This window comes from Adiantum capillus-veneris, chromosome 8 (assembly GCF_014529385.1).
Source record: "Adiantum capillus-veneris isolate H3 chromosome 8, ASM1452938v2, whole genome shotgun sequence".
Taxonomy (NCBI): Eukaryota; Viridiplantae; Streptophyta; class Polypodiopsida; order Polypodiales; family Pteridaceae; genus Adiantum; species Adiantum capillus-veneris.
The window spans coordinates 161,046,138-161,118,226 of NC_140938.1; the positions used below are offsets into that span (position 1 = coordinate 161,046,138).

At 44.3% G+C, this 72,089-nt stretch overlaps 1 protein-coding gene across 1 annotated transcript; it reads left to right on the forward strand.

Moving 5' to 3' along the window:
- The first annotated feature begins 26,457 nt into the window (after positions 1-26,457).
- On the forward strand, positions 26,458-57,848 carry LOC147453263 (uncharacterized). Its single transcript, XM_086518696.1, has 4 exons — positions 26,458-26,647; positions 26,760-26,811; positions 56,297-56,680; positions 57,082-57,848. Exons 1-4 carry the CDS (start codon positions 26,580-26,582, stop codon positions 57,595-57,597), a joined length of 1,020 nt encoding a protein of 339 aa, XP_086374822.1. The 5' UTR covers positions 26,458-26,579; the 3' UTR covers positions 57,598-57,848.
- The last annotated feature ends 14,241 nt before the right edge of the window (positions 57,849-72,089 follow it).

A 72,089-nucleotide genomic window follows, 5' to 3' on the forward strand; every position in this document is an offset into this window, starting at 1 on the left:
TAACACCTGAGGGGGATGAAATACCACCACTTGTACCCTTAAACATGCTAGAAGCAATGCATATAGCTTCTGATGATCTACAAGATGAAAGTTTGGCTGGCATTGAAACCAGTAGCGCCTCACAAGACTATAGCCCACACGATTTGGGGTCAGAATCATCAATTGACTTTGACTCTAAGGATGAAGAATCTGAGTTAAATCTTAGTGCAAATGTGGGGACAAACCATTCAAGGCCCAGTGGTAACCTAGATGATAATCTATCCAAGGGAGCAGAAGACACAAGTAGTGATTCATCTAGTGAGTCTTCACTAGAAATCGACCGTAATCGAGGATTAAACAAGAAGAGTAAGAGATATAAGAGGCGACGATATCGAGCAATTGTGCGTGCTAGAATAAATGAAAAGAAATCTACCGCAGAATGGCTTAATTATATAGGGGCATGTGATGCTCATCGAAAGTTGGTAGATAACTGGGGTGAATACCTTCAAAGCGTTATGTGGTGTAGTCCACAACCCATTGACATCGCACAACTAGAGGCTACAGATAATCCAAAGTTGAGTCGTACCGTAAGGAGACGACAAAATCAGCTCAACAACAAAAGGAATCAGAAGTTAATTCACAGTCCACCGAACAACAAGACTCCACAGACTTACACCTTGCACCTGAACATTTCAAATCCTATACCACAGAGGAACGTAAGGTTGTGTATACAAAGGCTCAAAGAAAACCTATCGATGGGAGCAATGGAGTCTATGATGGTCCAACGATAGTTAAGGAAATAGAGTTAGCAGACCGAGGAGAAGAGTCTAAACCTGTTTTCATTGCCCAAGATCTGACCGAGACTGAGGAGTGTGTACTTAAAGAACTTCTCAAGGAATTCAAGGATATATTTGCTTGGACATATCATGATATGAAAGGTGTTCCACCTTCCGTGGTGCAACACACAATCCCTATGAATAGCATGGCTAAACCAGTTCAGCAACGACCCTACCCAATGAATCCTAAATATGCAAAAATCGTTCAAGAAGATATTGAAAAGCTTGTGGAATGCGGATTCATATACCCTATTGAGCACTCAGAATGGGTGTCACCAATATTGATTGTGCCAAAAAAGAATGGGAAACTCAGAGTGTGCGTGGATCTCAAGAAGGTCAATGCCGCCACTAGGAGGGACCATTACCCCTTGCCATATTCAGAACATGTGCTTGAAAGAGTTGCAGGGAAGGAAGCTTATAGCTTTTTAGATGGGTACTCTGGCTACAATCAAATCAAAATTGCGCTAGAGGACCAAGCTAAAACAGCCTTTATAACCGAATTTGGAGTGTTCGCATTTCGTGTTATGGCTTTTGGCTTAACCAATGCCCTGGCTACCTTTCAAAGATTAATAAACACTGCTTTTAGAGAATATTTGAGGGAGTTTTGTGAAGCTTTCTTAGATGACCTTTGTGTTTATTCCTCTTGGAAAGAACATCTATCATGCTTATGAAAAGTGTTTGAGAAGTGTAGATTGTATCGCATCTCCTTAAACCCTTTCAAATGCCAATTTTGGGTTAAACATGGAGTCATTTTATGGCATATAGTGTCCAAAAATGGGATTTCCACAGATGAGAGCAAAATTAAAGCCATTGCAGAATTGCCACCACCTACAAACTATAAAGGAGTTCAAAGGTTCATGGGCCATGTTGGTTATTACCAACGATTTATTTTAAATTTGCCGAGATAGCTCGTCCTTTGTACAAGCTTCTTATTGAGTTCCAATGGACTACGGAGTGTGACCATGCTTATGAGTCATTGAAAAAGACATTGACTAGCGCTCCTATTCTACGAGTGCCCGATTGGAATGTAATTTTCATGTGTATATTGATGCATCAAACTTTGCTATTGGGTGTGTTCTAGCTCAACCAGGAGAACATAAACTGGACTACCCCATTAGCTTTGCAAGTCGTCAGTTGAATGATGCCGAAAGAAACTACACCACTACAGAGCGAGAAGGTTTAGGTATGATTTATGCAGTGAAGAAATTTCGCTACTACCTTCTGGCCAACAAGTTTGTGTTCTATGTTGATCATCAAGCCTTGTTATATCTAGTAAATAAACCTTGTTCCACGGGAAGAATTGCACGATGGTTGTTAATTCTCCTTGAGTTTAATTTTACCATTGTGGTGAGACCTGGTAAATCATTTGTCTCGCATACCCAATGGTGAAGCCCCTACTGGAGTCGATGATGAATTGCCTGATAATTCTCTATTCCTCGTCGAAACCATACCTGAATGGAGTGAGAAGATTGTGAACTTTCTAGTTAATGGTTTTCCACCCAAAGAGCTTCTTAAAGACATAGCTCGAAAACTGTTAAAAGAATGTGAACCTTACTCTCTCATTGCGGGAACTCTCTACAGGCTAGGGAAGGATGATATTCTTAGACGTTGTGTCCGTGAGGATGAGTATTTATACATACTGCAAGAAGCCCACATGGGTATAGCTGGAGGACATATCTCAGGGGAACTAACAGCTAGAAAGGTGTTGCAATCAGGCTATTGGTGGCCAACCTTATTTAAGGATGCATCACTTTTTGCATGTGATGAATGACAACGTTACAAGATCACACAACAAAAGGATAGGATGCCCTTACATCCTGTTAAAGTGACTCAACCATTTGAAAAATGGGTTTTAGACTTTGTAGACCCAATTAGTCCGGCAGCTCGTAGCACTCAATCTCGATATATTATCGTTGCCACTGACTATGTGACAAAGTGGGCGGAAGCCAGGGCGACATGTAAGGCCGATGCAAGGTCAACTGTCAAGTTTCTCTTTGAGAACATTGTTACAAGATTTGGTTGTCCCTTTGAGATTGTGAGTGACAATGGTACTCATTTTATAAATGGAGTAATAAAAGAACTCACTACCAACTTTATGATAGCTCACCATAAATCCACACCTTATTATCCACAAGCAAATGGCCAAGCTGAGAGCACCAATAAGATCTTAATCTCTATCTTAACCAAAACGGTGGAAGCTCATCGCACAAATTGGGATTTAAAGCTTACATCAGCTCTATGGGCTTATTGTACTGCGTATAAAGTTGCCATTAATTGCACACCATTCAAGATGATGTATGGCCAAGAACCGGTTATGCCATGGGAGTTTGTCGTTCCTAGTCTTCGAGTAGCTTCTCAAGAAGGTTGGGGTGGTAACCCCTTAGTTGAGCGATTATATATCCTTGAGAGGCTAGATGAAGAGAGGCAATTAGCTGTGCAAAATGCACTTGTGGAGAAAGATAGGAGGAAGAAATGGTTTGACCATCATCTAAAGAACAAAGATATCAATGTTGTTGATAAATTCCTTATGTATGGAGTGCGTAACGAAAAGAAAAAGTTGAAATATGCGGGAAAATGACCATATAGAGTTTGTGAGATCACCCACAAGGAACCATTCATGTGGAGACTCTTGATGGAGTTGAAACCATTGGATTCCTCAATGGGAGCAAATTTAAAAGATACTATGATCCTTTAAGCCAAGAGGAGTTGCATGCCATCCATACAAAAAAGGCAGTCAAGACACAAATAGAATTGAAGAAGATACAAGCTCAAGCTCAGGCTAAGGAGCGACAACAACGTATAAGACAAAAACGAGAGGCTAACCTTGGAGTCAAACATGCATTCCACGTTGAAATCGACGAGGATTGGTTGGACTCTGACACACCTCTACGATACCCTATTGAGCTAAATAGCACCTATGGAAAAGTGCTATATAACGCCTTATTGGACACGGGTGCTAAATATAATCTGCTATCATATGGGGTGTGGTGTCAGTTAGGGAAGCCACCTCTATCTGAGAGTATTATCCAAGTCAAGGGTGTCAACAAGAAAAAAACTGCAGTTTTTGGAATCTGGCACACTTCTGTCAGTTATGACAATGGGGTTGTAGCTGAAGACTTTTTGGTCATGCCTGTTGGAACTATGGAGGGTAATATAAACCTAGGACGCACGTGGATGATAGCCACCAAATGCACTATTGATTGGGGGACAGGGGGTGTCACAACACAGAAACCAACTCTTAGCCCTGCCATGCAAGCCATAGTCCCTGAGATATTGCCTCTCAAGGAAATAAAACCCAAAACATTGCATGTCCAAGAGGTTGAACCATATGTTCCCATAGCCCAAGTCTCTAGAGCTTTAACTGATGTAGCTGAAATAAAGCTTGAGACACACAAGACCCATCCCAATATAACAAAGAAAACATACAAGTGGGTCCCTAAAGCTTCTTTAGCAACCATAGCCAATGCTAAAAGATAGCAGCCTGGTAAGAGACGTCCCATTCGCCCCAAGAAATGTAAAGAAATGTTGCGTTGGATTCCTAAAAAACTATTGGAAGCCCAAAGCTACTATGAAGGAAATGATCAAATCTGGGTTCCAAAACGTAAATTGTGCTCTTACTTGTCACTGGGCCCATGTGAGCTCAATCCTGTGGCTCCAAAACAAATAGAAAATCGTGGAAAGGAAAAAATCACGGAATGCGACATACCGGCTCCAGAGCTAGTTTGGGTACCAAAGAAAGAACGATTTGTTCCACCTAGCTCAGGAACAAGGAAAGCAAATGAAGCTTCTTGCTCTTCATGTAGTTCCTATACGAAAATAGAAGCTTCGACACAACCTCCACCTACCATTGTACATATCCATACAAGCAAGAAAGAATTTGCACCTCCCGTTGTAGGTTCACCACCTACAACAATGTTGCAAATAAAATCATGGGAGAGTACCTTACTACCCTTGCAACTAGATGAAACACATAGGGCGATCGAAAACTATTGGTTAAAGCCTTCACCCATAACAACTTGGAAAAATTGGTTTCAAAAGGTGACACATCATTCCAAAAGGTATGATCTACCCAAGGAAGGGGGGAGTGTTTGCTGACATCCATCATTCACTTGCTTCCCTCGCAACCTTCCTCCCTGACCTCTCAATCTCCAATCCTAGGGAATGTATATATAAAGCCTTATACTAGTTCTAGCAAACAAACAAAAAAAGAATTTATTTTTTTTAAAGAAAAAAAAGTAAAAGAGCAAGAGCGACTAGCAATGAGAGAGCACCCTATCAGATCCTACACATAAGTCTAAATTCACCATGTCATATCAAGCAACACACAAAAACAACTCATGTTTTAAAGACCTAACCAAATCTATCTGTCTTCTTAGAGATGGCTAGTTCACCAGAGGCATGCGCTTCTATTTTTTATGAAAGGTACCCTTTTCCCTTTTCTCAAGTGTTTCACATCTGCTACCCTGTACTTTCTTGCAAATGGGATTTGGTAGAGAGACTTGCGCCTGAGCGAAATTTTGAGGAGTTAGAATGGTTGATACGTCTATGGATAACTAGTGATCCCTACCCAATAGCGAATGTTTCTCCGGTGGCACATGCTTATTCTTTTGCACAGGATGAGTATCCACGCATCGTGAGGTTCTTGATTAACACGCTTGCCCAAGAGGATGATGAAGAAGAAATAATAGAGACCGAGGACGACTATGGCCTCACGGAAAATGATTTCGTTTATCTAGATGATGAGGATAGAGGCCTAGCCTTAGGGTGGCCACCCGGTTTATATAATATCCTCTTTCCTTGATTCTAAAAGGGATGACAGATAGGTAGGTTAGGGGTCTGGATTGTGTTTTGAGTTTGTTTTCTAGGAGTTTTAATTTTTTCACACTGACATGCCTCCTAGAGGTATAGTGCTTGTTTTTTGGATGTGTTAGGTAGGAATTATATGGATCTCCATCCACATGGCTGAGGACATCTGCTTCGACGAAATGAGCAACTCCATACCTCCAGGTGTACTACTTTCCATGATTCATGTTGGTGGATATGTATAATTGCTAATAATGATTTTTCATGGTTTCTTTGAGTGCAATAGTTATGTTTGTTATCTGCCATTATAGATGTATAAAATTTTCTTTGCTTAAGTTGATGGAACTAGAGTTTAATGTTATGGATGAGCCTTGAGATTAGGAGACCGTGACTTTAGGTTAACTCATTTACTTGAGCACTAGGCCTAGCTGATAAAATTATCTGAATATTTGAGACCTTAGGAACGTTTAAGGCATAGAGAAGCTTGCTCGCTTAAACAACAAAAACACTAGTGAGAATACAAAGGAAATGGAAGCAAAAAACATAAGTGCCACAAATGAAAAATCTAATGCTGGAAGAGAAATCCTGGCTTGATTTGGTACTTCACTCACATGTATTGTCTATGGTACTAGAGCCCTAGAGGTTCCCAGTGTGGGCGCTTTTCTTTAAGAAGCAAAAAGCCCCGGACATACAAAATAAGCACACACGTCAAATGATTGTGAACCAAAGTAAAAAAGAGAAAAAGAAAAAAATGAATGACATTTAAAAGACTTCCATCGAGCTTACAGTTAACATTTCAAGCTTTTGTTTGTAGTTGTGAGAGCTAGTTGGCTAATCAAAGCTGAAAAGCACAATTAGGGAATCTTGCATTTAGATAATCTTCTTAGCTTAGCTAGTACTAGAGTAGTTGTTTTAACCTTAGTCATGGCTAACTAATTGATAGACTCACCCATAAGCCCAAAACTCTTGATTAATTAATTTACTCAAAGTGCGATTTATTTGTCCTTAATGGCAGTCTAACATTTCATAAATCTTGCATTTACTCATTTCCACATGTACTTTACATTCCCCTCATGATTTATGGCCATATAATTTCGCTTGCTGAAACAGTGACTTTGCCTTGCAATTCAAATCTAGATGCTCTACAACATGGACATAACAAGCTTCAACTCAATAGCTTCCGAGGACGGAATCTACATGAGGAAGGGGGGCATGTTAACCCTCACGGCTCACGGACACCCTATTACCTACGACGGATGTTGTAACCTACGTCGGACATTGTATTATTTATTTGGTAGAGTCGGGTACCGAGCTTGTCGGTCCAATAGGAAAAGGGTAAGAGTGATCGCCGATGAGAGGCGCACTCTAACTGGAACATTCAAGGGATTAGTTGGCTAAGCATGGGCGCCCAAGTGTGAATGGGGCGAGCTCATATAAAAGTCAACTAAACCTAAAATTCACGGATTCTCTCATTTGTGCAATAGAAGAGTGCTCTTGCTCCATCTCCATCTCCATCTTCTTCTTCTTCACCTCCTTGTGTGTGTGTGTATGTGAGAGAGAGAGAGAGAGAGAGAGAGAGAGAGAGAGAGAGTGTGTGTGTGTGTGGGCGATCGAGCATTACGAAGGCACGACGGCGGTGAAGCGGTTGAGCGTGACGTAGCGACGTCTCCTTTTTCTTCGCGGCGAGGAATCCTCCATGAAGCAAGCGTAGAGCGGTGAGTGACACAACATCGCCTTCTTTGAGCTTACTAGTTTAGGCTTGTTGTGTGCTTAGAGCCATTTGTGGCTCGCACACGGTGTATCGGCAAGTTCCTTGCATTGACACGTGCGACATACGCGCACACAAGGCCATGGTTATCATCCTTGTCCCAAGATAATTTCCCACAATGAGACTCCTAGAGCCTCTATGTTTGAAGCTCCAAAAGAGGATGCTCATTGCCAAGGATTTCTCCTTTGCTATGCTTGGGGAAAGATGGAAAAGCATGATGATTTTATTTTGTTTGACCCTGGTTCAACTCACAACTTCAAATTGTTAGGAAATAAGACGTAGCTAAATAGATAATTGAGTAGATTACTTAATGGAGAGAGACAAATTTATATACATGAGATTATAGAGTAGAGAGAGAGAGAGAGAGAGTACACACTATATACGTGGTTCACCCAATGTGGGCTACGTCCACGGGAAAGCAGCCACTCAATGGCTTTAGTACTTCAAAACAAGAGGTAGTTTACAAAGGGATTATACCCTTAATGGAGCTCCCGCCTTGCTTCACTCTCACCACCTCACACTCACCTTGTTGCATCAACTTCACACTATATGAAATGTGTGTAGACATGGCCTCCTTTTATAGGCCAAAAGGGCTACCCTCTCTCATGAGAGGCAGCCACGTGTAGCCGCCCTTGTGTAGATAAGTCCAAATCGGACCCTTCAATCGGCCCATGTGTGGCCGCCCTTGAGAAGACAAGTCCGCTTTTGAATTCGGCCACCGTCCACCGGACATTGACTTCCGACCACCGGCCACCGGCCATTGACTACTGGCTACCGGCCAATCGACGGTTGTTTTCCGACCACTTTTTGGCCGTCGTCCGGCCATAATATTCCGGCGAAAAGGAATATTCCGGCGAGGGGGGAAAAAGGTCTCAGGGGCTTCCGCCCCCGAGGCCCCTAAAGTTGCCCCTGATTTTTTAATGTGAAAATTTTGGTTTCCGGCGAGTGATTTTCCTTCACGCACGATGGCTTCTCCTCATAATGGGAGCCTTACAAATGTGCGCTTTTACCACAGAAAATTACAAGGGTAAATCAAGCTCCATACTTAACAATCTCCCACTTGGAGACTGATCTCCAAACCAAACCTGTGATGACTGCTTTCCATTCTGGCTTCTTATCCTTGAATGCCGATTGAAGATGAGCAAAAGCTCAACTTGTCCTTGTTGACCACCTTTGTAAACATGTCTGCAGGATTTTCACTTGTATGCACCTTTCCTAGCTTTAGCTGTCCCTCTTCCAAAAGAGTGCGTATGAAGTGATATCTCACCTCAATGTGCTTTGTTCTTGAATGAAAGGCTGAGTTCTTTGCAAGATGGATAGCGCTTTGGCTATCACTGTACAAGACACAATTGTCTTGTTTGAATCCAAGCTCTTCTAAGAATCTGTGAAGCCACAAAATTTCTTTGCTTGCCTCCATCATTGCTACATACTCTGCTTCCGTGGTAGAAAGTGAAACCACTTTCTGCAGCTTTGAAGCCCAGCTTACTGCTGTGCCTCCAACCGTGAACACATAGCCAGTAGTGCTCCTTCGAGTATCTTTGTCACCTGCCATATCTGCATCAGCATACCCTTCTAGAAAAATATCAGTTCCTCCAAAATACAAAGCATTTGTTGTTGTCCCTTTTAGATACCTAAGTATCCACTTCACAGCTTGCCAATGCTCTTTACCTAGGTTGTCCATGAACCTACTCACAACTCCCACTGCATGTGCAATGTCTGGCCTTGTCCAGACCATAGCATACATTAGAGAACCTACCGCTGCAGCATATGGAACTTTAGACATATAGGCTATCTCCTCTTGTGTCTTTGGACACATATCCTTCGTTAGTTTAAAATGACCAGCCAAAGGTGTAGAAACTGGTTTTGCATTTTTCATTGCAAATCTTTCTAGTACCTTCTTGATGTAATCTTCTTGAGATAGCTTTATTGTCTTCTTCGTCCTGTCCCTTGATATTTTCATACCAAGTATCCTCTTTGCAGCACCTAAATCTTTCATTGAAAAAGATTTAGACAGCTCCTCTTTTAGGTCTTTGATGTCCTGCATGTTAGCACTTGGAATCAACATGTCATCAACATACAACATTAGAATGATGAATTTCCCATCTCCCAAATTCTTCGTGTAGACGCAGTGATCCAAGTTGCATCTTGTGAATCCATGATCCAACATCCATCGATCAAACTTCAAGTACCATTGTCTTGATGCTTGCTTTAAACCATACAAGCTCTTCTTTAATCTGCAAACCATTTTCTCCTTACCTTTTACTTCATACCCCTTTGGTTGAAGCATGTAGATTTCCTCCTCTAAGTCACTGTGAGGGAACGCAGTATTTACATCCATTTGCTCGAGATTTAGATCATGAGCAGCCACAAGGCTTAAGACAAGCCTAATTGAGTTCATTTTTACAACAGGAGAAAATATTTCATTGAAGTCAATACCTTTCTTTTGAGAAAAACCTTTTACCACGATCCTAGACTTGTACCTTTTCTTCCCACCTTCTTCTTCCTTCAGCTTGTACACCCATTTGTTTTGAAGTGCCCGCTTATCTTTAGGCAACTCAACCAACTCCCATGTTTGGTTGCGATGTAGTGAGTCCATCTCCACTTGCATGCTCTTCATCCATTCTTCTTTGGATTCATGTTGCATAGCTTCTTCATATGATTATGGCTCTCCAGAATCTGAGATCAAGAGATGGTTGAAGGAAGGAACAAACCTTTCTGGAGGTCTACTTGCTCTTGTAGATCTTCGGGGAATAGGTTGAGGCTCCTCATTTGGTTGACGTTGTTGCACATTGTCACCGTTTGCAGTCCTTGAGTCTTCACCGTCCTCAAGCTCCATGTACTCATCACCTGTTTCTTTTGTTTGTTTTCTTTCCAAGTAATCTTTGTACATATTTTGTTCGTTAAAAATTACATCCCTACTCCTTAAGATTTTACCATCTTCAGGATTCCATAGGCGATACCCAAAGTCACCTTCTCCATAGCCAATGAAGAAACACTTTTTGGACTTTGCATCTAGCTTTGATCTTAGGCTTCTATCTATGTGCATGAAAGCCTCACACCCAAACACTTTGAGAAATGCATAATTCACAGGTTTACCTGTCCATGCCTCTTCTGGAACTCCCCCATCCAATGCCGTTGAGGGTGACCGATTGATTAAGTACACAGACGTACTTATAGCTTCCGCCTAAAGCTCAAGCGGTAGGCCAACATGTAGCCGCATGCTTCGTGCTCGCTCCATGATTTTCCTGTTCATCCTTTCCGATATCCCATTTTGTTGAGGTGTCCTTGGGGTTGTCCTTTGCCTCCGAATGCCATTGCTCGCACAAAAGCTTTCAAAAGCTTGGCTGCAATATTCGCCTCCATTGTCGGATCTGAGGCATTTAACCTTGGTACATGTTTCATTCTCCACAAAGGCTTTCCACCTTTGAAATATGGAAAATACATCAGATTTATTCTTCATGACATAAACCCATGTTTTTCTAGTCGCATCGTCTATGAATGTTACATAGTACAATGAGCCACCAAGTGATGGTGTACTTGCAGGACCCCAAACATCAGAATGAACCAACTCAAGTTTTTTATTTTTTCTTTCATTTCCTTATTTTTGAAATTTTACCCTCTTTTGTTTACCATAAACACAATCTTCACAGAACTCTAAGTCCACTTCTTTCAAACATGGTAGAAGCTTCTTTGTTTGAAGGATTTGCATTCCTTTGGCACTCATATGCCCAAGTCGGTGGTGCCACACTGCACTGTCAACTTCTGTAGTTGTTGCACAAGTTGAAGGTTGCGTGCTAACAGTACACAAGTAAAGTGTACCGACCTTTTCTCCCTTGGCAACCACCAAAGATCCCTTTGAGATCTTCCACCGTTTGTTTCCGAATGCAATGTTGTGACCTTCATCATCCAATTGTCTTGTAGAGATCAAATTTTTGCGAAGAGAAGGAACATGCCTAACATCTTTAAGCTTCCATTCATTTCCGTTAGCAGTTTTGACAGAAACTGTACCCTTGCCGACAATCTCACAAGCTTCATCATCTCCCAAGTATACATACCCAAAATTACCTTTGGTGTAATCTTGGAAATGTTGCTTGTGTGGTGTCGCATGGAATGAAGCCTCGGAATCTACTATCCAGGAATTAGACAGATTGTCTAATGAGAGAATTAGAGCATCTTGCTCTACTTTACCTGCCACATTGGCCTCCGATGTTGTCTTGTTGTCTTTAGACTTTGTCTCCTTCTTCTTCTTGGACCAGCAATCCTTCTTGACGTGGCCCTTCTTGCCGCAGTTCCAACATTCAAGAACTGACTTTGTGCGTGACTTGCTTCGTCTTGAGCGATCACGACCCTTTTGGTTTTTGAACCTCTCCTTAGGCCTTCCTCTTGTTTCCACCGACAATGCAGCACTTGATGATTCTCCTGTGCTTCTCCTTCGTATTTCCTCGCTTAGGAGAACACCCACAACATCATCAAACTTAAGAGTATTTGTACCAGAGATAGAATTACTTACAGCCATCACAAGGCTGTCCCAGCTATCCGGTAGAGATGATAGTATAAGGAGAGCTCGCACTTCGTCATCGAAATTGATTTTCACCGATCGAAGTTGACTTATGTTTGTGTTAAATTCATCTAGGTGTTCTGCAACTGAACCATTCTCTCTCATCTTTAGATTGAACAAGCGCTTCATAAGAAATACCTTATTGGATGCCGATGGTTTCTCGTAGAAGTCGTCAAGTGACTTCATCAAGTCCTTCGTGGTCTTCATCTCCGAAACATTGAAGGCCACCGTTGACGCCAACTTTAACCGGATTGTTCCCAGGGCCTTTCGATCAAGGACAATCCATGCTTCATCTGCCATCGTTGCGGGCTTCTTTGCAAGACCGCCTAGTGGCAAATAGAGGTCCTTCTAGTAGAGATAGTCTTCAATCTGCATCTTCCAATGTTGGTAGTTTTTACCGTTGAACTTCTCAATCTTGAGCTTCCCTTCCTCCGCCATAACTCCCACTCAATTCAAGGAATCCTTTCCTTGAGATAATTTAGCTACGAGCAAACCTTGCTCTGATACCAGTTGTTAGGAAATAAGACGTAGCTAAATAGATAATTGAGTAGATTACTTAATGGAGAGAGACAAATTTACATACATGAGATTATAGAGTAGAGAGAGAGAGAGAGGGAGAGAAAGAGAGAGTACACACGATATATGTGGTTCACCCAATGTGGGCTACGTCCGCGGGAAAGCAGCCACTCAATGGCTTTAGTACTTCAAAACAAGAAGTAGTTTACAAAGGGATTATACCCTTAATGGAGCTCCCGCCTTGCTTCACTCTCACCACCTGACACTCACCTTGTTGCATCAACTTCACACTATATGAAATGTGTGTAGACATGGCCTCCTTTTATAGGCCAAAAGGGCTGCTCTCTCTCATGAGAGGCAGCCAAGTGTAGCCGCCCTTGTGTAGATAAGTCCAAATCGGACCCTTCAATCCGCCCATGTGTGGCCGCCCTTGAGAAGACAAGTCCGCTTTTGAATTCGGCCACCGGCCACCGGCCATTGACTTCCGACCACCGGCACTGGCCATTGACTACCGGCCACCGGCCATTGACTACTGGCTACCGGCCAAAAGGGTTGTCCTCTCTCATGAGAGGCAACCACGTGTAGCCGCCCTTGTGCAGATAAGTCCAAATCGGACCCTTCAATCCGCCCATGTGTGGCCGCCCTTGAGAAGACAAGTCCGCTTTTGAATTCGGCCACCGGCCACCAGCCATTGACTTCCGACCACCGGCCACTGGCTACCGACCAATCGACGGTTGTTTTCCGACCACTTTCCGGCCGTCGTCTGGCCATAATATTCCGACGAAAAGGAATATTCTGGCAAGGGGGGAAAAAGGTCTCGGGGGCTTCTGCCCCCGAGGCCCCTAAAGTTGCCCCTGATTTTTTACTGTGAAAATTTTGGTTTCCGGCGAGTGATTTTCCTTCACGCACGATAGCTTCTCCTCATAATGGGGGCCTTACAAATGTGCGCTTTTACCACAGAAAATTACAAGGGTAAATCAGGCTCCATACTTAACACAAAACCACGGAGTTTACCACTAAGCTAGGCATACAAGCCCACAAGATGGGAGATGCATTGAAAGCCAATGGAGCTATCAAGGGACAAGACGTCTCTGTTACTTCCTTAATTGGAAAATTAAGGCTTCATGTCCAAAGCTATTTACTCATCTCCCCTCTCAAACATGAGAATGTTATCGTTGGGGCAGCATGGTTTAACGGCATGGCTTCCAACATGAAGCTTCCTAAAAGGAGAATCTACTTCACCTATAGGGAAGAGAGCATGTATATAGATGCTAATGAGTTGGGGAACACCATATTCCTGCAATAAAGAGAATCAACAGGATTTAGAGTTGTCTAATTTCCGAAATGAATTCCAAGATGTTTTCATTGATGACATCCCTAGTGAGATACCTCTAAAATGAGGGATGATGACCATGCAATTGAGCTCCTACCAAGAAGCTCACCGCCTAACAAGCCTCCTTATCAAGTTTCAGAAGCTCAACAAGAGGAGATCATGAGGCAAGTGCGTGAATTGGTGGAAAAGGAAATGGTGAGGTCTAGCTCCTCTCCATTTTGTTCACCATTACTTTTAGTGAAAAAGAAAGACGACACATCTCACATGTGTGTCGACTATAAGATCACTAAATAAGATCACTATCAAAAATAGATTCCCATGCCGCGGGTAGAAGATCTATTTGATAATTTACAAGTTTTGGCCTGACAAATGCTCCAAATGCATTCAAACTCATAATTGACAAAAATCTTCAAGCCATTCAAATTCTCTTGAAGAGTACAAGCGACACCTCCAAGTAATCTTTCAAGTTGTGAGAGAGAATAAACTTTTCATTAATTAAAAAAAGTGAATTTTTCCTACAAGAGATTCAATATTTAGGTCACATTATCTCTAAAGATGGCACCCGTATGGACCCAACAAAGTTAGAGATAATAAAAGGATGGCTTAATCCAAGGAATCTAGAAGAGGTACGAAGCTTCATAAGTATGTGTGCATACTATAGATGCTTCATTAAAAAAATTCTTGCTCAAGCCCATTACATGACTTAACAAAAAAAGAATGTTAAGTATTCATGGACTGCAAAAGTGCAAGTAGCTTTTGAAGAAGCTTATCTATTTGATAATTTACAAGTTTTGGCTTGACAAATGCTCCAAATGCATTCAAACTCATGATGGACAAAAATCTTCAGGCCATTCAAATTCTCTTGAAGAGTACAAGCGACACCTCCAAGTAATCTTTCAAGTTGTGAGAGAGAATAAACTTTTCATTAATAAAAAAAAGTGAATTTTTCCTACAAGAGATTCAATATTTAGGTCACATAATCTCTAAAGATGGCACCCGTATGGACCCAACAAAGTTAGAGATAATAAAAGGATGGCCTAATCCAAGGAATCTAGAAGAGGTACGAAGCTTCATAAGTATGTGTGCATACTATAGATGCTTCATTAAAAAAATTCTCGCTCAAGCCCATTACATGACTTAACAAAAAAAGAATGTTAAGTATTCATGGACTGCAAAAGTGCAAGAAGCTTTTGAAGAAGCTTAAGGAGAATCTTATCTCTCAACATGTGCTCACACTACTAGATCTCTCAAAGCCATTTGAGGTCCAATGTGATGCTTGTGGTGATTACCTTGGAGCTATTTTGCTCCAAGAAGGCCTTGCCATAGCATATGAGAGTCAAAGACTCAACTTTGATAAGTGATTATTGGGCAGATACAAAAAAGAGCTACTAGCTATTCTATATGCCCTAAACACATGGAAACACTATCTCTTGGGGACTCTATTCATCCTACAAATGGATCACAAAGCCTCAAGAACTTCATGACGCAAACCAAGCTCTCTGACAAACAAATGAGGTGGGCAAATTTTTTTTTTTAATTGAACTTTCATATTGCTCACATGGCTAACAAGCACAATCAAGTGGTCGATGCACTTTCATAACGACCAAGGGCCAATGTGGGGTCTATAGCAACTCACAATGATCTATCTTTTATGATAGATGAGTATGCTCTGACTGAAACTTTAAGTACGTAATTACAGCCTTTGCAATAGGGAAGAAAAAAGAACCATTTAGCTTGAAGGATGGTTATCTTCCAAACGTCAATAGGCTATGTGTTACTCACCCATACAATAAGAAGGTCATGTATGAATCCCATACTTCTCCTTATATGGGGCAAAGAGGGAATCCATAATCTACTCTTCAAGGAGTAGAAATGTATTTATGTTGGTCTACCATGAAAATTAAACATACAAGAGTATGTTTCAAAATGTGTGGTATACCAAAAGTTGAAATTTGATCGAGGAAAGAAACTTGGATTGTTTCAGTCAACAGACTTAACAAGAAAACACACTCTATGCATGTCAAAAAGACGATTAAGGCACATCAAATGGCAACCCTCTTCAAAAGATCCTAGAATGACCAGTAAGTTCTAGAAGGGTCTCTTTGAGGATCTAGGAACTAGATTAAATTTCTCTTTCGGCCTATCATCCACAAACGGATCATCCCTTTTTTCACCAATTCATGCAATTGCCTCATGATCTCCTCTTGTTGAGCTTGTGAAACTCGATAAGGAAGCTTATTAGGCAGTGAGCTTCCTGTTAGGAGCTCAATTGCATGGTCATCATCCCTCGTTTTAGAGATAGCTCACTAGGCATTTCATCAATGAAAACATCTTGGGATCCATTTAGGAAATTAGGCAACTCTAATTCCTCTTGATTCCCTTTATTGCAAGGATATGGTGTTCCCCGACTCATTAGCATCTATGTACATACTCTTTTCCCTGTAGGTGAAGTAGATTCTCCTTTCAGGGAACTTCGTGTTGGAAGCCATGCGGTTAAACCATGGTGCCCCAACGATAAAATTCTCATGTTTGAGAGGGGAGATGAAGAAATCCTTTTTGTCCACATAACTTTGGACATGAAGCCTTAAGTTTCCAATTAAGGAAGTAACTGAGACGTCTTGTCCCTTGATAGCTCCATTGGCTTTCAATGCATCTCCCATCTCGTGGGCTTGTATGCCTAACTTAGTGGTCAACTCCGTGGATATGAAGTTGTGAGTTGAACCAGGGTCAAACAAAATAAAGGCATCATGCTCTTCCATCTTTCCCCAAGTATAGGAAAGGAGAAATCCTTGGCAATGAGCATCCTCTTTTGGAGCTTCAAACATAGAGGCTCTAGGAGTCTCATTGCGTGCAATTCTCTTGGGGCAAGACAATAACCATGGCCTTGCCCCCCCACACTTAAAACATTTGTGGTCCTTACAAAAAGCTTCTAGCTCTTTAGGAAAGTTTATATTTACCTTTGTAAACTCCTCTTTCTTGGACCGATTGTTGTTGTTGTTGTTGGAATAGCCTTGGTAAGAATTTTGGGCATTGGTTTTTCTCTTGGCATCACTTTTGTCTTTATTTTCCATGGGCTTGACATTCCATCTAGCCCCTTGTTGGAAATTGATGCGCGAAGCAACCATGGTGTGGTGGATTACCTTGGTGATAGAACCAGGTCGTTGAGAGTTGACATACTCGGCCATCTCTTTGGGTAATCCGGCACAAAATTGTTTCTTTTGCACGGCAAAGTCTATCTTTTGAAAGATAGTAGTCTTGAGACGTAAATCCCAAAACTTGTCCACATATTTGTGGATAGACGCATGAGAGAGAGAAGCTTTAAACTTCACCATTTGGTAAGCACTTTGTCCTTTGCATCACATGCAAGGAATTGCTTCATGATGGAAACTCGTAGAGTTTTCCATGTCTTTGGGGCTTTGCCGTTGCCACGAAGGCTAGCCCACCATTGATGAGCCGATTTTTGTAAGTGCATAGCTACATGGTCTAGCTTGGAGGACTCCGTGAAGCTCTCATCTCCAAAGGCCGGATCAAATTGTTGGATGAAGGCCAATACTTTGTCGATAGCACCAAAGGTGTCATCATAGGTGAGAAAAGAGATACTCTTTCCTCCCTCTTTGAACTTCTTTAGCTTTTGTGACCTTCGCCATGCAGGGTAAGATTTGCAATGTCCTCCCCTCTTGTATTCTCTAGGAGAATAGCCATAGCTTTCATCGGAAGGTGAAGAAGAAGGAGAAGAGGGTGACCTCTTTCTTGCCTTTTTCTTCCTTTGTTTCCTATCTTCCCTTTTGGAGTGACGAGGAGAAGGACTATGGGTTAATTCCCTTTTGGAGTGACGAGGAGAAGGACTATGGGTTAACCATTTCCTCTTGGGAGGAGTTGGCGATCGTCTAGACCGCCATCTTCATGGAGACACATCTTTTGAGGAACTTAGGGAGTCATTAATTTCTCGTTCTTTGGATTCCTCCTCTTGTATGGGGGAGAGTCTTCTTTTGGGGGTCTCACCAAGAGGCCTCCTAAGCTCTCTCTCCTCTTTGAGAGGAAAGAAAATCCCATAAGCCCGAAGTTGTTGAGTAACTTTGGCTTGCAAAGAGGGGTTGCCCATAGATTGTTGCAACCTAGTAATAAGATAATCAACAAACATGGGGGCATCATCATAAACACCTTCATGTGCAAAATCAAAGTTATCAATGTTCATTATACTCTCTTGGTTAAGTATTCATGGACTACAAAAGTGCAAGAAGCTTTTGAAGAAGCTTAAGGAGAATCTTATCTCTCAACATGTGCTCACACTACTAGATCTCTCAAAGCCATTTGAGGTCCAATGTGATGCTTGTGATGATTGCCTTGGAGCTATTTTGCCTCAAGAAGGGCTTGCCATAGCATAGAGTCAAAGACTCAACTTCGATAAGTGATTATTGGGCAAATACAAAAAAGAGCTACTAGCTATTCTATATGCCCTAAACACGTGGAAACACTATCTCTTGCGAACTCCATTCATCCTACAAATGGATCACAAAGCCTCAAGAATTTCATGACATAAACCAAGCTCTCCGACAAACAAATGAGCTGGCCAAATTTTCTTTTTTAATTTAACTTTCATATTGCTCACATGGCTAACAAGCACAATCAAGTGGTCGATGCACTTTCACAACGACCAAGGGTCAATGTGGTGTCTATAGCAACTCACAATGATATATCTTTTATGATAGATGATTATGCTACTGACTGAAACTTTAAGTACGTAATTACAGCCTTTGCAACAGGGAAGAAAAAAGAACCATTTAGCTTGAAGGATGGTTATCTTCCAAACGTCAATAGGCTATGTGTTACTCACCCATACAATAAGAAAGTAATGTATAAATCCCATACTTCTCCTTATGTGGGGCAAAGAGGGAATTCATAATCTACTTTTCAAGGAGTAGAAATGTATTTATGTTGGTCTACCATGAAAAGTAAACATACAAGAGTATGTTTCAAAATGCGTGGTATACTAAAAGTTGAAATTTGATCGAGGAAAGCAACTTGGATTGTTTCAGTTGACAGGCTTAACAGGAAAACACACTCTATGCTTGTCAAAAAGACTATTAAGGCACATCAAATGGCAACCCTCTTCAGATCTCAAATTTTCAAGCATCATGGCTTTCCAACACCCTTAGTGTCGGACAAAGATCCTAGATTGACCAATACGTTCTAGAAGGGTATCTTTGAGAATCTAGGAACTAGATTAAATTTCTCTTTCGGCCTATTATCCACAAACGGATGACCAAAGTGAAATAACTAAATCTAACGGTTCTTGATATACTAAAAGCCTATGTCATGGAAGTGGATCAATGTTCTCAATGATAGAAGTATGTATCTCTTATAGAGTATGCGTACAATGACATTGTACATACTTCTATGAGGAAAGTACCTTTTGAGGTTAAAGAAGGAAGATTCAAAAGTCCCTTACTACTTAAAGTACATGGGAAGATCTTCACTGCTGATGAATATAGCCGAGACCTACAAGAATCTTTTCCAAAGATTCAAGGGGTTATATCCATCCCACAAGAAAGGCAAAAAAGGCTGCTGCTAATAAAAGCACAGAAGAGCCTTAGCCTTTAAGGAAAATGATTGGGTCTTGCTAAAGTTTCTCAGGGCTCATCTGAGGCATATTACGGGCAAGAGTCCTACGGACCACCAAGAGTATGATGCTAAACTAGCAAAAAGATACTATGGTCCTTAAAATTCTTAAGCTAGTCAAGGAGATGGCTTATCAATTAAAGTTGCCCAACCATTGGCTCATGCACAATGTTTTCCATGAGAACCTACATAAGTCTTACAAACGAGTGCCATCAAAAGAAGCAATAGTTGCAGACCCTCCAAAAAACTAAGATCAAGAAGAAGTACTTCAATCTAAGTCCATCCTATGACATGAAGACAAGGTATTAAGAAACGGTAAGATTATCTGGCGATATCTTATTAAGTTAAAATTGTCCTTTTACAGATGCTAAATGGATGCAAGGAACCTAACTTAAGGATAATATGAACCTTGTCAATGCTTACAATGATGCACAAGAGTAAGCATATGAAAGTGCATTTTAATGAAAAATGTTTTTGTCTTATAAGACTAGTTCTCTGTTTATTGTGCACAAATTTAAATAGTATGCATTCGTAGAATCATGTTTGTGGTGACGACGTCTCCCAAACACCAAGTAGAACTTGTCACTCTACTTTGGAAGTATGATATGGACTAAAGAGCAGACATGCTTGCGGCAGCTACGTCTCCCAAGCACCATATGGATTAGTCATCCATCTTAGAATGATGTCATAGGGTAAAAAGGGATCCTCTACCCACTAAAACAAATTGACTAATCACTATGACTTTATCTCTTTTACCTAATAGTCGAGGACGACTATGATTTCAAGAGAGAGGTAATGTCATTAAATATCTAATATCTAACCAACCCAAATGATTTTCTCTTATTAAATTGATCATTTAATATGGAATAATAAACGAAAACAAGGGTTAGAATCTAGACATGTTCTTAACGGATCTATCTCAACATGGGGCCAATGGTAAAGGGACCCAAATGAGAGATGGTCTATCAAAGAGCAAGGTTAACTAATGGAGCTTAAAAGACCTTAGGGTTAGCTTCATTAAAGACCTCCAATGGTTAGTGTTAAAAGTCCTTTGACCTTTAGCGAGCTTCAGGTGGGAACCCGACCTAAACTTGTCTTTGACCTTAAGCAAGCTAGGGATGTGCTTGAGGTGGGAATTCGACCTAAATTTGCCTTTGACCTTAGGCAAGCTAGGAGCTTGAGGTGGGAACTCCACCTAAGGTGCTTGTCATGCTTGACGACTAAGGTCCTTGAGGTACTTGTCACACTTAATAAGGAAGTTGCTTGAGAAGCTTCCTATGCATGGGGGGTAAGATGCTTGAGTCAAAAAGAGACCTTACACACTTAATGAGGAAGTTGCTTGAGAAGCTTCCTATGCATGGGGGGTAAGATGCTCGAGTCAAAAAGAGACCTTACACACTTAATGAGGAAGTTGCTTGAGAAGCTTCCTATGCATGGGGGGTAAGATGCTTGAGTCAAAAAGAGACCCTACACACTTAATGAGGAAGTTGTTTGAGAAGCTTCCTATGCATGGGAGGTAAGATGCTTGAGTCAAAAAGAGACCGTACACACCTAATGAGGACGTTGCTTGAGAAGCTTCCTATGCATGGGAGGTAAGATGCTTGAGTCAAAAAGAGATCGTACACACCTAATGAGGACGTTGCTTGAGAAGCTTCCTATAATAAAAGTCCCAAAGTTAGGGGAATCTTTGACCTAACCTTCCACTCACCCAAGGGGCACCCCCTTTTCTAAAAGGGCACATGGGACACATGTCAGACTCTCACTAAGCTTAACCACATGGTGTGCTTGAATGCGATTGGTTGGGTTAAAGAGGGGTCCAATGAGCTTCTAGTTCCATCCAACAAATATCTAGATATTTTCAAGCTCTCTCTCTCTCTCTCTCTCTAAGGGGTAAGGAGGACACTTGTCAAAAGACTACCCATGTACTTGATTGCATGCTACATGTGATTGGCTAGGGGGAGAAGGGTCCAATGAGCTTGTAGCATGTGGAAAGGTTGCAACTCGCCCCAAGCAAGCAAGGGGGGTGCTAAGCCCGGGGCAGTCACTTATCAAAAGACCCCTATATCACGTGCGTTCAAGAGGTAATTAATAATACCCCAATATACATACTATACTTACACCGTGAGCCTATTTAAAAAAACCCCACCCCCCTCTGTATGTATACATTTTTATACATTTGGTCTTTTAATAATCCTCTCCGGTTAACTCACGTGATATCATACACATTCTAAAAAGTGACCGCCCCGGGGTCCTAAGGGGATATACTCCACACACACACTCATTTGGAGGGGCATTCTCACTTGGAAAAAGTTGAGGAACACCACCTCCTTCTCCAAACTTGTGAGAAGTGAGAGCCTACATTAACACTCTTGGCTATGGAATGCAAATCCAACCAAGAGCCATGCTTCAATGCTTAAGCTTGCCATCTTCTCCATCTCCATTACTATGCTATTATGTATGCTAGCAAGAAGAGTAATGATAACTGAGGAACTCTTTTTTTCTCCTATGGAATGTTTCTTCTTCCTCTTCCCTATCCTCGTTCCCCGCTAGCTCTCTCTACCTTTGAAGGTGTTTGAGGCCTTGGGACTGAGGCTTGGGATAGTTAATGCTTTCTACAAGCTTATGTTATGCTTGTGATGCATGAAGCTTTCCATCTTCATTGCATTACGCATGTCACAAAGAACACAAAGATTGTATTGTACCAAGTCTTTCCTAATGGAAAAAACTATAATACAAATGCCTATTGGAGGAGGGACCGGCTCCATATGAATCCGGTCCTCAACTATTGTCATGTTCTCTATACTCTCTCTCTTGCAAAAGTATTGTTCATGCCACGTTAACTAGGTACCATGTTTATGTTGCTACCATCAATTAAGTTCACCCGCTATGCTGACAAAGTAATCTCTCAAAAGTGCTTCACCTAATTTCCTAATTCCGCTACTCTCAAAGTTCATAGGCCATTTCCATTACAGGAACTATTTCTTTCTCCTATGAATGTTTCTTCTTCCTCTTCCCTATCCTCATTCCCCGCTAGCTTTCTTCACCTTTGAAGGTGTTTGAGGCCTTGGGACTGAGGCCTGGGATGGTTAATGCTTTTTACAAGTCTATGTTATTCTCGTGATGCATGACGCTTTCCATCTTCATTGCATTACCTAGGTCACAAGGAACACAAAGATTGTATTGTATCAAGTCTCTCTTGATGGGAGAATCTATAATACAAAAGCCTATTGGAGTGGGGACTGTCTCCACATAAATCCGATCCTCAAGTTCTCTAACTCTCTCTCTTGCAAAAGTATTCTTCATGCCAAGTTAATCAAGTACAATGGTTATATTGATTCCGCTAATTAAGTTCACCCTCTATGTTCTCAAAGGAGTCTCACAAACATGCTCTCTTTAATTCTCTTAATTCCGTTATTCTCAAAGTTCATATGACATTTCCATATCACAGAAGCTTGTCTATATGAAGCTGTTGGGGCAAACATGCCAATGGCCATGCTTTAGATTGTTAAGTACAATGCCTATCTTAAAGGTGCAAATAAGAGCAATGGCCTCAGTGAACCAAGACCTAAGATTACATGTTTTGGGATTCTACAAAATCAAACAAATGTGGACGATTAATTAATGATGGCTCACATGATATTAAGCATGGGATTGCCACACCATGTTTTTGGGATCGTAGAAAATACTCCGCAACCGAGTCAAGCCATGGGGGGGGGGGGGGTTGTGGAGGGTTATATTTGATTTTGCAATACAAGCAACATGCACATGTGGAAGATTCATGACATGGTGGTGGGACCACCTGGACGTGCACATGTTTAATACTATTTGAGATGCAACATGTTTACATTACTATATTATCCTCTATTGAGTAGCTGTTGAGGTCTTGATTTGGTCTTTTTCATTGAATGTGCTCGCTCGGTTTCTTGCCCACTCGGAAGTCCTCGCTCGAGGATTGGGATTCCTCAATGGCTTAACATAAGGCTTTGGAGGATGGGGCTTTAGCTCAACAATGGTGTTAAGGTTAGGATTAGAGAGATGGAGATTAAGGTTAGGATTATGCCAAGGGCAAAAGCATAGAGACAGAGTATAGACACAATGACGATAGCTCAAAGTGCAAACGATTAATTAGATGATAGCCTCTTAAATAGGCTTGGTACCTTACACCCATTGGTTAGAGAGGTTGCATCTTTTTCCTATTGGACCATGTCATCTTCTCATCCATCCTAGTAGACTAGGGATCTTTCCCATGCGGTCCGGGGCGGGCAACAAGAAGAGCGGCCTCTAAACACCCTTCGAGGCTCTCGTGCTGCTCAAATGGGGCTGGGGCAAGCACAATCAGAGACAACAACAACCCACAGCCAGAAACCAAACCAAAAAAGGGGCACCACGTAGTTGTAGATGCGAACTAGGATGCAGGTGATATCTCCTTGTACTCAAACGCACAAAGAGAGGGGAATGCAAGATAGCCACACACACCAAACACAAACATTCACCATGCCAGAGAGAGGTAAAGAGCACAAATCAACTTGATCAACTCAATCTTAGCCTTAAAGACTAGATGCACACAAAGCTTGATGAGAAATAGAGAGACAACACAAAACTTGACCTTGTTGCCAATACACAAATTGTCTTAGGGTCATGGGAGTCCTCTCACCGAGCACCCTCTTACAATTGACTTTTTAGGCAAACAATTCAACAAGCCCTCAAACCATCAAGCATGAAATAGCACAACAGACTTCAAGGAAAATATACCTTTAACCACCTGATGAGTCAACTTATCAAGTCAATTTGGAGAGAAGAGTCGTAGTTGCAGCATACAATTGCACCCAAAACTATGAATCTTATTTATGGACAAGAGTAGGCTACAAGTGTGATGCAGAGTATGGTATCACTCCACTCCTCTAGATGGCATAACTAACTTCAAGCTTCTCCATGCACCTATGTGTAGTGATGGAATAGAGCACTCACAATGCACACACTCTACACAACTAGGCTTGAAGAGTGGTGTGTTATGTTGAGAATGGTGTGGTGTAGTGTGATCATGTGATGATTTACAAGGGAGCGAAGGGCTCTATTTATAGGTTTTAGAAGCCCCGATTAGGATTAGGCCTAATCAAGTTTATTTGAAGGAATGCATATTTTTATTTTTTTTAAATGAGGGTGGGTCTCTCTTGTCCTTTGAGTCACATGGATGTGGGCTCAAGGGAAGAGAATTATTGAGGATGAAAGGAGAGAGGGATTGAGTGAATAATTTGGGAGTGCCTACTCTAGTAGAAGGTGCATTTTACAATAAAGTTAGTGGTTAGTAGTTAGTAATTATCACTACAAAATATTTACAAAATCATTCACCAAATGGTGAGATGTATGATGAGAAAAGTTAGAGAAGGGATGAGCTTGTAAAAAGAGGTTGAAGCTTTGGAGAAGTTGACATTCACCTCTTTACAACAACGGTAGAAGAAGCAGTCAGCATGGCGAAGTAGCGCGTGTCGATGAAGCTATGTTATCTTCAAACCTTGGAAAATTCATGATAAAAGCCTTCATTTGCAAAGGTTATCCTTGGATTTTTGCTGATTTTTTGAAGTTCTTTACAAAGCTGAAGAGAGTATGGTAATATGGACATGTATGTAGAGAGAAAGGGGGACACATAGGGTGTAGAAATGGAGGATGAAGCTATGGAGGTGTGAGAGAAGTGGCAATGGTGAAGAGGGTGAATTAGGACATGGGAGTTGCAGGTTTGGGAGTGGGAAGGAGAGGGAGGAGTGTGTAAGAGTGAGTAGGTGTGTGAAAGGGTGAGAGAAATAGGAAGATTTTTTGGGTGTATGAGGTGACAGTTTTGAAGTCGGCCATAAATTTCATGTAAAATCGTCCTTGACTTTAAAATTTCTGAAAAAATTATGGAAAATACTTCAGCTCACGAGCTACGTTTTGTCTTTTGGAAGTATCCTCAAATTCGGATCATAAGAAGGTGCCAAAATTCGAGCAAAAAGCTATGTATTGTGGGACTGCAAAGGTGCTTATGTGGGACCCTTTTTGGTTGAATTCTCCTTATACATCCAAAGGTGAGCCCCCCATGAGCCATGCCATGACCTAAGGAATCCAAGTGGCCCTTGCCACATGCATGGATGATGAATTTTGATGAATAAAAAACAATTGCACATGATAGACCTAGTGCTTGGATTTTTCCTAGCCCTTGTCTTTATGAGCACATGGTGTATGGAAAAAATATGTGCAGGACCCATGAAGAAAAATCATGATAGGAGTATTTTATTTTGTTTTTGGGTGAAAGAGTAAAATATGCAAGTGAGAAAATATATAGTGAAAGTGAGTGACAGTGTAGAAACAAATTTCGACTTCCACGAGGGTGCGGAATGAAATATATGGGTTTATTTTGTAAAAATAAATATGATGGGGTATGTACACACTAACATAGAAATATTTCATGCCATGAAAGGATGCAAAGAGATTTATAAAAATGCATACTTAGGTCTGATGACGCACACCTAGGAATATATATTTATATAAATACAAAAAAATTGAGAAAAAAAACCCTTTATACTTAGGTCTTTTATTTGATAAAAAATATTTACATATAAAAAGGACCGTAATATTATAAATTATTTTTTTGTCTCCTAGCCCAATGACTTGCTCAATGATTTGATATAAAAAAATATGATAAAAAACTAAACGCACGCACACTATTTATAATGAAAAAGCGAACTTAATCATTGTGCTAAGGTGTTTTTGTGGGGTGAAGTGGCTTCTTAAAATTATTTTATGAGAGCCGAAAAACGGCTATCAACGCTTACCCTAACACTTTAAAGTAGGAAAACCTGATAATTTGCATGCAAGTCAAGAGCACTTGGATTTCCATCCTTGACCCTCCAAGGAACACGTCATTCTTGAAAAGACTAGTGAGAGATGGAGATCATGCTGATTCTTCCCACTCTAGTACATCCACAACTCTATTGCACTTCCGTACTAGCTCCCCCTTTATTCCTCCCATATTAAGGCAGGACTGATTTCATAAGAACATAGGGGGACTCCGCTCTTATACTCCACTGGCGGAGCCTTATGAAATTTTCACTCGTTTGAAAGTGGAAAGGGTGCGAACTGTTATTCCCGCGCGTGCGGGATGTGGGAGGTGCCGACGCGGACACCCACTACCTCATGATGGACGTTGTAGACACCCGAGCCAGAATCGAAGATCTCATCCAATCGTTTGTCCGTCTTACAGAGTAAGTAGCTCTCTCTCTCTCTCTCTCTCTCTCTCTCTCTCTCTCTCTCTCACACACACACACACACACACACACACACACACCCCTTGTTCTGAATGTAGTCGTGTTCCAGGGATGCTGAAGCGCATAGGCTTGAGGAACGAAAGGCAACCATAATAATTCAGGTTTATTTCTTTTTAGTGGGCGGGTCATATTGGTTGTCCTCTTTTTAAATCACTAAAACCGCTTCAGGAAACTACATTGCACATTATCTGCTTTTGAAGGGCTTGTGTGTGGTGTGCGTGTGTGGGACATGCAGATTGGCATTGTGTTTTCAATTTGGACCACTACCCACTACCTACACCCCTGCCATCGTCAAAATACTTTTTTCACACCATTGCATTTGAATCTCATTTGTGTTTGTACACATGCAGTGGAAATCAGCTGATTTGAGACCCTTATTGTCAAATGTGAGGAACTTTATGTTTAGACACCCCTGCAATCGTCAAAATGCTTTTTTCACAGCATTGCACATTCTCGTTTGTGCTTGAACACATGTAGTGGAAATCAGCTGATTTAAGACCCTTATTGTCAAATGCGAGGAATTTTTTTGTTCGAGATGTATTGACCCTACTTGGCGTAAACTTGCTAACAAGAAATTGGAGAGCCATATCGAGTTGCTTTCAATTGGGCTTTTGACCAGTGTGACGAGCCCCATCGAGAGAGAGAGAGAGAGAGAGAGAGAGAGAGAGAGAGAGAGAGAGAGAGAGAGAGAGAGAGAGAGAGAGAGAGAGAGAGAGAGAGAGAGAGAGAGAGAGAGAGAGAGAGAGAGAGATGAAATGAAATGTTATATTAACGTCTTCAAAAGGCCAAAATGACCTATGAGACCAATCTGTTACAAAATGGTGAATCTAATACCATGTCTGGGTACAAAAGAACTAGATACTACTACTAGAATCCATCCTCATCTGCAATTTGGATATCGAGAGAGTATGGCTCAAATCCTCTGCTGTAGTCTCCGTCGATGCTATGTAGCCCCTCTCCTCAATCGTGGCCGTCTAGATCTCCGTAGCTCCAGTGCTCGGTTGATGAGAGTGTCGGTAGTGGTCGAATGAGTGTGGGCCGAGCGCTGCAATAATGATTGCTCCTCTGGTTGCCCCATATCTAGTGAAAAGAATCTGTAATCTATCTTTGGGACTGTCTCTCACTATCTCTCCCCAGTAAAGTGTCTCTATATCTATGTAACTCAAGTAGATATAGCCCAAGATATCTCTGATCCTCATAACTCATGACACTAGACAAAGAACCGAAACCCTCTCTGAATAAGCAGTGGAAACGGCCCCGTATCTCATAGTACACTGTGCAATGACATATGTAATGTAGCTCTGTCTCTCGCTCTAACTGGCATAAGCGGCATATCTTGCTGTCTGTTGGTATCCCTCTAAATCTACCAGTCGCAATCTCCAACTGATGTGAGGATGTGCGTATCTGACCAATGGCACATGGTGAGAGATCGCCCTTCCCATCCTCCGGGTCGCTCTGAGGCATAGCATCCCCCACCTTAGGGCACAACGGGTGGTTGATAGAAGGCTCCTCGTCGCCATACTTTTCGGCGGGCACCGCCGCCTCCAGCAGCACCACACCCACCACCTTGATAGCCTGTTTGTTTGACAGTCTCATAGGTCTCAGACTCTCAGCTACTCAGCCGGTTCAACCGCTACCAGACATACCCTCTACTTAGCACCATCGACCCAAAGTTTCCTCGCATTTAGATATGGAGACAGACTTCCCACCTCTGCCATCTTCACAGGCCTCTTCTCTCCTTCCACTGCCACCAACAGACACTACAACACCATCACCCCTTGCCGCACACCCCCACCCATGACACTACCCTCTCCACCTTTACTGTGCGCCCCACCACCCCCTCATGTTCCTAGATGCTTCATAGCTTCTGCACCTCCAGCTTGGTACTTTTCTCAAGATGAGTATAGCGGTGAGAACATTGGTCCGTTATTGGTTCGACTGTACATTTTACGATGTGCACAGAAGGCACATTCTCTTCTACATAGTAGGCAAAGTCCCATGCTCTTCTTCTCCCTACCTTTTATTGGCATAGAGACATGGAGAGGTTTCAATTATGGATTTTGTTCTTTGCAACAAGAGGCTTCATTCCATCATGCATTGCTACATACAGACTGACACAACGTAGGAGCCATAAAGTGACTCCATACAGAGGACTGCTACTGTTTATGTAATGTGCAACGGAAGTGAATGATGGTGTAAGCTCAGGATGAGTGATCAGTGAGTGCTTAAGGTTCCTCTTTCTTAGAGGAAGGGAGAGCCTTCCTTGCTTAGTGAGAGAATGTGCAATGACCAAAACAGAGTGGAAATTGTGTGCTAGAGAGAGAGAGAAGAGACTACACCAGATGGGGTCCCAAACCTCCCTCCAAGGGCCCCCCTCTTTATTGCTAGAGAGGTATTTGCTTTACATTGCACAAAGTTTGGTACAATGCTTCTAGATGCTATGGTACTTGACGACGGTGATGTCGACGATGATGATGATGTCGAAGACGAGGTCAAGGCTAAGGGTTGAACTGCTGAAAATGGAAAACGCTTGGTACTTTGATGGGATTTGGTTCATGCGGCGAAGCTAGTGGGCTGATCTGTCGCCGATGATGCAAAGGATGGCTGAAAATTGAAAAACGCTGGCTGTTTTATGGGCTGAAAACAGAAAACGCTGATGGATCTGGGATCAACCGCGCTGGGGTGATTGCGGCAAGGATTTGCTACGGGAATTGGGCGCGGGTTCTGCGAGCTATCGCTGAAAACTGAAAACGATGATGGCTGAAATTGTTGCAGTCCAAAAACGTCAAGGTTCTTGCTGAAAAAACATTTGAGAAGTCTGGGTCATGCGGGTATTGCTTGGTATTGCTGGGGTTCTTGCTCCTGTGTGTTTCCTGCTTCTATTGGAATTAGGTGCTCCCTGGCCTCCTTATATAGGTGTTTTTACCTAGGTCGAGCAGCCATCTGTTGAGCTCCACGATTTGGAATATGATAAATCACTTATTAATAAATGACTTATAAGAGGTGTTTCACATGCAGTTTGGAAAATAGCTTCCTGTAGTGGAAAATGCTCATGCTTGGTATTGGGTACTGATGCTAATGACATGGGTTGTGCAATCAAAGGGTATGCAACTACTCTAAGTGCCTGGACATGCACGTCCTGCGTAGAGGCTCACAAAGGTACGAAAACACTTCCTAGGCTACCTAAACCTAGGTATAGCTTGTCCAAATGCATATAGGGTTAGATGTGAAAGTGACATCCCCCCCATTTCAAGGTGAGGTACTAATACCGAGATGTATGGCTTCCATATAGTCCGCCAACAACTCTTGCGAGTCTGCGAAGAACTCTTCGCCGGCTCACTCTGTTGCGCGGGTCCCGCGATACTTGAACTTCAGAAAGTCTGTAGTGCTTGCTTCTATGGGCCGCGCCGAAAGCGACAGAATAATCTGTTGCGGCTCCATGTCTTCAACTTCCTCTACGATCTCGGATTCACCTTCTTCAAGAATTTCCTCTGAGGAATATCCCATTGGTCTTGTTAGAGTTCATTTTCTTGTCCGGTGGTAGCTCCGGTATCTCCCAAGAGCAGATTAGGGAGTGGGCTATTTTGTGGTTGTGGCTGGTCGTACTTGAAGTAGACGTACCTGTTCACCGCGGTGCACTTCACTATGATGCTCACCTGATAGGCTGGCATGAGGCGGGACCCTTGTTCCTAGGGTTTCCAGGGGTCAGAGTCTCGGTCTTCTGTAGTTTTGCTACTAAATATGTGTCCCAAGTCACTTTTAGTGCGTTTACATTTTTATTAACCATTTTGGCCATTTAGTGGAATGGTATCGTGAGGTTTTCTGGCTGAGTAGGGAAAATTAGTAGTTTCCCTATATAGACAGGTCCCCCCTTGTACTATTTGGCATGTTATTCAGTGCAAATATCCAACGTTTGGGCACTCTCTATCTCTCTAGCGTTTTTTGTGTTGATAGTGTTTTGTAGATGGTGCTCATCCTCCTTCTAGCGTTTTCTGCAGGCACCATCAATCTCTCTTGCTTCAACGTTTTTGCACAACGATCTCTCTCTCTCTACCCCTAGCGCTCCCTCTTCCTAGTGGTTCTGAAGCTTTTGCGGTGTTGCTTCGCACTCGGTGAGATCCAGTGCCCGTTTGGTGGGCAATACGAGCAAGTATCGTGACGACAAGGAGATCCATCGCGATAGATACGAGATCTATTGGCTGTCCGTCACGGAGGGGTGTCTTGATCGCGGTTGCAGACGTGTTTCTCATCCGATTCACCCTTTTTCCGCTGCACCTTTGACAGGTCTTACCGTTTGGTTGATTCCGAGAGGTACTCGACTTGTTCTCCTTTGGCTTACCTTTGTTGTGCTTCATTTCTTGCGCTAGAGCGATTCTAGTGGCGTCATTAAAGTCCGTAGGGTTGAAGACTTGTATATCGAACTTGATGTACTCATCCAACCCAAAAAGGAAGCCTCCTTTCGTTCTGCATCCGATTTGCGCAATTGGACGCCAATCATCATACTTACTGAACGTCAACTTCTCAGTGATTGGATTGTTGGAGTCGTCGCCTCTACCTGTGCTATGTGATGACTCGCCGGCCTCCTTGAGTGGCTCACTTTTCGTGGAGAGTACTTGTAGGACCAACTCCTGCATGTGTTGGTCCCTCTGCGCCTCCCGTTCTAACTCCATAGCCGCTCGCTTATCTTTGGTCGCTATGCGTTGAGACTCGCGTGCTTGCTCACGCTTGAAATCCATAGCTGCCCTTCTTTCTTCAGCCGCTATGCGTTGAGCCTCGCGTGCTTGCTCACGCTTGAAATCCATAGTTACCCTTCTTTCTTCAGCCGCTATGCGTTAAGCTTCATGTGCTTGCTCACGCTCAAGCTTCATAGTTGCCCTTCTTTCTTCACGGTCGCGATCCATGGTGGCGCGTTGCGCCTCTTGTTGTAGCATCATCTCCATCATCGACTTGACCAAAGCCTCCATAGGGTTCGGTGCAATTTGTGGCGTAGATGGGGATGGGGGAGGATCAGGGAACAATCCTCTTGGTGTAGAAACTTCGTCTTCTCCAACTCCACTCTCATCACTTTCACGCAAAGTATCCATTCCGCTTTGGGTGATGACCATGCACTGAGTTCTTGGGTACTTGGGGTTCTTGGGTTCTTGAGTTCTTGAGGGTCACGAGGTTCTTGGCTTGCAATTTGCATTTAAGAAGGCTTTTCTCTTACCCAAGCTCACCTCCTTCCTGTGGGTGCATCCCTCAATAGCCTTGCGCTCACACCAAGGTTGCTTTTTCCACCTCACGTCGATTGGCATGCTGCTAAATGCAAGCTCCGCTCTCAATGAGTGAAAAAGAGGAACGAGGGGAGGCTGGACAAGCCATTCTTTCTTGGGTTACCTGTCACTCTTCTATAAACACAGATTAGGGATCGACACGCCGAAGTGGTCTTGGATTACATGCGACCACAAAAATCAATTTTTTTTTCCTGTGGTTCTTTGTGATTCTTTCCTTGAGTGATGATATCGAACACTGCCAAAGAGCTCTAATACCAATGTAATGTGTAGCGGAAGTGAATGATGGTGTAAGCTCAGGATGAGTGATTAGTAAGTGCTCAAGTTTCCTCTTTCTTAGAGGAAGGGAGAGCCTTCCTTGCTTAGTGAGAGAATGTGCAATGACCAAAACAAAGAGAGTGGAAATTGTGAGAGAATAGTGCTGAGAGTGCTAGAGAGAGAGAGAAGAGACGACACCAGATGGGGTCCCAAACCCCCCTCCAAGGGCCCCCCTCTCTATAGCAATAGAGAGGTATTTGATTTACATTGCACAAAGTCTGGTACAATGCTTCTAGATGCTGTGGTACTTGACGACGACGATGTCGACGATGATGATGATGCCAAAGATGAGGTCAAGGCTAAGGGCTGAACTGCTGAAAATGGAAAACGCTAGGTACTCTGATGGGATCTGGTTCATGCGACGAAGCTAGTGGGATGATTTGTCGTCGAGGACGCCAAGGATGGCTGAAAACTGAAAAAACGCTGGCTGTTTTATGGAATGAAAACAGAAAACGCTGATGGATTTGGGATCTACCGCGATGGGGTGACTGCAACGAGGATCTGCTACGGGAATCGGGTGCGGGTTCTGTGAGGCTATCACTGAAAACTGAAAACACTGATGGCTGAGATCGTTGCAGTCCAAAAACGCTAAGGTTCTTGTTGAGAAAACGCTTGAGGAATCTGGGTCATGCGGGTACTGCTTGGTACCGCTGGGGTTCTTGCTCCTCTGTGTTTCCCGCTTCTATCGGCGCCCCTTGGCCTCCTTATATAGGTGTTTTTACTTGGGTCGAGCAGTCATCTGTTAAGCTCCACGATTTGGATTATGATAAGTCACTTATTAATAAATTACTTATAAGAGGTGTTTCTGTAAGGTGCAGTGGAAGTGAATGTTGAACTTTGCTCAAGATGAGTGCTCTGAACTGTGCTCAAGGGTTCCTTTTACTTACGGAAGGGAGAGCCTTTCGTTCCTTTAGTGAGAGAGTGCAATGGACACAAACAAAGTGATGAATACTTGTGAGTGAAGGTGTTGAGACTGAGAGATAGAGAGAGAAGAATACGACACCAGAATGTTGTCGAAACCCTCCTCCGAAGGCCCCACTCTCTATGGCAAGAGCAGTCTACTATTGATTGCACAAATCTCTACAATTGTCACGTGACACATCCAACCCTATGTGTCCGTGGACCATAGTTACCAGGAACGGGAAACCGGAACGGGAACGCGGAACGGGAACACCGAACAAAATGCCATTCCCTGTTACGGGTACTCACGTTTGAAACACGGAACGGGAACTCGGAATGGGAACAGGGAACAGAGACCTGAAAACGGCCATTCCTTGTTACTATGCCGTGGACAAGCTACAGCATGATCAGGGTTCAGTCAGTCCAGTCAGTCTAGATTAGAAGTGATCTGGCACTTTTGTGAGTCTATTTGTAGACCGTGCATGCCCAGTCACTTAGCATAGATGCATATCCTCTGGTTGCACACAACATGATCATCAGAATTCCCATCAGAATCCATTAGATTCAGTTAGGGGATTTTTCCAGTGCATTTAACCTATTTTCCCTATTTTTGGTATTTTCACTTAATATTTTTAAGTGACTTTTCAACAAAAGTAGGTAGGGCAATTTTGCTAAGTTAATATATAAGTAAACCCAAGTTAGCACTTTCTGGCAGAAGAGGCAGCAGGAGCACATGCTCAACAGGCAAGCACCTTCTCAGCAGAACCCAGCAAGAGCCCTTGGCGTTTTTGGTTTCCCCATCCTCGCCTACACTCAGACCTGGCGTTTTCCCATTGCAGTCATCGCCAGCAATCCCCCATTGGCCTAGCGTTTCGCTAGCGTTTCCAGGAGCAGATCAGGATATCCATTTCAGCCTCACATGCTGCAGATGTACCAGCGTTTCCATCAGGCACAGATCAGCGTTTTTCACTAACGCTAGAGGAAGGCATCAGCGTTTTTGGTTTTCAGCCATAGCGACAGCAGAACAACAGCGTTTTCAGCATTAGACCCAGTAGCAGATAACTCAGCCCTAGTTGGATGCAGAAGAACCACCATTTCAGCCTCGAAAACGCAGCCAAAACATTCATTTTCAGCCACCCAAAACAGCCCAAAGATTTGCAGATTTTCAGCAGTTAGAAGACCTCGGATTTCAGCCCTAAAGTCGTCGTCATCATCACCGTCGTCGTCACCGGCATAGTCCCGATTGCATCAGTCCATTGCATACGCATTGTACCACTTTGTGCAATCAAAAGTAGACCACTCTCGCTGACGGGAGTGGGGCCTTCGGAGGAGGGTTTTACAACGTCTCTGGTGTCGTATCTCTCTTCTCTCTCTATCTCTCAGTCTCATACACTTGCACGCACATTGTCTATTCACTTTGTTCGTGATCATAGCATTCTCTCATTAGGAACGGAAGGCTCTACCTTCCATAAGAACAAAAGGAACCTTGAGCACAGTTCAGAGCACTCATCTTGAGCAAAGCGCAAACAATCATTCCACTGCACCTAACAACAATGCTTGGACTTGCTGACGATGTCGCCGACGACGAGATGGGCTGAAATCTGAAAACGTTGATGGCTGAACTTTGCAAATCTTGTATTTGTTGAATTCTGACTTTATGTCGGTGATGATGTCGATGGCAACGATGCGACGACGACGAGCTGAAAACGCAGATGCTGAAATCTGCGTTTTCCAGGCTGAATCTACAAACGCGGGTTGATGTGACCGTGCGGCAAGGATCTATTGCGGGAAGGTGAGATCTGCGAGGCTCGATACTTGTTCTGCGGGATTTGACTCTTGAAAACTGAAAACCTTGGTCTATCTTGTGGATCTGTCTTGATGAATCTGCAAAACGCTAGATGATTATGCTGATGCAAAAACGCTAGGCTGAATTCTGTTCTACTGTGGAAGTCTGCTAATGCTAGAGCTGATCTGTAGTATTCTGTCGCCAGGTTGCTGCAATGCAAAAACGCTTGGCTTGTTCTGCTGAAAACGCTAGCTGTTGCTAATGCAGAAAACGTTAGGGTCTCTGCTCCAAAAACGCTAGGTGTCCTGTGGGGGTCTTGTTGAACATGCGGTTTGTCACGTGACACATCCAACCCTAAGTGTCTGTGGACAGGCTACTTCATGACAAGGGTTCAGTCCAGTTTAGCCAGTCTAGAAATGGAAGTGATCTGGCACTTTTGTGAGTCTGTTCGTAGACCGTGCACGTCTAGGCACTTAGAGTAGATGCATATCCTCTGGTTGCACAAATATGACCATCGGATTTCCATTAGAACCCCTCAGGAGCATTTTTACGATGCATTAATCTATTTTCCCTATTTTAGCCGATCTTCACTTATTATTTTTAAGTGACTTTTGTTGGGAACTAGGTAGGACATATTAGCAAGTGAACTATATAAGAAAACCCTAGCGCTAGCATTTCTGGCAGAAGAGGCAGCATGGACTTCGGTTCAACAGGCAACTTCTCAGCAGATCCCAGCAAGGCCTAGTGTTTTTCAGCAAGAGCAGCCCCCTTGCGTTTTTGCATTGAAGATCAGCCGGCAACAGCAAGATCACAGCAAGGACCTAGCATTTTTGCAACAAGAACATCAGATCAGCCATAGCGTTAGCAGATTTCCACAACAGATCAGAATTCAGCCCTAGTGTTTTTGCATCAGCATAACCACTTAGCATTTTGCAGATCTACTGACAGGTTCGGCATATAGACCAGCGTTTTCAGTTTTCAGCATCAAGACTCCGCTAGACAAGTCCCGAACCTCGCAGATCTCACCTTCCCGCAGCAGATCCTCTCCGCACGGTCAGATCCATTGAAGTTTGTAGTTTCAGCTCGAAAAACGCAGATTTCAGCATCTGCGTTTTCAGCGAGTCGTCGTTGCATCGTCATCATCGCCATCATCTCCGACATAGAGTGAGAATTAAGTAGATACAAGATTTGCAGATTTCAGCCATTAGCGTTTTCAGATTTCAGCTCGTCTCGTCGTCGTCGACATCGTCGGCAAGTCCAAGCATTGTAGAGATTTGTGCAATCAATAGTAGACCGCTCTCGCCATAGAGAGTGGGGCCTTCGGAGGAGGGTTTGACAACATTCTGGTGTCGTATTCTTCTCTCTCTATCTCTCAGTCTCAGTACCTTCATTCACAGTGTTCATCCACTTTGTTTGTGATCATTTGCACTCTCTCACTAAAGGAACGGAAGGCTGTCCCTTGCTTAAGAACAAAAGGAACCTTGAGAGCACAGTTCGGAGCACTCATCTTGAGCAAAGTTCAAACATTCATTCCGTTGCACCTTACATTGGTATCAGAGCTTTGGCAGTGTTCCGTATCACTCATGGAAAGAACCACAAGAACCACAATTTTTTTTTTCCCCTTAGAAAAAGATCCTTCTATTAGTTAATGAAAACTGCCCATAGGGCTACAACCACCTCTGGAAGAGAGGGCTACAACAAACATGATGGGGAGACTCTCCCAATGAAAGAACAACATATATACAATGAGGCTAAATCAAGAGATGGGAGAAGGGAAGTGCCACACTGGTGGACGGTAGTGCCATCTGAGCACACCCTGGACAATGGTGTAGAAACTTGAAAGGCCCAAGGCGCTAGAGTCGAAGGAAAGCCTCGCGGCGCTTCTGTATGCGGTCGGAGCTGCCCTGTAGTCCCTCAAGCTGTCCTCTGAGAGTATAGATCAGCTCTAGCCAAAAGTCACGAACAGTCTCTGTTGGCCGCACAAGCCGAGCCTCAAAGATGCGGAAACAGCGGGCCCGCCAGATGAACCAGAGTGTCAGGCCACTGATGAGCTCCCAACACTCCTCTCTCTCACTGCACCACTCCTGTGGAGTAAGCTCTGTAGCATGTTGGAGTGTAGGTCACCCCCCTTTGTATCACTATCATCCTGTTGGTGGAAGACAGCTCAAACTGAAGTGCCGGGTCCGTGAGAGTGGACCAAGCTGCTGCCCCCCAAGTGTACTGTCTAGCCGTGGAGAGAGTAGGCATCAGCCGAAGAACTCGTAGCCACACCTGCTGGGCCGAAGGACAGTCCCAAAGACAGTGACACTGACTCTCCACCAAGTGGTCACAGGCTGCACATGCGGCCGAGAGACCACTATGCACTAGCCAGCTCCCTACTGCTGTAGCTCTGTGTGCTACCAGCCACTGAAACAAGGTGACGTGCCTCGGCTGTCTGGAGTCCCACAGCCTCTCCCAAAAGGCTGCCAAGAACTCGACTTTGAGGCCCTCCTCCTGCCAATGACGTGCTGCAGTGGGGCGGGCCTCTCTGTGTGCTGTAAGTATATGACGCCCAAGCCGAAGAGTGTACTGAAAGAAAGGGACTCCTGGGTGGTCTGTAGAAGAGAAGGGGTCCCTCCATAGCCACTCACCAGGATCCCACTGTACTCGTGCCAATGGACAACACTCCCAACCCCAAAGCCTCTAGTGTCTAGTCTCTAGAGCTGCTGGGTCAGGGTCTATGATGCAAGTCCTCCCACAGATGCCCACAACTCAGATCCTCTGGAAACAGCACTCTGCCACCTGCGGGGCCTCTACTGCAACTCGCTGTACACATAATTTTTTTTGCTTGTTGTGGTCCCACGTAACCCAAGTCCTCTTGGCGTGTCAATTGCTAATCGTGTTTTTGAAGAGTGACAGGAAACCCAAGAAAGAAGGGCTTGTCCAGCCTCCCCTTGTGCCTCTTTTCACTCATTGAGAGCGGACCGTGCACTTAGCGGCCGGTCAATCGACGTGAGGTGTGAAAAAGCAACCTTGGTGTGAGCGCAAGGCCGCCAAGAGGTGCGCCCGTGGAAAAGAGAAAAACTCGTGTAAAGAGAAGATCCTTCTCCAACACAGATTGCAAGCGAAAGAAGAACCTCAAGAACATCACAAACCTCAAGAATCTCAAGAACCCAAGAACCTCAAGGCCCCCAAGAACCTCAAGACCCTCAAGAACCCAAAGACCCGCAAGAACCCAAGTTTCTCGTGAACTTAAGAACCCAAGACTTTAGTAGATGGTCCTCACCCGAAGCGGAATGGATACTTCGCATGGAGGTGGTGAGCATGGGAGTAGCGAAGAAGAGTTGTCCCCAAGAGGAGGTTTTTCCGACCCTCCCCCTTCCCCATCTACGACAAGGATTGAACTAACTCCTATGGAGGCTTTCGACAAGATGATGATGGATAGGAAGTTAGAATGCGAATCAAGGAAGTTAGAACACGAAGCAAGAACAGAAAGAAAGGCAGAAATTGATCGTAAGTACCAAGATAGAATGGCAGCCATAGCGCGTGAGAGCGAGCAACCATGCTTGGAAGCCAAAGAAAGACGAGCCGAATTGGATCATGAGCACGAAGTAAGAGAAGCAACATTTGATCGCGAGAACAAAGCAAGGAAAGCAATGAACGACCGACACATGAAAGAGATGTTGCGACTCTTTTCCTAAGTGCAAGCACAGATGCAAGAGATTCGGGAAAAGGAGACTCTCTCCGTCTCTTCTTCTCCCAAGCATGACACCAAGATTTGCATGATGATAAGCATGATGAATTGGATGATAATGATAAGCATGATGATTTGCATGATCAAGATGTGATTTCTCACAAGCATGATGATTTGCAGGATGATGTGATCGTTCACAAGGATGATGGTTTAGTTGATACTTATTCTAGTGAAGCTAACCTCATTGCAGATTCGATTAATCACGAAGAACCGATCTTGGCTCTCGAGCCTAGGTCCAACGAACCCCCACAGGAAGTATTCTGTGTTCGCATGATTAGTCAGCACGCATTGATCGAGTGTTTTATTCGTGATCGTTTCTTGTATTTTAGTCAGCGTCTTTATGTGATCCCTTTTCATAGGCATGTCATATTGTACGTTGAGCACGATTCACTCATGAATGAGCACAAATGTAAGTTCACACTGGCCGGACATATTGTAGGCGCCCATCCTAATGTCTGGGGACGTAACATGGCCTCTGTTGTTACTCTATTAAATTTGCCAGTCTCAATCTCTAGCTGATGCGATGATGTGCGCATCTGACCAATAGCACATCGTATCCCATGGGATAAATGAGTGTCCATATAGACAGGCCTGATCACATATCCATCCTGTGTGAGCTGGAGATGATGCTCTTTGTAGAAAGCCATCTTCGTGCAAAGCTCTCTTGTCGGCTCTGTCCATGTCCTCCTGATGTCTAGCTGAATCAAATCTTATCTAATGAGGCGGGTAATCTCAGTCTGTGTGAGGGACAAGGAGGGTTCATCCAACGAATACTGGAAGGGGGGTAGTCTGTCGATACTAAATCCATGTAGCTGAAACCATGATGTCATCTGTGCATACCAGGAAGATGTGTCTCCCTGTGGGCGAGCATATCTATCTTTGGGGAGATCCCAGATATTGTGTATAAAAGAGACGGATCTGATAAGTGCCTCTATGACCAACGGGGGAGCAGCAGCAAGCTCTGCACAAATAATCTCGTGCGGTATAGAGGCGTTGGCCCTAATCATCCAAGAAATCATAGAGACCAAATTCCTTTGTGTATATCTCCATTCACTAGTACTGCCATCTTGCCTATGATGGTCTACAGATGGTCCCCATATCTGCACCCCGTAAACCATAGCTGAAGTGACCAATGTGTCAAACAGCCAGAGCTTGGCTCGAGGTTCATGAAACTAAATTTGCAAACACATCCTCCATGCTCTCCAAAGTTGCATATGCTCTCGTCAGTATGGTCTATGCTGCTCTCCTCAAGGAGAAATTTGGACCACTGAAGACCACTTCCTAGTACATATATGCGTCTGTATACTCAATTGCTTTTGCTGACCATATGTGAAGGTCGGTGTAGATCGCCTGACCCACTGTGCTATGGTGTTGAACACCATAACTTTGGTCTTGCCAAGGTTCACCGATAAGCTGCTATCACTAGCAAAAGTATGCAATGCATCCAAGTGTCACTGCATCCCCTTTGGCAAATCTGAGATGAACACAATGTCGTTTGCATACAATAGTAATGAGATCCAGGTCCCTGCAAGCTGTGCCCTTCTGTCGCCTCCCCTCTTGATGTAATTTGAAACCTCATCTACATTCGAACCAAACAATGTAGGGGAGAGTGGGCATCCTTGTTTCACTCCAATTGTGGAGTGAATATGCTCAGATAATCAGTCGGGAGTACGAACCTGTCCCACGATTGTCTTGTATAAAGCCATGACTCCCCAGATCATCTTTGTGGCTACTCTCATCTTCTGTTGTCTTTGCATCAGACGAGCTCTAGGAACCGTATCAAATGCTTTGCGAAAATCCACAAAGGTATAGTAAATCCTCCAACCATGTTATTTGCTTTCCTCAATAGCAGCTCTGAGTGTCAATATATGATCAAGAATAGAACAACCCCTCCTGAAACCTACCTGGCTTGATGCTTGAATGCTTGCCCTCTCTGCCCATCTACTCAACTGTTGCTCAAGAATGGATGCATAGAACCTAGTAGCGTGTGCCCAATCATGATAGTACAGTAATTCCCCAGTATCATGGGGTCTCCTACTGTCACGTGACACATCCCAACCCTAAGTGTCCGTGGACAAGCTATACCACAATAGGGTTCAGTCAATTCAGTCAAGTCTAGATCAGCAATGATCTGGCACTTTTGTGAGTCTATTCGTAGACCGTGCATGCCTAGTCACTTAGCTTGGATGCATATCCTCCGGTTGCACACAGCATGATCATCGGAATTCCCATCAGAATCCATTAGCATCAGTTAGGGGAATTTTTCAGTGCATTTAGCCTATTTTCCTATTTATTGGTTATTTTCACTTATTATTTTTAAGTGACTTTCCAACAAAAGTAGGTAGGGTAATTTTGCTAAGTTAATATATAAGCAAACTCAAGTTAGCACTTTCTGGTAGAAGAGGCAGCAGGAGCTTCCCGGTCGACAAGCAACTTCTTAGTAGTAACCCCCCCCCCCCCCCCCCCCCCCTCAGCAGTAGATCCTCGCCATACCTCCCTTCCCCTTGGCGTTTTTCACAGACCTTTCTTCGTCGTGAAGTCCTCCACCTTATGGCGTTTGTTCCCCTTGCATGATCGCCTAGAGTGCCAATTCAGCCAGCGTTTTCTTTACAGAATCGCCACAGCTTTAGCAGCGTTTTCCTTCCCAAAAACGCCAGCAGACTTCAGCCCTGTCCAGCGTTTTTCAGCCCAACACTAACGCTAGGGAATCTGCAGATTTCAGCAGTGACAAAATGCAGGTTTTCAGCAGTTAGAACAGTAGCAGATCAACCCCATTCAGTTGCAGATGATTCCCCAAGTTTAGCCAAGAAAACACAGCCAAAACAGTCATTTTCAGCCACCGAAACAGTCCCGAATTCAGCGATTAGAAGCCTACAGATTTCAGCCATCGAGTCGTCGTCGTTATCACCGTCGTCGTCATCGGCATAGTCCAACTTGCATCTGTCCATTGCATACGCATTGTACACCTTTGTGCAATCAAAGAATAGACTACTCTCGCCGACGAGAGTGGGGTCTTCGGAGGAGGGTTTTGCAACCTCTCGGTGTCGTATCTCTTCTCTCTCCTTCTCTCAGTCTCATTCACTTGCACGCACAATATCCACTCACTTTGTTCGTGATCACAACATTTTCCATAAGACGGAAAGCTCTCTCTTTCCCTAAGAACTAAAAGGAACCTTGAGCAATAAAGATCACTAATATTGAGAAAATACAACATTCATTCCGCTGCGCCTTACATTGGTATCAGAGCTTTGGAAGTGTTCTGCATTACTCAAGGAAAGAACCACAAGAATTTTTTTGCTTGTTGCGATCGCACGAACCCAAGTTTACTTGGGCGTGGCAATTCCTAATCGTGTTTTGTTGAAGAGTGACAAGATTCCCAAGAAAGAAGGGCTTGTCCAACCTCCCCTTGTGTCTCTTTTCACTCATTGAGAGCGGACTTAGCGGTCGGCCAATCGATGTGAGGTGGGAAAAAGCAACCTTGGTGTGAGCGCAAGGCCGCCAAGGGGTGCGTCCGTAGAAAAGGGTAGAACTCGGGTGAAGAGAAGATCCTTCTCAACACGATTTGCAAGCGAAAGAAAACCTCAGGAACCTCAAGAACCCTAAGCACTCAAGAACCTCAAGACCCTCAAGAACCCTAGATTCTCATGAATCAAGGACCTCAAGACCCTCAAGACCCTCAAGAACCCAAGTGCCTCGCGAACTTCAGAACCCAAGATTATAGTGCATGGTCGTCACCCGAAGCGGAATGGATATTTCGCATGCAGGTGATTAGCATGAGAGAGGCGGCAAAGATTTTTCTCCACCAGGAGACTTTTTCGACGCTCCCCCTTCGCCATCTACTCAATGAGTTGTCCTCACTCCTATGGAGATGATGGTCAAGTCGATGTTGAACATGATGGCACAACAACAAGAAACGAATTGAGTTGCATTGGCACAACTCGCAAGCAAAGCAGAAGAACAAGCAGCAAAGGATCGTGCACAAGAAGCCAAGGATCGCGAGCGCGACGAAAGAAATGCAAGATTGGCCGCACAACAAGAAGAAAATCGACTTGCTCAAGAACGTGAGCGCATTGCTCTTGCCGCAAAACAAGAAGAGAATCGACTTGCTCTCGAACGAGAGCGCGATGAACGAGATGCACGGAAAGCAGAAAAGGATGCCGAGCGTGAAGCTCAAAGGGAGCTTTGCAATCAAGAATTTATTGCCAAAATCCTAGCCTCGAAGACCGAACCACCCAAAGATCGTGGGAGTTCGTCAAATGACGCAAGCCACGACGCGGATTCCAACCATCCAGTTACAGAAAAGTTGACTTTCAGTAAGTATGACGGTAAGATGGATGCTACTGTTATTCATTCTTGGTTGCATCAATTTAATGCTTATTTTGCGATAACTAAGAAGACAGGAAATAGCAAAGTTTTGACGGCAGCTATGTACCTTGCTGGTGATGCCATCAATTGGTACCACGCATGGCAAGAGGCACAGCTAGCCGTGCACCTCGAGACAGCCGATGATTTCACGCCCCTCTTTTAGTTGGGCTGATTTCCAAGACAAGCTCAAGGCGCGGTTTATGCCACCTCAGTACCTTGCACGATTGAAGGACGATTGGCGAGCTCTCAAGCAAAATGGTATGCCCGTTATGTCTTTCTCTAATCGTGTTTTGCAGCTAGGCACTCAATTACGCTTGTCGGATGAAGAGCGCAAAGAGGCTTTTCTCTTTGGATTGGACGAGTATATCAAGTACGATGTCGAGATACTAGATCCAATCGATCTCAACAAGGCGGTAGCGATTGCTCTCGCACAGGAGATGAAGCACAACAAGGGAAAGCCTAAGGAGAACAAGACTTCCACAAATACCTCGCAGACTTCTCAGAACCCGCAGAACGGTAAGAACGATAAGAATGATAATCTTCTAACCAATTTTCCAACAATATCTCAACAAAGAATTCTTCCAATGAATCTAAGGGTAAGGCTAACACAACTGCTAAACCTAAGCTTACTCCATATGAAAAGGTAGCACAAGGAATTGTAGGAGGATACATCACTTCGGAAGAACAAAGCACTTATTCTAAGGAAGGTCGTTGTTTTCATTGTCACATTAAGGGTCACATAAAAAGAACATGTCCTAAGCTTGAATCGAATGAATCTAAAGAACCCACAACACCCACTACATCTGTCAATGCAATGAATGATAACACGATTGTGCCCACAGTTTCTCAGGACCCTCCCATTGATGATTCTCTCATTAAATGTTATGGTCGTACGTCGGGGCACCGTTTTGTCATATTGTTTGACCCAGGTAGTATGCATGATGTGATTAGTTCCTCTCTTGTTGACAGAGTCCGCCTCGAAGTTAGTCCGAGATCTCCTGTCGAGGTCTCTGGCTTTCGTCCTGGTATAGACGCTCTCATCACCGAGGAATGCCTTGATGTGTTATTCGCAGACTGCCTTCACTAGAAGATTTGTTGTTTCTCCTCTCTCAGGATGTGATATGATTTTGGGCATTCGATGGTTTCGTGATAATGACGCTCTCATGGATTTTCTGACTAACACTATAACTCTCAATGCCAAAAGTGATTCTCCTATTGTCATTCATGGAGAGGACATTGCTCCTTCTCCATCCCTCATTGCTACTATGCAGGACAAGGTTGAAAGGATTCGGGATAAGGAGATTCTCTGAGTCTCTTTTTCTCCATAGCATGACACACAGGATTTGCATGATTGTGAGAAGCATGATGATTTGAAGGATAATGATTTGGATGACAATGACAAGCATGCTGATTTGCATGTTGATGATGTGATTGTTCACAAGGATGATGTGTTAGTGGATGCTTTTACTAGCGAAGCTAACCTCGTTGTAGATTCAAGCAGTCACGAAGATCTGATCTTGGCTTTCGAGTTGAGGTCCAAAGAATCCCCACAAGACGCTTCGATCATTCAGGACGAACCGATCTTGGCTCTCGAGCCTTGGTCCAAAGAACCATCACATGAAGTATTGTGTGTTCGCATGATTCATACGCACGCATTGTTCGAGTGTTTCATTCGTGAAGGTTTCCTGTATTTTAGTCAACATCGTTATGTGATCCCTTTTTTTAGGCATGACATATTGTATGTTGAGCACGTTTCTCTCATGGATGAGCACGAATGTATGCGGATTGTTCATGAAAAGCTGAAAAGTTTGTATGTCAGGAAGTCACATTTCATGTCTCTTCATTGGCATGACACAGTTTCCGAAAGATCACATGATAGTATGAGCACCAAGCATGGGCATTTCCATTGTGATTTGCCACAGTTGATTGATTTTGATCAAACAGAAAAGATTCGAGCGCATTGTTTGCATGTGTTTGATGAACGGGTTGTCACTCCGTCTCTATGTTCATCTACATTGCATACACAGTCTTTAGCGAAGACAAGATTTTTTTCCTTCACTTTACATGGAATGGGTATGTTCATGGTTTTGTGTTGGAGTTGGTTTCAGGAATTTTCAGCCATGGAGATTCTTGAAGACGAAAGACGCAGGACTCTAGACGAAGTCGAAGCAAGAAAGGAGATTCAGAAGACTTTGTGTCGCTTTCGGCGCGGCCTAAAGAAGCAAGCGTTGCAGACCTTTATGAAGTTCAAGTACCGCATGACCCACACATCAGAGTGGGCCGGCGAAGAGTCCCTTCCAGAATTCCGGATGCTATTGGCGATCTCCCTCGACGCCATACAGTTCGGTACCAGTATCTCACTTTGAAAAGGAGGGGATGTCACGTGACACATCCCAACCCTATGTGTCCGTGGACAAGCTATACCACAACAGGGTTCAGTCAGTTCAGTCAAGTTTAGATTAGCAGTGATCTGACACTTTTGTGAGTCTATTCGTAGACCGTGCATGCCCAGTCACTTAGCTTAGATGCATATCCTCCGGTTGCACACAACATGATCATCGGAATTCCCATCAGAATCCACTAGCATCAGTTAGGGGAATTTTCTAGTGTATTTAGCCTATTTTCCTATTTATTGGTTATTTTCACTTATTATTTTTAAGTGACTTTCCAACAAAAGTAGGTAGGGCAATTTTGCTAAGTTAATATATAAGCAAACCCAAGTTAGCACTTTCTGGCAGAAGAGGCAGCAGGAGCTTCCCGGTCAACAGGCAACTTCTCAGCAGTACACAACATGCAACTTCTCAGCAGTATACAACCCCCGCCCCCCCCCCCCCCCCCCCAGCAGTAGATCCTCGCCATACCTTCCTTCCCCTTGGCGTTTTTCACAGACCTTCCTTCGCCGTGAAGTCCTCCACCTTATGGCGTTTGTTCCCCTTGTATGATCGCCTAGAGTGCCAATTCAGCCAGCGTTTTCTTTGCAGAATCGCCACAGCTTTAGCAGCGTTTTTCTTCCCAAAAACGCCAGCAGACTTCAGCCATGTCCAACGTTTTTCAGCCCAACACTAACGCTAGGGAATCTGCAGATTTCAGCAGTGACAAAACGCAGGTTTTCAGTGTTAAGTATGGAGCGTCTTATTTCCTAACATTCAGCAGTTAGAACAGTAGCAGATCAGCCCCATTCAGTTGCAGATGATCCCCCAAGTTTAGCCAAGAAAACGCAGCCAAAACAGTCATTTTCAGCCACCAAAACAGTCCCCGAATTCAGCGATTAGAAGCCTACAGATTTCAGCCATCGAGTCGTCGTCGTCGTCGGCATAGTCCAACTTGCATCTGTCCATTGCATACGCATTGTACACCTTTGTGCAATCAAAGAATAGATTACTCTCGCCGACGAGAGTGGGGCCTTCGTAGGAGGGTTTTACAACCTCTCGGTGTCGTATCTCTTCTCTCTCCTTCTCTCAGTCTCATTCACTTGCACGCACAATATCCACTCACTTTGTTCGTGATCACAACATTCTCCATAAGACGAAAAGCTTTCTCTTTCCCTAAGAACTAAAAGGAACCTTGAGCAATAAAGATCACTAATCTTGAGAAAATACAACATTCATTCCGTTGCACCTTACACCTACCATAAAGATAGGCACAATAGTGGACATGTTCCAAGTATCTGAAAGATCCTCATACATGGCTTGGTTGAACATTACTGCAAGAAGCTCTGCAAGCATATCTCTAGCATGTATAGTGCTGTACCATCAATCCATCATGATCATGTGCTCTCTTGGTCCTCATCTTGTCAATGGCTTTCTTTACCATCTTAGTGGTAAAGAAAGTGCATGTCTATGGGCATGGCGTCGAGGGGTCCGGTAGAGACTGTTGCCCTAGAATTGTGCGCCCCAAGTCTCGGTTGATGTGATAGCCGGTGGGGGGGAATGCTCATGACAAAATCTCCATGCCTCGCCTGAGTCTTGTACAACTGCTCCTCAGCAAGGTAAGTCCTCTTCTTGCTCCGTCGCACTAGATGCCAGAGGGCTATTTGTGATTGCCTATGAGAAATGGCTTCCAGGAGCACCTCTCTCTAAAGTGTGGCTCTTGTTTCTCTACACTCCTCATCATACCAACTGTTGTGGGGCATACTCTCAGAACGTCGTCTGCACGCGGGTTGGGTGTGTGGGTATGCCTCTACTGTTGCATCATGTAAAGTCTATCAATATTTGGGTAAGCTACCCACACATCCGAGTTGGGTGTGTGGGTATGCCTCTACTGCTGCATCATGTAAAGTCTATCAATATTTAGGTAAGCTCCTCTAATGGGCATCTCTGCTCCTTTGTGGCTAGGCATATGTAAATACTATCCATGTAGACAAAGTCAATTTCCGATGTAAAAATGTGTCGAGTATGCGTAGATGCTTGGGCCAATGGAGTTGTACTATATTGGATTGAAAGTGTAAATGTCAGGAGGCCGTGATTTATTGCTACCCCAACAGGCTTGGGATCGACTCCTGAATAGATGGTATAAAAGTGAGTTGAGCCATAACATAGTCCAACGTGCTAGCCCCATGTTTGTGAGGAAAGCAAGTGAACCCATTCGTTGTTGGAAATCTCTGTAGGCCATTGAGGATGGCCACTCCATGTGCAATCCCCATGTCTGTCAAATATCTCACATACTTATTATGCACAACATCTTGTGAGGGCCTTGCCAATCCCAAATCACTGACATGTAACTCTCTTAACATTTCCTCTGAGGTAGTATAGAAGACAGTTTGAAAGTGGCTATCCTGACATTGAAGTCCCCTAGGAGGATGACATCTCCATCCCTTGAGAACTCCCATATGTCCTCATCTAAAATCGTCTATGGTGATTGTCCCTTGGGCAATGCATAGTGGGAAATAGCATATTGCAATGTAAAGTGGCCTCCCTGTCTCTGCTCTCACCCTAACCCACATATATCTAGAATGCTCATCTCTCTGAACAATACGAATGAGAGGGTGCAACTCTTCCTTGAATAAAACTGCCACACGTCTTGACCCACGTCCTCTATGCTTTGATCACACCTCCTATCTACAAGTGGTCTCCCAATAATATCCCGTGACACTAGAAAGTATAATGCCGGGAGTTTGATGTGTCTTAGAGTAGAAAATAATGTCTCTTCTTTGGAAGCTATCCTCAAATGCACCAACATATAGCTTTATTGATTTATTACAATTTTATACTGCTATTTTAAGGCTGGTCCCATAGGTCTTGCAAGTTGCACCATCATGTAGTCCGTCTTTCCAAGATCACTACTCTCCCCCCTCTGCTTTTTCCCTTCTCCCTCGCAGCCTTGATTTCTGGCATCAGCTCTTGTATGTGTGCAATTTGCGCTAAAGTGAGTTCATCGCCTAGAAATACCCAGTTTGTTTGAGAGTTGGTTTCTCCTTCAAGAAGTCTCTCCTAGTTTCCACATTAGGGAAACATAAAATGAGTGCTCTTTCCTTAGAACTTCCTTCCCCACACTCCATGCACCTTCAAGTGTGGCTTCAGAAATGCCCAAGCATTTCAAGGGTTCTTCTTCCACATTTCCAATGTCCTTAAGGCCCGTGACACGCACATGGAGGGCTCTAGTCTTCCTCTCCTGCTCTTCCTCAATGGTCATTTTGATAATGGTGGCTGTCGGTGTAGCTTCATCCATCTTGGCTTTTCCTTTCTTTGCAACCTCAATCCACTCTTCAACTTCAACAACCTTCTTTTGCGTTTCGGTGAGGACATCCGCCCCTCAAAGATTAAGGAGCTCGAGAAGATCAAAGAACATGTGAAAACTCTTCGGGAAGAGGAAGAGTCAGTTCATGGCTGAATTTAACCCTCCTTTCTAGGAGTACTTATAGAAGCTGCCAATTCTCCTTTAAGTTCTTCAATCAATTTATCTTTTGCACTAATGCATTTTTCCATATCTGATTTCCATGACTCATTAGCAGCAAAAGCCTCATCTAACCTTTTTTGCATCATAGCTTCCATTACGTGCACCTCTGCCCTCACAATAACTTGCATCTCCTGTTTCAATGCCATGTACATCTATCATCACGCTTACTAAGCATCTCTTTGTCTAGCTCTTTCCTCATATGTGCATATGTAGCATTTCTATAATTCTCCACAGTTGCATAAATTTCTTTCTCAATGTCTCCCCTCATAAGGTTCAACTCGGTCTTAATCATCACGTGTACCTTCTCAAATATTAGGTCATCCTTTACCTTGAATATTTTCCTTGCTGTGAGAGAACTAGGCAACAATGTGCTGTCCCGACTTTTCCTCCTAAAAGTAAGCTTTTCTCTGGCCACGGTTTGATATGCATTTGGATCTCCGGTATTGTCTGGTTGCTCCAAATTGCTCCATGATGAGAGAGAGAGAGAGAGAGAGAGAGAGAGAGAGAGAGAGAGAGAGAGAGAGAGAGAGAGAGAGAATGATATATTAACGTCTTCAAAAGGCCAAAATGACCTATGAGACCATCAGATACAAAGCGGTGAATCTAATACGACGTCTGAAGTACAAGTACAAAAAGTATTGAAAGTAAAAATGAAAACTGAAAATGAGTGTGAAATGTGAAAATGTAGAATAGGCCCTCAATGACAATCTGGGTGTCATGCTAGAATGCCTCTGATCCTCTGTTGGAGTGTGCTCCTGTGTCTCGGTCGTGGTCGTCTCGATCTCCCGAGCTCAGTCGCCCTGTCAATGAGGGTGCCTCTCGTATGAATGCGGGTACAACCCTGTGCTGGTGGTTGGTCTCTTGGCTCCCTCGATCCAAAGAAGTCTGTGATCCGTCTCTGCGACTGTGGTGCTCCATGTCTCCTCAACAGACTATCTCTATGTCAGTGTAGCTCAAGTAGATATAAGCCAAGGCATCTCTGATCCTGATACCTCATGACTCTATCTAGGGGTCCAAAACCCTCCCTGAATAAGCAATGGAAGCGCTCTCGTATCTCATAATATACAGTGCATTGGCATATGTAGTGTAGCTCTGTCTCTGGCTCTCTACCGCATAGTTGACATATCCTAGACTCCGGCGGTATCCCTCTGAATCTACCCGTCTCAGTCTCCAGCTGGTGTGAGGATGTGCGAATCTGACCAATAGCACATCGTAGACCATGAGACAAATGAGTGTCCATGTAGCTTGGACGAGTCACAAACCCATCTCCCGAAAGTTGGAGAAGGTGCTCTTTGTAAAAAGCCATCTTCGTGCCCAACTCCTGCATCGGCTCTACCCATGTCCTCCTGGTGTCCAACTGTATTAGATCCTGCCGAATGAGTCTAGTGATCTCCGTCCGTGTGACTGGCAGGGAGGGTACATCTAGGGAATACTAAAAAGGAGGCAATCTATCCATGCTGAGACCATGCCTCTGAAACCATGAGGTCATCTGCGCATACAAACATGATGCATCTCCTTGCATCGCTAACTGTCTAGAAGACTCAAGAACCAATCTAGTATATTTGTCTCTATGTGTATCCCATAGACTGAGCATAAAGGACACTGATCTAGTAAGAGCCTCAATCTCAATAGGAGGGGCTGCTACCTCCGCTCGAATAATCGCATGTGGTACGGAGGCCTTGGCTCTAATCATCCGGGATATCATAAATACCAAGGGTCTCTCCATGTTCCTCCAATTGTCATGATTCACAGATGGTCCCCAAACTTGGACCCCATAAAGCATAGTTGAAGCAACCAAAGTATCAAAGAGCCATAGGTTTGTTCGTGGTTCTTGAAACTGAACCTGCGAACACATCCTCTCTAGCCCTCCCAATGCCGCATAGGCTCTGGACAGTCTAGTCTCTGCTGCTCTCCTGAGAGTAAACCTCGGTCCCGTGAATACCACCTCCAGATATGTATATTCATTTGTGTACTCCACAGTGTCCTGACCAAATACGAGTGTAGGTGCCGATCTCTTGACCCACTGTGGTGTGGTGTTAAACACCATAACCTTGGTTTTACCAAGGTTCATAGACAGTCCACTATCCTCTGCAAAGTTGTGCAATGCATCTAACTGTCTCTGCCTGCCCTCTTGCGACTCTGATATCAACACAATATCATCAGCATATAATAATAAAGGGATCCATGTCCCTGCAAGCTGAGCGCCTCTGTCACCCTCTCTGTCAATGTAGTCAGAGACCTCATCTACATACATACCAAAAAGTGTAGGGGACAAAGGACATCCTTGCTTCACTCCAATAGTGGAATGAACAATGTCAGAAATCCCCTCAAGAGTGCGTACCTGGCCAGTCACTGAGCCATATAAAGCCATGATCCCCCGTATGATCTCTGTGGGTACTCCCAACTTCAGTAGCCTGTGCATCAATCTGGCCCTCGGCACTGTGTCAAATGCTTTGCGGAAGTCCACAAAGCAACAATACATCCGTCTCCCATGTGCCCGACCCTCCTCAATAATGGCTCTGAGTGTAAGAATATGGTCCAAAGTGGAGAAACCCCTCCTGAATCCAGCTTGTCCTGCTGCTCGTATGCCCTCATTTTCTGCCTTCAGTTGTTGTTCAAGAATGGATGCATACAACCGTGCCAATGTGTGCCCTATCATAATAGTACGGTAGTTCCCTGGCACAGTGGGGTCCCTTGCCTTGAAGAGAGGTACAATAGTAGATGATCTCCAGGACTCGTAGTCCCTCACACATGACACGGTTAAACAACCGTGCAAGAACCTCTGACAGTAAATCTCTAGCATGTATCAAGTGCTCTGCCACCAAACCATCATGATCATATGCTCTCCTAGTCCTCATCCTGTCAATGGCGTCTCAGTGGTAAAGAAGGTACTAGTGGCTTGACATGGTTCTAGAGGGTCTGGTAATGGTGGTTGCCCAGGTACTGTATATAATGATGCTGCATACTGACCCCAAATCTCGGAAGAGGTAATCACTGGAGGAGGTGAGTGCTCATGGAAGAGACGCCAGGCCTCACCTGAATCTCGACTCAAAAAGAGCTGATACAAATCACATTCCATCTGGGCTAAAAAGGCTTGCTTCTTCCGTCGCACTAAGCGCCGAAGGGCAATCCGAGACTGTCTATATGTAATGACTCCAAGTATAAGCTCACTCTGAATGTGAACTCTCATCTCTCTACATTCCTCATCATACCAACTATTCTGAGGCATGTTCCCAGAATGTCTTCTCTGATCTGGTTGAGTGTGTGGGTATGCCTCTGCTGCAGCCCCATGCAAGATCTTCGTCAATAAATTGGTGATCTCTTCCACTGTATATACAGGCTCGGCTGCCCACATCCGTCTATAAATTTCTTCCACATAAACTGAATCCGTCTCTGGTGTAAAAGTATATTGTGTGTGTGCAATCCTCCGTGGTGTCTGAGAGGCACTATACTGGAAAGAGACTGAGCATGGTCCACTGCTACTCCAACAGGCCTAAGACCCACACTGAGATCCTGAATATTAGGGATGAAGCTCGGTGAAGTCATGACATAGTCCACTGTACTGGCCCCATGTCTGTGTGGAAAGCATGTGAATCCCCCAGACGAAGGAAAAATCTCTAGACCATTCAGTATGGCCAGACCATGCGTAGTCGTCATCTCCATGAGGTATCTCCCATACTTTGTGTGCTCTCTATCCTGTGAGTGTCTATCAAGTCACATCTCCGATATATCCATCTCTCTAAGCATCTCCTCCGAGGTATCATAAAATACCGTTTGGGAGCTGGCCGTCTTGGCATTAAAGTCTCCCAAGAGAATGATATCTCCATCTCTAGAGAACTCCCATATGTCATCATCAAGTATAGAGAAAGGGGATTGCCCTCTAGGTGAGGTATAGACTGATGTGCTAGGGGGAAAGTAACATATAGCAATGTATAAGAATCTGCCTGTCTCAGCTCTCAGTCTCACCCACATGTATCTCGCCTGGTCATCTCTCCGGACAATTTGTAATAGCGGCTGCAACTCCTCCTTGAATAAGACTGCTACCCCTCTTGAACCTCGACTCCCATGCTGGGATCTAGCGTCTGGCCGACAAGCTGTCTCCCATAAATAACCAGTCACATTTGGCATCGACTGTCCAGATTTTTGATGTGTCTCTGAGTAAAAGACAATGTCTCTATCTTTGAAGCTATCCTCAAAGGCACCCACATCCAGCCTATATGATCCATTACAATTCCATACCGCCATCCGGAGTGTGGTCCCATATGTCTCGCACCGTCATGCTGTGCGTTTTTCCAAAACCACTACTTTCCCTCCTCTATAAAAGGCAATTTTTCCCTTCTCCCTTGCTGCCTTGATCTCTGGCATCAACTCTTGCATACGTGCTATTTGTGCTGAAGTAAGGTCATCCCCCATAAATATTCCAGTTTTCGTAAGTGCTGGTCTCTTCTTTAGGAATTCCTTCCTTGTTTCCAAAGTCGGGAAACGCAAAATAAGTGCTTTCTCTTTGACGTTTCCCTTCTCATCCACTCCCTTCTTTCCTACTCTCCAAGCACCTGCGTGCATAGGTTCCGGGATGCCCATGCGCTGCAAGAGTTCCTTCACTTCGTCTTCTACATTCTCGGTGTCTTTGATACCAGTAATACGCACATGGAGGGCTCTAGTCCTCCTCTTCTGTTCCTCCTCAATGGTCATATTGATGATGGTAGAAGTCTGTGCGGCTTCTGGCATCCGGGCCTTCCCTTTCTTTGCACCTTCAATCCATTTTTCTGCTTCGTCAACTTTCTCCTGTGTTTTAGAAAGGCGCTCCGCCCATGAGGAAGCCTCTTTCGAGTTTAGTTCTTCCCCTTCGCGCAGAGTTTTCACCTGCTCCTTAATATCTTCGAGCTCCTTTAACATCGAGGGCTGATTTCCCCCTTCCGTTTTGGGCATAATTTTGCAAGCTGCAAGTTCCCCTTTAAGCTCTTCAATCACTGCATCTTTTTCCTTCATGCACTTTTCCACATTGGTTTTCCAAGATTCAAAGCTTGCAATTGCCTCATCCAACTTTTTCTGCATAATACATTCCTTTACATTCACTTCTGCCTGCATCTCAAAAATGATGCACAGAGAGAGAGAGAGAGAGAGAGAGAGAGAGAGAGAGAGAGAGAGAGAGAGAGAGAGAGAGAGAGAGAGAGAGAGAGAGAGAGAGAGAGAGAGAGAGAGAGAGAGAGAGAGAGAGAGAGAGAGATGAAATGAAATGTTATATTAACGTCTTCAAAAGGCCAAAGTGACCTATGAGACCTAAAAGTTACAATGTGGTGGATCTGATACAAAGTCCGAGTAACAAAAGTAACAAAATGAATGAAAATGACAATATGACAAAATGACTAAATGACTACTATGGAATCCTAAACTCCAAGGTGTGAACTAATCAGCTAGCTGGGATAGCTAAAATCACAAGAGATCCAGCATCGGTCGCTGGCGGATCTCATCAATCTCCTCCATGGTCAGTAGTTTGACCGGGCGTTGTGCATGTCGGGCCAAAGTGATCCGAATCCTCTGATGCAGCCTCCGTCGGTGCTGTGTAGTCCTCCGTAGTCGTGGGCGTCTGGATCTCCCCAGCTCGGTCGCCTGGTCGATCAGTGTGCCTCTGGCGTGAGGCGATGAGCTCTGCTGTGGTAGTAACTCCTCCGGGTGTCCAGTGCCTGCTCTAAAGAAGTCTGTGATCTGTCTTTGAGACTGGCTAGCCTCTCCTCTCATCAGGCTCTCTCTGTGTCTGCGCAGCTCGAGCAAAAACAAACCCAAGCATCTTTGATCCTCGTACCGCATGACTCTGGAGAGTGGTCCAAAGCCCTCTCCGAACAAGCAGTGGAAGCGGCCTCGTATCTCGTAGTAGACGGGGCAGTGGCATGTGTAGTGCAACTCTGTCTCAGGCTCTATGTCACAAAGGGGGCATGTCCAGGCCTCTGCTGGTACTCCGCTGTATCTCCCAGTTTCGATCCGTAGCTGGTGTGAAGATGTGCGTATCTGGCCAATAGCACATCGTACCCCATGAGACAAGTGGGTGTCCATGTACCTGTGCCTCGACACAAAACCGTCCTCCGTAAACTGGAGAAGATGCTCTCTGTAGAAAGCCATCTTCGTGCCCAGCTCCTATACTGGCTGTATCCATGTCCTCTTGGTGTCTAGCTGAGTCAGGTCCTGGCGGACGAGCCTAGTGATCTCGGACTGTGTGAGAGTCAAAGAGGGTGCATCCAGTGAGTACCGGAAGGGAGGCAATCTGTCTATGCTGAACCCATGTGCCTGAAACCATGATGTCATCTCCCCATACCAGCATGCTGTATCTCCCTGCATGGCTAACTGTCGGGAGGACTCAAGTGCAAGGCGGGCATATCTGTCTCTGGGAAGTTCCCACATGCGGTGTATTAAGGAGACAGATTTGGTGAGCGCCTCAACCACTAGTGGGGGGGCAGCTAGCTTTGCTCGGACAATGGCACGTGGTACTGAAGCCTTGGCTCTAATGAGCTGCGAGATCATAGAGACCAGAGGCTTCTCCATGTCCCCCCATCCATCAGTGCGGCCTGTCCTCCCGTGATGATCCAATGAAGGTCCCCAAATCTCAGCTCCATAAAGCAATGCAGAAGCCACCAAAGAGAGAGAGAGAGAGAGAGAGAGAGAGAGAGAGAGAGGAACTTATTGTGCACGTGACCTATTGCCCAGCCGTACGACCCCACTGCATCCTGCTGCACCTGAGAACCCTGCAACCCACTGTAGAGGTCTTCTGCCTTGCGTGCGCAGCTGCACCTCAGAGTCTTGTGCAACCTACTGACAGAGGTCTTCTGCCCTGCATGCGCAGCAGCACCTGCGCACCTGCAGCACCTCATAAACTGCTCCCACTGCAGTAACCTGCTTGCGTAACCTACTCGAGTAACAGCAGCACCAACCAACTGGAAAGAGAAAGAGAGATTCTATGAAATCTAGAGAGAGAAAGAGATGAATGATGTTGCTTCAGAATCAAAAAACCTGTTTTTATAGAAAATAACCTTCCGTTAGTCCAGATTCTTACTAATGCGGCCCTTTGTTCTTATGTATTACAGTTCCCTATTGCATAGCTTTTCTCATTATGACATGAGAAATGTGATATCATTGATCCATTCAAATCACAATTGGTTGCTTTAAGATGTTTTACATATTGCAATGTTCTTTGTTGCAAACATATATGGTTTTAGCTTCTTTGTTGTGTTGATGCAAAAAATTCTTGCACTCAAATGTACCTTGCTCCCTCTATTGGAGCTGCTTTGCACATTTTCAAGAACCTTGTACTTCCTTCTTGATGGCAGTGTGCATGGAGGCGCAAATTGGCAGGGCTTAAAATAAGGAGGTGGAACCGAGCAGCACTGGACATACAAAGGGTATACAGAGGACATGTTGGGAGATCAAGGTTTTTGGTAAAGCAAGTGGAGGCTGCTAAGCAAAGCCGCATCTTGTTCTTCAACAAGAAAGCCACCCTCATACAAAAAATTTACAGAGGTTTCTACAGCCGCAAGTATGTGCATAGCTTTTATGATCGCAAGCTGTTCATTGCCACTTCACTGGGAGTGGGACAAGAAGTGGCAAGAGATGTGCAGGCCTACAACCTGGATTTGCGCCATGAAGAGCAAGAGAAGACCATTGATGTTGTTCGCAGCAGCATCATAAAATTTTGGCTTACCAACCATCACCTTGTAGTCCTCTCTGTCACTCTCTCTCTCTCTCTCACACACACACACACACACACACACACACACACACACACACACACACACACACACACACACACACACACACACACACACACACACACACACACACACACACACACACACACACACAACACAGCAGAATTACAAGCAGCCCCCCCCCGCGTGCCGGCCGCGCCGGAACAGACATGCACATGCGTACACACACTCACACACACCCCCACTGGCTGAACTATTGCCATGAATGCACCTGCATACACTGTCTGATTTATTGACGTGAATTCAGATAAGTACAAAGTCAAGGAATGGAGTGTTTTACTCGCCATATATAGCAGTACTGAAGGGTATAAGCATACACTGTGTCTGATTTATTGACGTGAATTCAGATAAGTACAAAGTCGAGGAATGGAGTGTTTTACTCGCCATATATAGCAGTACTGAAGGGTATAAACGACATTGAGGACAGAATAATTGACACAAGGAAGGAGGAGAGGAGGCAGAAAGCAGCAAAAGCAAGGGCATTGACAAGAAGGCCAAAGAGGAGGAGAAAGGGCTCATTGTCATGGGTGGTCGATGTGAGCTCCTTCATAACTTCAGAAGGACCATATGGACTGACCCCTTACGAGAGGAGGAGGGCCGAAGAGAAGGCTGCCAAGCTTTTGGATGTGGGCGAACAGCGGTTTAGGAATGTGGTGAGGCGGCGTTGGAATGTCTGGGATGTTATTGAAGGCGGATCAACTGTTCGGATGCAGAGCGAGTGGCGACGCAAGGAAATTCTGCGCTCCCTCGAGCAGCGTAAGAGCCAGATGCTTTATCTTTGCGTTGCCCCTAAACCCTTCTTCATCTCCCCCCCTAAGCAGCGTCACTTCTCTTGTGGTCCTGTGCTCCCCTTAGGCTCTTAACATTTAGCTTCAAACCAGCCTTCATCACAGATTGTAACAATGGCATACCCTCTACCCATTGTTGTCATGTTAGGCTGGGTTCCAATCAAACAAATGAATGTACATGTAACAAAGGTGCATCATATAATTTGAGAGAGAGAGAGAGAGAGAGAGAGAGAGAGAGAGAGAGAGAGAGAGAGAGAGAGAGAGAGAGAGAAATGAAATGTTATAATAACATCTTCAAAAGGCCAGAGTGACCTATGAGACCAAACTGATACAAAAGTGGTGAATCTGTTACAATGTCTGAAAAATGTGAAAGTGTGAAAATAAATGCGAAAAACTAAATACAAAGTATTAGATAAACTGCTTAGGAGCATTCTTGGTGTCTGGCTAGAATACTTCTAATCCTTTGTTGTAGTCTCCTCCGATGAAGTGTGCTTCTGCATCTTGGTCGTGGTCGTCTCGATTTCCTAAGCTCAATCGCCCTGTCAATGAGGGTGCCTTTGGTATGAATGTGGGTACTCCTTTGTGCTTGCTGCTGGCCTCTTGCTTCTCCTTCCATTCTTGCTTCTCTCGATCCGAAGAAATCTGTGATCTGCCTCTGAGGCTGTAGTGCTCTTTGTCTTCTCATTAGATTATCCCTGTGCCGATGTAGTTCCAGTAGGTACAGGCCTAAACACCTTTGATCTTGGTATTGCATGACTCTATCTAGAGGTCCAAAGCCTTCTTTAAATAGGCAATGGAAACGCCCACGTATCTCATAGTATATGGTGCAATGGCATATGTAGTGTAATTCTGTCTCCGGCTCCATTCCGCATAACTTGCAAATTCTGTTCTCAGGTGGGATTCCCCTAAATCTGCCAAATTCAATTTTCAGCTGGTGTGAGGATGTACGAATCTGACCAATAGCACATCTCAAACCATGAGACAGGTGGGTATCCATGTAGCTCGGGCGAATCACAAAACCATCTTCAGATAACTGTAAGAAGTTTTCTTTGTAGTCGGCCATCTTCGTGCCCAATTCTTGTGTAGGGTCTACCCATGTCCTCTTAGTGTCCAACTGTATAAGATCCTGGCGGATGATTTTATTAATCTCCGCTCGTGTGTTTGCGAGTGATGGAGCCTCAAGAGAGTATTGGAAGGGGGGTAATCTTTCCATACTGAACCCGTGTCTCTGAAACCACGAGGACAGTTGCGCATACCAGCATGATGTATCTCCTTTCATTGCTAATTGTTGAGAGGATTCGAGGGCCAATCTAGTATATCGGCAATTATTTGTATCCCATAAACCATGTATAAAGGACACTGATCTGGTAAGAGCTTCAATTTCTATCGGAGGGGCAGCTAGTTCCACTCGGATAATTGCGTGTGGTACGGAGGCCTTGGCTCTAATCATTCGGGAAATCATAGATACCAAAGGTCTCTCCATTGACTTCCAATTATCCTGATCCACAGATGGTCCCCAAATCTGGACCCCATAAAGCATAGCCGAAGCCACCACAATATCAAAGAGCCAAAGTTTTGTTCGTGGTTCTTGAAACTGCACTTGTGAACACATCCTCTCCAACCCTCCCAAGGCCGCAGAGGCTCTGGACAATCTAGCAGTGGCTGCTTTCTTAAGAGTAAACTTCGGTCCTGTAAATACCACACCAAGGTATGTGTATGAATCTGTGTACTCTACTGTATCCTGGCCATATGCAAATGTAGGTGCCGATCTCCTAACCCACTGCGGTGTGGTGTTAAACACCATAACTTTGGTTTTACCCAAATTTACCGAAAGTCCGCTGTCCTCCGTAAATTTATGTAATGCATCTAACTGCCTCTGCATTCCATCTGCTGATTCTGCTATCAATACAATATCATGTGCATGCAACAACAAAGGGATCCATGACCCTGCAAGTGGGGCACCTCTGTCACCCTCTCTATCAATGTAATCTGATACCTCATCTATATACATACCAAATAAAGTAGGGGACAGTGGGCATCCCTGCTTTACTCCAACGGTGGAATGAACAATGTCGGAATCCCCTTCTGGAGTACGTACATAACCAGTTACTGACCCGTTTAAGGCCATGATCCCCCAAATAATCTCTTTGGGGACCCCTAACTCTTGCATTCTGCGCATCAATCTGGCCCTTGGTACTGTATCAAAAGCTTTCCGAAAATCCACAAAGCAACAATACATCCTTCTCCTGCTTGCTCTTCCTTCCTCAATAATGGCTCTGAGCGTAAGAATATGATCTAAAGTGGAATAACCTCTCATGAATCCAGCTTGTCTTATTGCCCTTATGCCCTCATTCTCTGCCCATCTACTCAGTTTTTGTTCCAGAATGGATGCGTACAGTCGGGCCAATGTGTGACCCACCATAATGGTACGGTAGTTCCCGGGTATCATAGGATCTCCTGACTTGAAAATAGGTACGATAGTAGATAATTTCCAAGATTCAGGTAATCCTTCACACATGACCCGATTAAACAGACGAGCAAGGACTTTTGAAAGTAGATCCCTTGCATGGATCAGATGTTCTGCTACTAAACCCTCATGATCATATGCTCTTCTTGTCTTCATCTTATCAATGGCTTTTTCCACCATTTCCGTAGTAAAGAAAGTACTAGTAGCAGGGCATGGCTCTAGCGGATCTGGTAATGGAGGCTGTCCAGATACCGTATATAATGATGTTACATATTGACCCCAAATCTCAGGAGAAGTAATTGTCGGAGGCGATGAGTACTCGTGAAATAAACGCCAGGCCTCATGTGAGTCGTGACTCAAGAAGAGCTGATATAAATCCTTCTCTAGTTTGACTAAAAATGCCCTTTTCTTGCGACGTACTATACGCCGAAGAGCAATCCGAGACTGCTTATATGTGATGATCCCAAGTGTAAGCTCTTTCTGAACCCGGGTTCTCGTCTCTCTGCATTCCTCGTCGTACCAACTGTTTTGAGGCATGTTCCCAGATCCTCTCTTCTGATCAGGCTGAGTATGTGGGTATGCCTCTTGTGCTGCTCCATGTAGTATCTCTGTTAGCTGAGAAGTAATCTCCTCTACAGTATAGCTCGGCTGCCCACATCCTATTATGGATCTTTTCCACATACACTGAATCAGTCTCTGGCGTGAAAGTATATCTTGTGTGTGTCTTCTTCCTTTGTACTTGAGAGGCATTGTATTGGAAGGAGATTGATAAGGTCAAGAGAGCATGATCCACTGCAATCCCAACCGGTCTGGGTCCCACCTTAAAGTCCTCGATACTAGAAATAAAGCTTGGTGAAGTCATGACATAATCCATTGTACTGGCCCCATGCCTGTGCGGGAAGCATGTGAATCCCCCAGATAAAGGGAAATTCTCTAGATCATTAAGTATGGCCAAACCATGTGTAGTTGCCATTTCCATGAGATGTCTCCCATATTCAGTGTGTTCTTTATCCTGTGAGTTTCTAGTAAGCCCCTCCTGTGATAAATCCACTTCTCTGAGCATTTCTTCAGAAGTATCATAGAATACTGCTTGAGAGTTGGCCGTTCTGGCATTAAAGTCTCCTAAGAGAACGATTTCTCCATCTCTAGAGAACTCCCATATGTCATTATTCAGTATGGAGAAAGGGGACTGTCCTTTAGGTGAGGAGTAGATTGATGTACTTGGAGGGAAGTAGCATATAGCGATATATAGAAATCTACCTGTCTCGGCTCTCATTCTCACCCACATATACCTTGCTTGTTCATCCTTCCTGATAATCTGTAGTAGTGGTTTAAGCTCCTCTTTAAATAAGACTGCTACTCCTCCTGAACCCCGGCTACCTCGCAGAGATCTCTTGTCTGGTCGACCAGCTGTTTCCCATAAATACCCCTTCACATGTGGCATAAGCTGTCCCGGTATTTGGTGTGTCTCTGAGTAGAAAACTATGTCTCTGTCTCTAAAGCTGTCTTCAAAGGCACCTACATCTAGCCTATATGATCCATTACAATTCCACGCCGCTATCCGGAGCGTCGCTCCATAGGTCTCGCACCGTCATGATGATCGCTTTTCCAGAACCACTACTTTTCCTTCTCTATAAAAGGCGAATTTCCCCTTTTCTCTTGCTGCCCTGATCTCTGGCATCAACTCTTGCATGTGTGCCACTTGTGCCAATGTAAGGTCATCTCCCAGGAAAATACTGGTTTTCTTAAGAGTTGGCCTCTTCTTTAGAAATTCTTTCCTTATTTCCATATTCGGGAAGCGGAGAATAAGTGCCCTATCCTTTACGTTTCCCTTCTCGTCGATTCCTTTCTTGCCCACTCTCCATGCACTTGTGTGAGTAGGCTCTGTGATGCCCATGCGTTGTAGCAGTTCCCTCACTTCTTCATCTACATTCTCTTTGTCTTTGACTCCTGTGACCCGCACATGCAGAGCCCGATTCTTCCTTTTCTGCTCTTCCTCAATGGTCATATTAATAATGGTGGAGGTGGGTGTGGTCTTAGGCATCTGGGCCTTCCCTTTCTTCGCATCCTCAATCCATTTCTCTGCTTCATCAACCTTTTCTTGTGTCTTAGCAAGACGTTCCGCCCATGAAGATGCCGTTTTCGATTTCTATTCATCTCCTTCCCGTAGAGCTTTCATCTGATCGTTCATGTCCTCGAGCTCCTTCAGTACCGAAGGTTGGTCGTCTCCCTTCTCCTTAGTTGCAGATTTGCAAGCCGCAAGTTCTCCTTTTATCTCCTCGATTATTGCATCTTTTTCCCCCATGTGCTTTTCCATATTTGTTCTCCATGCTTCAAAACTTGCTACTGCCTCATCCAGTTTCTTTTGCATAACGCATTCTGTTACATTTACTTCGGCCTTGATTAGGTTTCGTAATTCCGTTTTCACGATCTGAATTTCCTCATTCTGTATCCCCCGGATCTCTCTCCTTAGTTCTCTCATCATGTCTCCATACATGGAGTTCCTGTAGCTCTCAGCATTCGCGTGCATTTCCTTCTTGATGTTATCCCTCATATAGTTTAGCTCTGATTTGAGCATCACCTGGACCTTCTCCATCAGTAGCTCATCATGTATCCTGGAGGTTTTCCCAACTCGTAAGGATCCTGGTGATAGTACAATATCTCTGTTTCTCCGTTTGAAAGTAGCCGTCGTTTTTTTTGGGGTGGTGTAGCTATCTACACCTGGCCCTTCCCCTTCGGTAGGCGGATCCAATGAACCCGAGCCACAAATGTGGGGTAGGGTACTAGGGTGAGGGACTTCAAATTTTAACGTAGGAGATGGGGGTCTCTCTATGCGTAGATGAAGGAGGGGTGCCGGGGACTTGCTACGCGTAGGAAGTCCTTCTACGCATAGAAGGAGAGGGCGAGCTGTTCTACGCGCTGCTGTCCTACGCGACACTGCTCTCTCTCCCTCTTTGGCGCGCGTGAAGGACTGCTGATGCCTCTTGGGCGATGGCGGGCAGGTACGAACTGTTGTATGGCTGCAATTCAATAGAATAAGGCAGCGCGCCACTGTTCCCAGCAATTTCAGGCGGGTGGTTGAAGTGGCTGCGAGAGAGAGACTGCGTCCTTACCCTCTTGTTTGCTGCACGAGCTTGCCCCCTTTGTTTCTTGCACGACCTGGCCCTCTGCTTCCCAACGCGATTGCTGTGCAGCACAAGACCTCTGCTGCAGCCTCACGAGCGCGCCCTGCATCAGCTTCGCGCAGCACAACCCTGCTTGACACTCTCACGCCCAACCTGAGAGAGAGAGAGAGAGAGAGAGCGAGAGAGAGAGAGAGAGAGAGAGAGAGAGAGAGAGAGAGAGAGAGAGAGAGAGAGAGAGAGAGAGAGAGAGAGAGAGAGAGAGAGAATGAAATGAAATGAAATGTTATATTAACGTCTTCAAAAGGCCAGAATGACCTATGAGACCAAACTGATACAAAGTGGTGAATCTGTTACAATGTCTGGGTACCTTAGTACTAAAGTACTAGGTGTGAAAGTGAATGTGAAAAACTAAATACAAAGTATTAAATAAACTTCTTAGGAGCATTCTGGGTGTCTGGCTAGAATGCTTCTAATCCTTTGTTGTAGTCTTCTCCAGTGAAGTGTGCTTCTGCCTCTTGGTCGTGGTCGTCTCGATTTCCTAAGCTCAATCGCTCTGTCAATTAGGGTGCCTTTGGTATGAATGTGGGTACTCCTTTGTGTTGGCTGCTGGCCTCTTGCTTCCCCTTCCACTCCTGCTTCTCTCGATCCGAAGAAATCTGTGATTTGCCTTTGAGGCTGTAGTGCTCTTTGTCTTCTCATTAGATTATCCTTGTGCCGATGTAGTTCCAGTAGGTACAAGCCTAAGCATCTTTGATCTTGGTATTGCATGATTCTATCTAGAGGTCCAAAGCCTTCTTTAAAGAGGCAGTGAAAACGCCCACGTATCTCGTAGTATACTGTGCAGTGGCATATGTAGCGTAATTCTGTCTCCGGCTCCATTCCGCATAACTTGCAAATTCTGCTCTCAGGTGGGATTCCCCTAAATCTGCCAAATTCAATTTCCAACTCGTGTGAGGATGTACGAATCTGACCAATAGCACATCTCAAACCATGAGACAGGTGGGTATCCATGTAACTCGGGCGAATCACAAATCCATCTTCAGATAGTTGTAGGAAGTTTTCTTTGTAGTGGGCCATCTTCGTGCCCAGTTCTTGTGTAGGGTCTACCCATGTCCTCTTAGTATCCAACTGTATAAGATCCTGTCGGATGATTTTATTAATCTCCGTTCGTGTAATTGCCAGTGATGGAGCCTCAAGAGAGTATTGGAAGGGGGGTAATCTTTCCATACTGAACCCGTGTCTCTGAAACCACGAGGACAGTTGCGCATACCAGCATGATGTATCCCCTTTCATTGCCAATTGTCGAGAGGATTCAAGGGCCAGTTTAGTATACCGGCAATTATTTGTATCCCACAAACCATGTATAAAGGACACTGATCTGGTAAGAGCTTCAATTTCTATCGGAGGGGCCGATAGTTTCGCTCGGGTAATCGCATGTGGTACGGAGGCCTTGGCTCTAATCATTCGGGAAGTCATAGATACCAAAGGTCTCTCCATTGATTTCCAATTATCCTGATTCACAGATGGTCCCCAAATCTGGACCCCATAAAGCATAGCCGAAGCCACCACAGTATCAAAGAGCCAAAGTTTTGTTCGTGGTTCCTGAAACTGCACTTGTGAACACATCCTCTCCAACCCTCCCAAGGCCGCAGAGGCTCTGGATAATCTAGCATCCGCTGCTTTCTTAAGAGTAAACTTCGGTCCTGCAAATACCACCCCAAGGTATGTGTATGCATCTATGTACTCTACAGTATCCTGGCCATATGCAAATGTAGGTGCCGATCTCCTAACCCACTGCAGTGTGGTGTTAAACACCATAACTCTGGTTTTACCCAAGTTTACCAATAGTCCACTGTCCTCCGCGAATTTATGTAATGCATCTAACTGCCTCTGCATTCCATCTGCTGATTCTGCTATCAATACAATATCATCTGCATACAACAACAAAGGGATCCATGACCCTGCAAGTTGAGCACCTCTGTCACCTTCTCTATCAATGTAATCTGATACCTCATCTATGTACATACCAAATAAAGTAGGGGACAGTGGGCATCCTTGCTTTACTCCAACGGTGGAATGAACAATGTCGGAATCCCCTTCTGGAGTACATACATAACCAGTTACTGACCCGTATAAGGCCATGATCCCCCAAATAATCTCTTTGGGGACCCCTAACTCTTGCATCCTGCGCATCAATCTGGCCCTTGGTACTGTATCAAAAGCTTTTCGAAAATCTACAAAGCAACAATACATCCTTCTCCCGTTTGCTCTTCCTTCCTCAATAATGGCTCTGAGCGTAAGAATATGATCTAAAGTGGAATAACCCCTTCTGAATCCAGCTTGTCCTGTTGCCCTTATGCCCTCATTCTTTGCCCATCTACTCAATTTTGTTCGAGAGAGAGAAATTAAATGTTATATTGAACGTCTTCAAAAGGCCAAAATGACCTTGACACCAAACTGATACAGTCCTTGTGTATCTAATCCAATGTCTGGGTACTAAAATAAAATGATGTAAAGTGAAAGACTAAAGACTGAAATCATCATCATCATCGTCAATGCCTGAGGATGCCTGGCATTGGGCGTTCAAGAAAGTAGTGCATGGGTCGCTGAAGAGGTTCGTCAATGTCCGCCTCTATAAATAGTTGTATTGGGCATCTCCCATATGATATATAGTGCTAGAATAGTCCCGATCCTTTGGTGAAGCCTTTGTCGATGTCGTGGTCACCCTCGTAGATGTGGGCATTTAGCTCTCCCGAGCTCATCTGGCTGTTGAGTCCCTGCTGTAAAGAAGTCAGCGATCTCCCTCTGTAAATGTCCCCCACTGCCTGGTCTCCTCAAAAGACTCTCCTTGTCTGTGTGTAGCTCTAGCAAAAACAACCCGAGGCATCTTTGATCCTGATATCTCATGACTCTAGCCAACGGTCCAAAGCCCTCTCTAAACAGATAGTGAAAGCGGTGTCAAATCTCATAGTATACTGGACAATGACAAATGTGATGTAACTCTGTCTTTGTATGACACAACTGGCATATCCTGGCTTCTGATGGTACTCTCCTAAATTTGCCGATGCGATGATGTGCACATCTGACCAATAGCACATCATATCCCATAGGATAAATGAGTGTTTATATAGGCCGGTTTGATCACATATCCATCTTCTGTTAGCTAGAGAAGATGCTCTTTATAGAAAGCCATCTTCGTGCCCAATTCTTGTACCGGTTGTATCCATGTGCTTCTGGTATCTAGTTGAATCAAATCATGGCGTATAAGTCTAGTGATCTCTGTCCGTGTAAGAGAAAGGGAGGGTGCATCCAAGGAGTACTGGAATGGGTGCAGTCTATCCGTGCTAAAGCCATGTGACTGAAACCACGATGTCATCTGTCCATACCGGCATGCTGTGTACCCGTGTAGCGCTAGCTATCGGGATGACTCAAGGGCTAGCCGAGCATATCCTTCTCTGGGAAGGTCCCATAAATGATGCATGAAGGAAACTGATAGAGTAAGGGCCTTAACCACGAGAGGGGGGGCAGATAGCTCGGCTCGAATAATCTCATGTGGCCCTGAGGCCTTAGCCCGAATCAGCCGAGAGATCATAGAAAGTAGAGACCTCTTCATACATCTCCATCCATTAGTGCTACCAGATCTTCCATGGTGGTCCATTGAGGGTCCGACATCTGAGCCCCATAAAGCATAGCTCAAGCCACTAGAGTGTCAAAAAGCCACAGCTTTGTTGGAGGTTCTTGAAACTAAACCTGTGAAAACTTCTTCTCGAATCTTTCCAAGCTGCATAAGCTCTCGTCAATCTAGTCTCTGTTGCTCTCCTCAATGAAAACACCGGTCCACTGAAGACTACCCCAAGATAAGTGTATGCATCTGTATACTCCACTGTCTCCTGGCCATATGTAAAAGTGGGTGCTGACCTCTTGACCCACTGTGGTGTGGTGTTAAACATCATAACCTTGGTTTTCCCCAAGTTAACATACAATCCACTAATGTGGGCAAATGTGTACAAAGCATCTAAATGACGTTGCACTCCCTCCGGGGAATCAGAAATCAACACTATATCATTAGCATATAATAATAGTGGGATGCATGTCCCTGCCAATTGTCACGTGACACATCTAACCCTATGTGTACGTGGACAAGCTACTTCATGACAAGGGTTCAATTCAGTCTAGTCAGTCTAGCTTAGGAAGTGTTCTGGCACTTTTGTGAGTCTGTTTGCAGACCGTGCATGCCCAAGCACTTAGAGTAGATGCATATCCTCTGGTTGCACACATCATGATCATCAACATTACCATCAGAATCCATCAAGAGTATTTTGCAGTGCATTAAACCTATTTTCCCTATTTTTGACATTTTTTTCACTTATTATTTTTAAGTGACTTTTGTTGGGAACTGGGTAGGGCAACTTGACTAAGATAATATAGAAGGAAAAGCTAGCGCTAGGTTTTCTGGCAGAAGAGCAAGGAGAGCACAGGGACCCGTTGCAGCAGGCATCTCCCTCTCTCTCTCTCTCTCTCAAGCAAGACCCCCTTTGAAGCTCTGGCGTCAGGCTAAACCTCAACGTTTCAGCCCCTCATATCAGCGCCTGCATTCAAGCTTGCAGACTCAGCCAATTCAGCATTTTCCTACAACAGTAAGGCAGCGTTTTACAACCAGCCAAAGAGCTTTTTTGGACATCATTAGACCAGCGTTTTTCAGCCAGATTTGCAGCAGATTCAGCAACCTCTTTCAGGGTTTTTTTCTCAGCCTAAGGCAGCGTTTTCAGCAAGGCACTAAGCACACAGATCAGCCCCAACTTGGTGCGACAAGAACCAACTCACAGCATTCAGTTTTCAGTCTTAGCTTCGTCGTCGTCGTCCGTACCATCGACCTCGGCATAGCAACACTTAGACTCATTGCATCAGCCCCTTGTATCAGATTCTGCAATCGATAGCATAGACCTCTCTTGCCATCGAGAGAGGGGCCCTTGGAGGAGGGTTTGACAACTTTCTGGTGTCGTATTCTTCTCTCTCTATCTCTCAATCTCAGCACCTTCATTCACAGTGGTTATCCACTTTGTCTGTGATCACTTGCACTCTCTCATTAAAGGCGGAAGGCTCTCCCTTCCCTAAGTAAAAAGGAACCTTGAGCACAGTTCGGAGCACTCATCTTGAGCAAAGTTCAACATTCACTTCCGCAGCACCTTACACCAATTGTGCTCCTCTATCACCATCCCTCTCAATGTAGTCAGCAACCTAATGCACATACATGCCAAATAGTGTAGGAGATAGCGGGTAACCGTGTTTTACTCCGATAGTGGAGTGAACCAAATAAGAGATCCCCTCTGGAGTTTGTACATGTCCCACTATTGACTTGTATAGAGCCATGATCCCCCAATCAACTATTTGGGTACCCCCCATCTCTTGCAGTCTGCGAATCAATCTAGCTTTAGGCACTGTATCGAAGGCGTTGCAGAAATCCACAAAGCATCAATAGAGCCGTCTCCCACGTGATTTCCCCTCCTCAATAATGGCTCTGAGTGTCAGAATATGATCAAGAGTAGTGAAACCTCTCCTGAAACCCGCCTATCTTGTTGCCCGTACTCCCTCTCTCTCTGTCTATCTACTCAACTGCTGCTCAAGGATCGATGCGTACAAGCGTGCCAATGTGTGTCCAATCATGATAGTGCAGGAATTCCCAGGCTCCATAGGGTCCCCTGACTTGAAGATAGGTGCAATAGTGGACAAACTCCCAAGTATCGGGTAGGCCCTCAAGGGCACATGGCACGGTTGAACATCACTGCTAAAAGCTCAACAAGCAAATTTATGGCATGTATAAAATGCTCTACTACCAGGCCATCGTGATAGTTTTCATCTGTCAATGGCCTTCTTTACCGTCTCGGCGGTAAAGAAAGAACGTGTGTATAAGCATAGCTCTGACGGATTCGGAAGAGGTTGCTGCCCCGAGATTGTGGAGAGAGATGATGCATATTGATCCCATACCTCCGTAGAAGTGATGACTGGTGGGGGAGAATGCCCATGGAGGAGTCGTCATGCCTTGCCTAAATCCTGGCTCAAAAACAGCTGGTCTAAATTCTGGTCTAATCGAGCTAGAAACGCCCTCTTCTTTCGTCGCACCAAACGGCGAGAAACAATCCGTGACTGCTTGCGAGTGATGACTCCTAGAAGCACCTCCCTCTGAAGTCCGGCTCTAGTCTCTCTATATTCCTCATCATACCAGCTATTCTGGGGTATGCTCCCAAAACGTTGTCGTTGCCCAGGCTTAGTGTGTGGGTATGCCTCTGATGCTGCATCCTGCAGTGTCTCTGTCAATATATAAGTGAGAGGTCTCCCCAGATCCTCTGTGCATAAGCGTCTGTAGATACCATCTATGTAGATAGAATCAGTTTCCGAAGTATAAGTGTATTGAGGTATGCGTAGATGTCTGTGCCAATTGAGCTGTGCTGAACTGGAATGAGACGGTAAACATGAGGATGGCATGATCTACTGCTACCCTGATAGGCTTGGGCTCGACTGTAAAGTCCTGAATAGAGGGTATGAAACAGGGCTGAGCCAAAACATAATCCACTGTGCTAGCCCCATGTCTATGAGGAAAACAAGTGAATGCACTCGATGTTGGAAATCTGTGGATGCCATTCAAGATGGCAGTCCATGTGGAGTCCCCAAATTTGTCAGATATAACCCATATCCAATGTGCTCCTCATTTAGCGAACACTTGGCCAATCCCATATCACTAACATCTAATTCTCTCAACATTTCCTCTGAGGTATCGTAGAAAGTTGTCTGAGACTGGCCCATCCTGGCATTAAAGTCTCCTAGAAGAATGACATCTCCATCCCTAGAGAACTCCCATATGTCCTTATCCAATATCATGTAGGGTTATTGCCCTTGATGTGGTGGGGGCAAATAGCATATTGCAATGTACAGTAGCCTCTCTGTCTCCCCTCTCACTCTGACCCACATATATCTGGCCTGCTCATCTCTTTGAATGGCCTGCTCATCTCTTCGAACAATACGAATGAGGGGTTGAAGCTCCTTCTTAATAGGACTTTTACACCTCTTGAACCCTGTCCTCTATGCAGTGATCTCACATCTTGCCTACAAGTAGTCTCCCAATGGTATCCCGTCACTCTAGGTAATGTGCCGCCAAGAGTCTGATGCATTTCCGAGTAAAAATAATATCCCTTCCCTTGAAGCTATCCTCAAATGCACCTACATCTAGCTTCATTGATCCATTACAGTTCCATGCTACCATTTTAAGGCTGGTGCCGTAGGTCTCACGCTGTCATGCGGTGCGTTTTTCCAACACCACTACTCTCCCTCCCCTGTAGAAAGCAATTTTCCCTTTTTCCCTCCCCACCTTGATCTCTGCCATCAGCTCTTGCATGTGTGCTACCTGAGTGAGGTCATCACCCAAAATATCCCAGTTTGCTTGAGTGTTGGTCTCTTCTTCAGGAATTCCTTCCTAGCTTCCGGCGTAGGGAAACATATAAAGACGGCCCTGCGTAGTTCCGTGCCTAGAGGTATTGGCCCCTAAATCTGGCGCCTCTTTTTGTATTTCTTTTTATATTAAGAGTGAGGCCCCAAAGGATCTATTTATTCTTACAAGGGATGCCCCAAAAGCAGAGCCCCAAAAGCTTCTAAACTCAAAAGCAAGAGGTCCCAAAAAGCAATTGGTCCCAAAAACTGCCAAAAACAATCCGCACAATTTGCAAAAATCGGTATAGTCTGCCATGTCTTGAACCATCATATATTTCGGGATTCCGTACTGTCCTGCTGCCACGTCAGCCTTTGTCCGGACAGTATTGCCATGTCATCAATTTGTGACATACCTCTCTCTTGAAAGAATTGTAATCGCTCTCGATTACGCTTGCAAAATCAGACATAAGCCATAAACCAATTCAGTAGACACTGAGTCTAAGTATCGACGCACTAGACGAAACAAATCCAACACTTATACAAAGACGAAAGTCGCATCACATCACATTCAGATCATGTTCAAATCATATCACATAGAATCTAGGAGCGTGATTTGTGGCAACATATTTAGCAACCGTATCTAGATCCGCATCGGACTTCATTGATGTCAGAACAACTAATCCCATATTGCGATCATGTTCATAGAGTTCGTTCTGATCTAGGACCGTGATTCCTGGCAACGTATTTAGCAATTGCATCTAGATCTATCCCAAATGTCACTGATGTCGGATTGACTAATCCCATATTAGGATCATGTCCATAGATTTCTCGAGGCCGAAATGTTGCAGTCATTTGGTCAATTATTCCATTCGTACTCAAGCATTGTCGTGTGCGAGTAATCATTTCCGGGGATCCCAATCCATCAATCACACACTGAGCTCATATTGAACACAGTGGTTCAATCATTAGTTCTAGCTGTGTGGCCATCTCATCCTACAAGAACTCTTGATGCGCTCACGATAGTTCCATTGAATCATTCATGATTCTTATCGTTGTCAGGTTCATTTTGGAGCTGTCATTGCTCCGAATTTATCATCATCTCATTCTCGATTTCACTTGTTATCTGCACACATGCAAAAAACATAAATCAAGTTTATATCTTGGGGAATTTCCATGCAGCTTACAAATCACACACTTAGTTCATACTGAACAAAGTGTTTCAATCATCTAGTCATCTCATCCGTCCAAAAGTCTTGATGCACCTAGATCCTTGTGTAGCCATCTCATTTCGCAGGAACTCTTGATGCGCTTACCACAGTATCCAATCATCTCATTCATATGGAATCTTGATGCACTAGAGTCATTCATCATCATCATTCATTCAAATTTCAAACAAAATTCATGATTCTTATCTTGAATCGACGAATTTATTCCTGAGTTGCCGTTGCTCTTGATTGCTTCCAAATGCAAGTTCCTTGCCATGTCATCTTCAATTTGCAAGTTCCTTGCCATGTCATCTTCAATTTCATCTGTAGAACAGGCAAAATTTCAAG

Coding starts and splice junctions, on each gene's coding strand:
- LOC147453263 (XM_086518696.1), top strand. CDS start 26,580: ATGATGGACGTTGTAGACACCCGAGCCAGAATCGAAGATCTCATCCAA. Junction 26,812..56,296: donor AGGCAACCATAATAATTCAG/GTTTATTTCTTT, acceptor TCTTGATGGCAG/TGTGCATGGAGGCGCAAATT. Junction 56,681..57,081: donor GGCTTACCAACCATCACCTT/GTAGTCCTCTCT, acceptor ACGTGAATTCAG/ATAAGTACAAAGTCGAGGAA.